The sequence below is a fragment of the Cebidichthys violaceus genome, unplaced genomic scaffold (assembly GCF_023349555.1).
Source record: "Cebidichthys violaceus isolate CVI_PGR_0920_01 unplaced genomic scaffold, fCebVio1.0.p SCAF_48, whole genome shotgun sequence".
Classification (NCBI taxonomy): Eukaryota; Metazoa; Chordata; class Actinopteri; order Perciformes; family Stichaeidae; genus Cebidichthys; species Cebidichthys violaceus.
The window spans coordinates 40,962-112,748 of NW_027176683.1; the positions used below are offsets into that span (position 1 = coordinate 40,962).

Genomic DNA, 71,787 nt, shown 5'->3' on the forward strand with positions numbered 1-71,787 from the left:
GTTCATATCTTCATATGAAGACCCAGGAAACAAAACAGCTACAGTTCAGTCACTACTCCTGCCTCTGCTTGTCAAGCGATCGGTACATAGAGTGCTGCAGTGAGTCAGCATGTTCAACACTTCCAGTTCCCCTCTTCTCAAAGTCAACGGGTTTTTTTGTTAGATGACTGAAATAAGGTCTGAGATTAACACACACTCTGGAGATTTTGACGATTTGTTCTACGATATGAAATATGTCAGTGAAATCCCCGGTGGGAACCAGCTAACTTCTGGATCGGCGTACAAAAAGACACTCTGAACAATTCCTTTTGTGCCATGTCTTTATGAAGTAATGTGTCTGTATTGTTTGTTTCAATATATATTACCTCACTTCATTACCGTAAATCAGAAATAACTGAATCAGAACTACAGAATTCATCGTGTTACACCACGACATTGTCGTATATTCCCATTGTCATCCTGCAGTCCACTGGTTTATACCAGCAGGTGATGCTAAACCTACACAAATATAAGGGATTCATTACATATAACAACCACTTACCAGTTTGCAACAATTAGCTGTAAGTGTTCTGTGAGTAAATAGAAGTCAGGAGCGATGAGATGCCTTTAGCCTGATTGGGTTTTTGGATAAAAGAGGAAAGTCTTAAGCCCATTAGAAAGAAGAGCGCCTTCATTTATCCACTTTTTAATTGCAACCTATGCTTGTTCACCTCTTTTCAATCATGATGCATTATCAGTCCATCCATTATCTTTAACAGCTTATCCTGCTCAGGATCGTGGGATTTTTTTTACCTTCAATCATTAAAAAGATGAATTGATGATGATCGCTGCACTGGATGCAAACTGCTGCATGAAGTCATCTTCCTGTAACCTTTGGGAAAGAGTACATGCAAACCTTCCACCACAGACAGCTAATGGCCGCTGCTGAATGAGACAGAACGCTGCTGTCGAGATGATTTAGGAGGTGAAGTCATTCAGCTCGCAGTTGCTGAAACGCAGATTGAAACTCTTGCTTTTTGCTGCCATCTAGTGGTCAAAATACCACTGCGCTACACTGACTCCATGCAAAATGACATCACTGTTGGAGTGAGGTCATGTGTGCAACAGACTTGAAATAAAGGTTTCGTCACCATTTAGGAGGCGACTGATGTTAACCCAGCAAGCAAGGCGAGTGGAAAGAGAGGAGAGAGGGTCAAAAAACATCCAACTAATACTCACTGGTCCGTCATTTTAAAGGAGACAGACGACAGACTTCTTTTTAGTTTTACAAAATATGCAAATAAACTGTATCTGGTTTTCCCCCCCCCTTTTCTCAGATGACATTTAATAATGTTTGGAGAAGAAGTAAGTTACATTTTTGTCATGATGTTCGTCACAGTAGTTCTCTCTTGAGGACTCCAAGCGGTAGTCAAAGTGAATAAAATGAAGATTATTAATCTCTCTTTGAAGCTTGTATAGCATGCATGATGGAGGTAGACCGTGTGTGACGTAATGAGTACGCTTGAACGAGTGCATTTGAATCCCTGTAGAGTTTGAGGGGTTCACTTCCCCGACTGAACTCAAAGGTGTTGATTTGAGGGGCAACATTAAGAGATGATTAAAGCATTTAAAGTATGCTTATAAAAGGTGAATTGCAGGTTTTGTGTGTGTGTGTGTGTGTGTGTGTGTGTGTGTGTGTGTGTGTCACATACTTTGTGAATTGAGGAAATGCTAGACTGTCTCTCCTCCACTTTTCAAAATATTAGCCTCACGCTGTCTTTCTCGCACATGTCTCATAGAGACCCGGGTGAGGCTGTGGATGGTGGTGACAATGGACGCATCTGTGCGCTTGCCTCCACTAAACAGGCATTCACCGCTTAGAGTGGGGTTGAATTTAAAAATATTTTTTGAGTCAATTTACTTTCACAAATTGCAATGCAGCAGAGCCAAACTGCTGATTCACTCCCATTCAGGCTCTCGGGCTCTATTGACACGCATTGATTGGACATTAGAGAAGCAGTTGCTGAGGCGTTGTCATTGTTGGCTGAGGGCTTGTGTGCAAATAAAACATCATTTCCAGAGAATAGAATATTGCATCAGAATGTCGTGTGGAATCATTCTGTAAATGCATAAGGGCGCGTTATTGCTGATGTTAATATGTCAGTAGATTTAGAAAATAAGACATTTATCAGAAAAGCGGATGTGCTCTTCAGTGTGTGAACGGGTGTATAATGGAAAAAACAAGATGAGTGACATGATTTCAATCGGTGGAAATCTCAGCAACAGGTTTGACTCGTAATCCTACACGCCGATAATCATAAACCTTTTCCTTTTTTCTTTTTTATTTGCAATCCCATTTTTCATTCCTGCGTCCCTGCTGCTGAAAAGACTACACTCCCCCCCCCCAACCCCCCACCCCTCTCTCTCTCTGCTGTTTGTTTCCGAGGTGGAGCCTGATATACCCCGACTTCTCCAAACTGAACTGCCGGGCGAAAGAGACGGACAAGATTGGACTGGGACCAGCTAGTCGGTGGCTCAGATCTGGGACGCAGCAGATCGGGGGAAAGGGACCAAAATAAAGAAGGCGACTGGAAGGAAGCTAAGAAGAAGAAGGATTTTGTGGAGCGCTTCGTACTGGTTTACTTATATATATATATATATTTTTTTTTTTTTTTTTTTTCCACAAACCGGTTACACACGGAGGAGCTTCAAGAAAGATGAATTATTTCATCCTGCTGCCGCTTTTTGCGACAATTATCGCCGGAAAGTCACCTCGGCTGAAATTTGTTTTGCACGGTAAGGGCGCATTCATTTTACCTTCTATTTGACCGTCTTTTATTGTGTTCTTTATGTCACCAAGCATGTTTAATTAACGTGTACGGTGGGTAACGGACCAGTGCATGGGTGAATGGATGGACGGATGAGTGAATGCATGAATACAGGGAGAGTTTCGAGGTGATGAAGCCGGATTATTTTCCAGTTCCCGTGTTGTTTTGTCCTTTGCGAAAGATGCACAGGCAGCACCGATGAAGCCATACTGACGGGGTTACCTCTGGATTAATGTCCCTCCCCCCACTGACCGAGTAGTAAATTACGCGCTCCAGCATTCAGGCCGCGCACACATGTTTCACAGGCGATAACAAGATGAACATCTGGATTAAAGGCTAATTCGGCCGTTAACTAAATATGTTCCTGTTACCGGAGTGTTTTCTTTGCCAGCTCGGTCTTTTGTTTCCTTTCAAATGTCCAGTGTGCATTGTGTTTCACATTCGCACACGGGCACATGTTAACGATTTTGAATGTGATTTGTGCAACTTGTGGCTTTTCTGTTGGTCATTTTGACAACTTGTGTATGTGTATTTCCGCTGCACTGCGCGCTCACTGTGTGCTCATCTTCTGAACGCACCGTGGTTGTGTCACTTATAGGCGCACGCAGGCTTTAATTGGCGACCGTCCATCCATAGCCTGGTCTCCCGGCGCACCGATACACCCCAGAGGCACTTAATAAAAAACAACCTTCTGGAGTAACATGGCCGCCTGTACACGCCCCCCCCTCTAAACACACCGCGAGCCCTTTAAAACAGCCGCGTGCCCCCCCGCGCCACTAAGCATCGTTACTGTGAAATATGACTCTTTTGGAGGTTGACACACTGGAGCTCCCGCGTCCTTGCGGAGCTGCAATGCGGGACACGGCAGCTGCTTCACACTGCAGCAGAGGAAGCCCGGCTCCGCGGAAGAGGTGGTCGCTGTAGGGTAGCAGCCACCATAAATATATGATGCACATTTACACACATACAGAGATGGGGGGGGGGGGGAGGGGGGGAAAGGGAGTAGAACGGAAAATTCCAAGCCGATTCCTAGTTATCTATTCCACTCACGCCTTTTTTTTCTCACCTCACACACTCCTCTAATGTATTCAGCAATCAGCAGAGATGGGGGCTGTGTGTCTCAAGTTATCTGTATCTGTATCTCTCCCCTCCCCGCGGACGAGCACAGTACAACACGCACAAGATGACGGCCCCGAACGTGCAAGTCATATCAATCAATCTCGTTGTTATGCAATTTCAGGTTGAGCTATGAATGCCTGTCATTAGGACACACACACACACGCACACGCGCGCACACACACACACACACACACACACACACACACACACACACACACACACACACACACACACACACACACACACAGAGATAGAACACTGTCAGAAGAAATCCATCAAAAAGGTGCAGTTTGAGCCTGAAGTGCAAAAGCTTCACAACAAGACGCTGGAGCTGGAGCCGTTTCGGAGCTGGCACGGTTTCAGCACCGCGGACAGCGCCGATGTCCTCAGACGGCTGAGGGTCCCCACTTTGCATGTGTGTGCCAGATGAGGACATTTGTACCATTAAGGGACTTTTTTCCAGGGCTAAAACCTGGTTTTTGGAGTTAGTTGAAATTGGGTTTAGTGTATGGTAAGATATGCTGTGATGGCTGAATATATCGTAGGGGGCTGCGGGGATGCATTACATTGCATTCATTTGGCAGACACTTTTGCCCGGAGCTATTACAATAAGTGCATTAAACCTCAGTAGGAACAAGACGTCATCAGAAATCCTGAGTGCATTCCTCCCAAACAAACAACTAAGGGCACACTAGTACAATAAATTCTACCCTCATGGCTTTTTAAATCAGTTAGAGTCTAGTCTACCTTTATTTATACAAATTGGATATTACACCTCTCAGTACGATTCAATGCAATTCAGCATTAACATAAAAAACAGCCTCCAAAATGACCATTATGTTGAATCGACACCTAACACAGTCGACACAGAAGGATCCTGAGTGTACAACTTCAATAGATATTGGATGTATTGCAAGTGTTGTATTAGACCGAACTAGTTTTAGACGGGTGGAAACAGAGTGTAGGCTGATATACTTTAAAAACATACCATATAAGGACATGTAATAAATCATATATATTCATATTAATACCAACAAAATGTGTTAGAGCAGCAATTACCGCCACTTTTGGGCTAAACACTCATTAGCACTCATTTGGAGGCGTGTTTTTGTCTACCTGATTCATTTACTTTGCTTTACTGCTTTTTAGCTCCATTAAAAGTGGCTCTTGAGCAGATAGATGCTCCTCTATGTTCACCAGATAGTCCCCCAACCTCTGTCTGTGTGCTGGATGGTGCTGAGCAGGTTGCATACAGTATTAGAGCTTTTTCCCTGAAAACTGCTGACAGCGAGACAAGACCAAAACAGTGAAGCTGTAGCCCCGAAAACCAAAACAATGGGCTGAAAAATGCTAAAAAGCTAAGAGGAACTGCAGAGTTGAGTGATAATACATCTCTATTCACATTACACATTGACGTTTGAGCCAATCGTAACATACAAAATATTGATTATTGCAGCTTTAATAAACATAACAAAAATGGTTAATATTTATACATACAGGAGTTCCTGTGATATGTTTTATAATATGAAAATGGTCGTCAAAGTTGGGATGTTTTCGTCTTTAAGGGTCTGTAGGATCATAGTGAATAAGGTGAGAGAAGATGAAAGTCTGCCTTACTTTACTGTTATATGCACACACCTTCTTTTGAATATGTCTGCTCAGGAGTGACATGAATATCAAAAGACAGAGAGAAGCAACGCAGGACGAACACAAGGAGATAATCTAAACCTGAGACGTAAAAAGGGAAGAAAGAGGGAGAGAGACGTGTGCAAAAGGTAGAGACAAGAGAGGGTGAGTGAAGGACCGAAGGAGAGACAACGGCTCATCTCACGACTGCTTTGACGTCCACGGCTGTATCCTGAATATCAGAACATTTCGCCAAAGTTCAGGCGTCGTTTGTGTTGACCTTCTCCCTCAGTGCGCCTCAACACACTCGAACCAAAAGCCTGAAAGATTGTCTCGTTAGGTTCGTAACAGAGGACCTTGAGGTCCGTCTAAAAAACATGTATTTAATGTAAATTAAATAGCAGCCATTATATGATGCCAGAACAGAAAGAACTTCACAAGCTTTGAGATCAAAACCCCCTCTTTGACTTTCAACATCCAGAATGCTTTATTCATGCCGTAAAATTGGAAGCTATTCCCAAAACTAACATCTGCGCTTTACTCTTTTTTAATTAGCACATTTCTTAGTGCAATTAGGAATTTGTTTCTATAAAAGTGACTCACGAATTTGAATACGTTTTAACTTCGTTCAAGGATCCCGTGCTCCTCCGAGGGGAAGGGAACTCTACAACTCTTGAGTTTAATGAAGCCCTTTTTTAGAAAAACAAGCTAAAAAACAAGGCTGTTTTTCTTGTTTCGTGAAAAGCTGACCTTTTTAAAGATTCAAGGTTTTTACCCAACAGCAACGATTAAATGTCTAAAGAAAAAAAAACGAAAAGGAAATATGCTCACAAACAAGTGAGATGCTAGGAGTTGAAATGGGAGATTTCCAACATGTTCTTGCTGGGAGTGAGAACGGGTTGACATTTCAGTCGTATATGTGTGTGAACCTTTTGACGACACAAAATAAGGACTGTACACTCTGTCCCAGCTGTGTTCTGTTGTTTGTTTGAAGAAATGAGGACCGCTTCTCCGATAGTCAAACACTTTGTTTATTCAGGCTTTGAAGGAGGAGGAGCTTAACCTATGGCGGTACAACAAGAGTTTGTGTGTTGCAGTTAATGTTGCTTACCTTCATCTGGGTTATCATTATTTTGTTTGTACCCATTCTACAAAGCTTTCTTTTTGGAATTTTTTAACTTCCATTGTCTACATTCCATTGCAGTCTTCTCCCTTTTCTACCTTTCACCCGCTGATCTCCTGCCACCTGTAGATCAGTGAGTAATAATGTCAATTCATGTTCATCACATCACTCATGTGCATATATACTGTATGTGTCCTAAGTGTGCACAAAAACAAATTAAATGGGGACCCACTCATGACCCACTCAATTGCTCCCTTGCGCTAGTCGTCATCAGCAACACCACAAGAGCATCTTTAAGCTTTGCTAGCTGCGCTCTTATTAACATGAACCACGTTCTGTATGGCTCCCTCAACAGAAATGATCCGATTGTCTTGGAAACACTGGAAACTTAAGACAGGTTGGATGCAAATTTCATATTTACCTGTTTAACAAGAGAACTTGATGCAAACAGCAGTCTCTTGGTTGAAAGACCTGCAATTTTTTTGTCCAAAACCACCACCCAGACCACCTCCCTGTGTGGACTTCAGTTTCTTTGCGTGAACATCTGAGGAGACAGGGCTGCATGCAGAGCGTCCCTCTCAACATCGTCTGTTCTTACCTCAGCCATCATCAGCCACACCGGGCCCTCCTTGTGCATTCTTGAAGTACAAGAAACATCAATTAGATTCCCGCCAATCCGAGGGGCCACTGTTTCCATAGAAACTTAGTTGGTTGGCTAGCAACCCGTACCAGTGATCACCAGCATCCTTCACACTGGATGTCTTTTCTTATTTCAGGGACGAGAGGAAAATCACTACAAATACAATGTAACCAATAACTGTGACCGTATAATCACCTCTTGTCATTATTAGCGTCGCTATTTCCATTGAGACCAAGAGAGCAACATGCGTCATTAGTTTTGGATTACATTTTGATCTCATGATGTATTTTTGCTGAAGATGAAAGGGTAAAATGAAAGCTTGTTTTCTGGTGCTCAGATGTTACACTGTATTATTTTATTTTTTTTCCCTTTCTATTTCTATATTGTCAGAAGCTCTTACAGGTAGCTCGGTCGGTTCGCTACAAAGCTTTTAAGCTCTTCAGACTGGAATTCACTGAAATGTCCCTCTGCAAAATAAACGGAGGAACGTAGTTGTGGAGCAGAGACGGAATGAAAGGAGAAGGCTGGCGGGCCTATTAAAGAGGCTGCAACTTTGATGTTTTATAAATCCATCTTCGGAATATTAGCATTCATTATCAGACACGACAGATCTTTTTGAAGAACTCTTTTATAATTTCACGATGACTTTTGGTCCATATTCTGCGTGTGACCAGCATCTTTTTAAATAGCAGCAGCGATCTCATCTACAGTGTAGGTGAGCGTGAGTCTGATTGGATGGATGAATCACAAACGCCATATTGTGCTTCTGACTCTTCTGGAGGTGTCCCGAGAGGAAGTCAACCGAGCGTCTCTGATGGCATTTGCCCGCATGATTATCGTAGTGATATTCACGCTCCCACCAGATGCCCTTTTCCTCCAACACCCAGGTCAGGTGTCTGTAACGGCTCCGTGTTTATTAATCTAAAACCACAAAGGGCAGCAACGTCGGATTTTTGTTGAATCCCGGAGTATAGTCAAGCTGGCTCTTTTATATCGATGGCAGACTAGATGTAGATTCAAATCTTGAGGTTTGGCTCTGTGACATCAGGGCTTCTGGACTTTGATTCGACCTGCCTGAGGAGCTTAGTCCGGCTAAATCTGGATCACCACTTTAGATAACTTCCCAAAAACTCAATTTTGCTTCTGTTTTTATTGCTGCACCTTGTTGCTGTTTATATACTTTAGCTGATGACTGCACTGATTTGCTATCATTTAAAAAAAATGCTTTTTTTTAACTGTGATTGTAATAATTCTATGTATTAATTGATATAGTGGTAGTAATAATGAATAAGTAGTGTTACATTATTGAAATCCAGAATGGTTGCCGTTGTTGTCTTTTTTGTCTTTCGGTTCAGTTCATTTAAATGAATCTATCTTAATCACCACAGGGCACATTTTCATTGCACAAACAAAAACATTTGAACAATTAAAAACAACAACATACACGAGCGAAGCTCCCGGCTGCCAGCTCATCTCTCTAATATACATTGTTGTGATCCACAGAGGCCTCCAGGTTCCACTTCAACAAGCCTGAGAACTACATCAGCATGTACCACCAGGAAGGGAGCGACACGCTGTACGTGGGCGGCCAGGCGATGATCTATGTGTTGACGTTCACGAACAGAGGGGTCCGCGACCTGGAGGTATACTTTACTTTTAGCTGTGTTTGCTGTCTGGTGTACGCCGACGGGGATTCGATCTCTCAGCTCAGTCAGACAGTCTTTTGTAACGGGCAACCGCTCTGCTGCCAAGTAGAGTGGATAGAACACCGGCTGAAATACTAACTACTGTTTAGTCAGTCCGCTTTGAAAACCACTTTGGCAACAAAGCAATGTCTGGAAGTGCTGTTCGTACGTTCAACTTTTGGTTTTCGTGCAATTAATATGCACGTCAATATATTTTTTAAACGGCTGCTCACAAGTAATTTCATACAGAACGTAAATATCGTCGAAGCCTCCCGTTGTTGTTGTAGTGTACAACAACAACGGGAGGCTCCGACGATAAACTTTATTACTCTCTTAAATCTTGACAAAAGGCAGCACAGACCCAGATCTACTCCTTCTTTTCATTCCCTTCACAATAAAAGCCCTGGACATATGCAGCGCATGCTTGTTTATCAGAAGGAACTGAAATTCAAATTTCGCTAAAAGAAAACTCAATAAAAAAAAAAAGCTTAAAGTAGTTTAGGCTTTACAACAATTTTGCAAGTTCAGTTCGAATAGTTTTGATGCGAAATATTTGCAGGTGAGAATTCCAGACGTGTGTGTTGTTCGAGTCACGCCCACGGCGTGTAAAGACCTTTATTAAAGTGGTAAAACAAGCAGCAGGGACCTGAAGGTTGAACCACAGTTAGAGGACCTGCTTCACTTCTGTTGCCTGACTGAACCTCCTCACAGGACTGTTGGGGCGTGTACAGCCTGTGTTTGATTGACATCTCCAGAAGTAAAAAGAATCGTTACAGCATGTTCTCTAACAAAACAGAACTTTCTACATTTCTGCTTGTGTACCGAGTAAACAAATGTGTGAATTAGGCGTGGGTAGGTGTGTTTTTGAATTTTGCGAGGGTTATTAAAAACACCGTTCGCCAGTCTCCGCTGGACAACAACAAATACAGTCGGCCTCCTGCTGTGAACGGGGACTCGGGGAGCACAGAGAGGGCGGAGCAAGAGATGAGGCGGCCGGCCTGCCGCTGACCCAGTTCAGCGGCTGAGGGCAGAGGAAGTTGGGTCATGCATACATCAATGAAGCTACACATATCCGTCTCCCTGTGAGGAAAGAAAACATCGCTCACCGAACGAATGATGTCAACGTGTAGGTTCAAGATTACACAGTGTGTCAGCACTGACTAGCCTGACAAATTGAAGAGACCGTAAGCTCCAATGTTTCATCCAAACGTGACTCTATGCTCTAATTTTCGGAATGATTGCTGGCTCAGACGAGAGGACATTGAAGGACTGCTTTGATGTGTGATGCCGTGTTTTCTTAAGTGACAGTTTGTCAGCAGTTACTTCCAGAGCAGGTTAGTTCGGCGGAGTGTAGCAGTTGAAAAATAGAGAATTTTGAAAACAGCATCAACAGAAGCATTGAGAGAGGGTATATTTTGTGAGATTAAACAATTGTAGCGTGAGACATTTAATACTAAAGGGTCACTCAACTCAGTTATGCACTCTGTAATGGAGAAACAATGCTGGATTGACCGACCTTTCAGCAGTTTACTCTGGAGGATCAGTTCATCTGTCGCTCTCTCCACACACGCGCACGGAGAACCAGTTCTCGGCCGTCCTTTAAGGCGTCTTTTTTAAATGGGATGACACATTATTGAATGCAGTGAACTTCACATAGAGGTGTCGGCTAAGAAGGTAGGTGTCTTGTGTGAGGATCGTGTATCGCCAGCTGCAGCGAGGTCGTGGGTTTTTTCCTCTTTGCTGAAACGGTGCAGTGTGAAAGAAGTTGGCACAAACTAAACAGTCCTTCCTCCCACAGATCCCAGCGGCATCCGACCAGACTGCAATTGATACCTGCAAGGCAAAGGCTGCACCCCTCGAGGTAGAAACTCATCCTCGCCGTCAGCAACCCCCCATCTCATCTCCTCTCCCCACATTAGTGTATCATCATCGGTGTCATCATGTTTCCCATCACCCCTCTCCGTGATCATTTGCAGCTGCACCGCCGTGAGGTTAGTGCCGCCGCGTTCGGTTCTAAAATCATGTTCGGTTCATTTTCAGGTTGTTTTTTTTCTAGGACCTGAGAGACCAAATGATTCAAATAAAAACAGTTGAGACAGAAACAAAATGAATGCATAAGTAATGGTGATTTATATAGACGGGATAAAATGACACGGGAGAGAACTCCGCCTCAAAACAAACACAGATCAGTGAGCTGCCGATAATTGCTAAACTGCATAATTCCATGAGATTCCATGGAGAGACAGATTAATACATTCCACCTGAAATAAATCCAACAGCGTAAGAGAGCTTCGACTCAATGTGAAATGCTCCGAGGCTCCGGAATAATCTTAATACGTTGCTGCTTGGAACGCTGCTCCTTTACCATTTTACATCAATTCATAATTTCCTCATTCATTTGGACATTCAGTCATTTTCAAATCATTGAAACGGATTTTCTGCATTTGCTCAGTAGCTAAAAAGATCATAAATCATATCCATAATTTTTGATTTGTACCTCACTACTCATAGCTAAATGTATTACTTCAGATAGTTCACATATGACTATACCTTTTCAGTGCTTGTGCACAAACATTTAGGTATCTCGAGTGTCTACCGCAGAATATACAAGATTTTTTTCTGACAAGCCAATCAGAGCAGACTGGGCCTTTTTCAGGGGGAGGGCTTAAAGAGGCCGCCGCTAACACGGAGCGCTTCAGACAGAAGGTGAATACGGGTACATTAAAAACTGACAGTATGAGTAGAATAATGGGTTCTTTGAACATGTAAACTTGTTCTAGTAGAAACCCAAAACCTGAAAATGAGCACGATGTGTCCCCTTTAAGGGCAAATTAAAGTTTCAGCATCTGTATAGCCACGAGGGTCCACGACGGATCACATCCAAATAATATGTCCAGAACCAAGTGTATGTGTCCACTGTCCACATGTCCACAGGGAAAAAGACCAGGGTGTAGCTGGGAGGTCATGCATGTTCTGATCGATCAGAATCAGATCCTTTATATTGCTTATAATAGATAATCAGTGTGTATTCTTGCCAGATTTGCTCCCGGCTTCCAGCTGCTTTTTCCCCCACTTCTGCCTCCCGTGTGAATCTGGCTTGGCGGTTAGCATTAATCACCGTGGCTTGTCTTGAGAAATGATTGTTTGACGATCGCTTCGGTCTGAGTGCCGACGACAGAAAAGAAGCGACACCTTGCTCTAGAGCGCCGTTGTTCTGCCCGGTGCTGCGAAAGCTGCCAATTATGTTCACGTCTGATTTTGCCGTAGCTGCGTCAGACATCGAAGCCCTTCGGTCTCCGGCCCAGCAATCTCTGCCTGGGTTGTAAACTTGAGTCACGTTTGACAAACGGAGTGAATAGTCCTATTTCTAAACACATTGTGTGTTTTCTTCAACTGGAGTCGACCGTGAGCGTGTTATCACCAGGACAAGAGCACTTTTGCATTTCAATTAGCCAAGAATCAATATTTCCAACCATGTCTGGTGTCAGCTGAATCCCATCAAAGTTGTGAGTATAAATAAAGTAGAAGTGTTACATCAGTTATGGCACAAAGCAAAGGAGGGAGCCCGTCTTCCGTGCATAAACAGAGCTAACGCTTCCAGACGGTCTGACGGTGGCAGGTGGTGGAAAACGAGATGAGTGACGCAATAAATCTTATCCCAATAAAGACAATGGCTCCAGGACAGGGGACTGAAGGACAGAAGGCGACATCCGTCAGTGACAGACAGCCACAAGGTGTGTGGAGAGAATATTACCCCTTGATTGCGGTAGGAGGTTAGCAGTAGGTAATTCAATAGACAGACTGTATTCTTTTGTCCAGAGCATACGCGTCAAACAGGAGCAAATACACTGAAGGGGAATATGGTCCAGGTTCAGCAAAACATCAACACAGCGTTAGCCTTAATTACAGCTAATCTTAAATTTTACTTTAACCCTAAAAGTCCCCCAAAATGACCCAATTGTCAACTCTCACAAGGGGCATTCAGGTTCAGATCACATTTGGAGAGCTTGTACTGTCCAGCTTGTCAACACATTTGTATAATGTCCTCTGTGGCTCTAGTACAGCTGTCTTTAAAGATTACTTTTGGCATTTTTGCCTTTACTGATAGTTTTAAAAGACAGAGGCAGGAAATGGGGAGATAGGAGAGTGATTTTTGCATCTTATCAGGAGGCCTCCTTGACGCCTCCCCTTAGATGTTTTCTACTGGTAAGAGGCCCGGGGGAAGACCAGCAACACGCTGGAGAGAATATTGTCTCGTCTGGATGGACTGAAATGGAGGGGAGAGAGGGATGTGACATGCGACAAAGGTCTCAAGGCTGGAAGTGAACCCAGGACTGTGTTACCTGGTTGGGGTAAGGTGCCATTCATTGTAACCACTCGGCTATGAAGGCGCCTTACCTCTAGAATGAGCTTTGTCAAGTCTGAGAGAAGTAGTCAAGTTAGTTCACAAGTGTGGATGCTTTTAAAGCAAAGCCGTTTGCCAGCGTGGTCTCAACCTGATAGCCGGAGAAGACCGTAGATACCAAATACGTTCATGACAAAGTGTCCATGCCAACGTTTTTTAAACTACATCGTGGTTCATAGTTTAAGGGGATGGTTCTGCTTCAAAGTAACTTTTCAGTGCGTCCGTGCAAGGCCCTGCAGTTTTAACAAAACTACTTAGGAAAAGTTTGGGTTACACGTGTAAGAAGTCAACATTGCCCTCTGATTCGTGACAGGGGACACGATCATCGGCCTCCTCGGTGAAAGTCCCCTCCACCCGGACTCCCTGCCTATGGAGACCTTGTTGCTCTTTACACTAGTCACCTTTAGTGCATACGTTTTCGTAGGTTTAGCTGCGAACAGTGGGGTTTGGCGACAAAAGGTTGGAGGTACCCCCAACCTCCATTCCTTACGTAAAGGACACACCGCTTCCTGCACTGGCACCGAGTGTTGGCTTTGGACATGAATCATGAGGTGCGGAATCATAAAATATGGATGTAGTTCCCAGGGGCATTAGGGTCGGTGTTCCAGCCAAGCCAAGCAGTGCGGTAAAACAACACGATGTATCGCAAGACCACCTCAGCCCGATCAAACCTGACCTGCTACTAAAGAAGACATTGGTTTGCGGTTGACCTCAGCTGCTACTAGGTCTACAACCTCAGTCTTAGATTTTAGCGTGGAACATAGCCAAACTCAAAGTATTTCTCTCAAGAACACAAAAGCACACAATGTAACAAAATGTGCACACTCACGCACAGATTACCCAGCCCACCCACACGCCTACACATCCACCTACACACACACACACACACACACACACACACACACACACACACACACACACACACAAGCTTTTGGCCCATGCTTTTTTGGACTTAGTGATGTTCTTCCTCCATCTCCAGTTTTCACCAGCCTTGTTTTCATCAGAATTTGTGATTTGATCGTTTTCTAAAAAAAAAAAAAAAAAAAAAAAAAAAAAAGCACTAAAACATACGTGACCCAAACATGAGCGCCGCCTAAAATCATCAGAATTTCTTAAAGGCTGTGCTCGGCATTCATTACCATCGACCGTCCTGTAATGCCTTTCAGATAGAAGTCCGTTTTCTGTACTTGATGAATAAGTGATGCATATGGAGCGTAGCGGCGCTGTACTGCAGGGCTAAGCCCCCTGTGTGCCGTCTGCCAAAAATGTTCAGAGCGTGGATCACCTCCGATTTTTCTTAAATCTCTCTCTCTCTCTCTCTCTCTCTCTGAGCAATCCTCTCTTTGCTCTCGTAATCTGTTTCTTGTTGTAGCCTACTCGCGCTTTGTTTCTCTATCTCTCCTCTCCACCTTCCTCTCTTCCTCTGTTTGTTTTTCTCAGTCCCTTTGGTCTCGTCTCCTCTCTCCCTTTTGTGCTGCCTCTTTCTCTCCGCTCACTTTTCCACACATCCTCCACTGTCTCCAATCTCTTTTTGCTTCTCTGTATATTTAATCCCTCTCCCAAATCTGTATTTGTTCCTCCCTTTTCCCTCTTGCTTCCTGCCTCATTTTCTGCCTTTGTCCCCCCCCCCCTCCTCTCTCTCACAGCTGGAGTGTGATAATTTCATCACCGTCATTCAGAAAGTAAACGACACAATAATAGTGTGTGGAACAAATGCTGGAAGCCCCAGGTGCTGGATGCTGGTAAGATGTTTCTTCAGACACGTATATATATTATTATGCAGCTGCGTTCTGCTGCTGCTCTTCAAGTCTAAACAGTCTCAAGATTGTCTCAATTGTAATTAGCATTTATTTATCTGCCCACTTATTTCTTTGTGCTGGTGAGATGAAGGCCGGTTGTTATTTATTGCCACGACGGATGTTTTCGGTGATAAATATGTGCCCCCATGGTTAAGTTAAAACGTTCTGAACCCTGTGTGGTGACAAACAGATAACTCTGAGTGTTGCGTCTCGGGATAATAAACTGTGAGATGTTTACTGCGTAATGATGCATGCCGGGAATAAACACGGCTTTAAAAAGGTCATCTCTCTCTCCTCTCTCTCTCTCTCTCTCTCTCTCTCTCTCTCTCTCTCTCTCTCTCTCTCTCTCTCTCTCTCTCTCTCTCTCTCTCTCTCTCTCTCTCTCTCTCTCTCTCTCTCTCTCTCTCTCTCTCTCTCTCTCTCTCTCCCTCTCTCTCCCTCCCTCCAGGTGAATGATACCGTGCTGACTGATGTTCAGGGCAACGGGCAGATCGGGCCCTTCTCCGACATCTCGCCGCCTTACCCTTCCCAGAAGTCCATCAGCTTGCCCGCAGGTAACAAAAAAAACCGCAGAAAAATAAATGACATGTCTGCTAAGCGGGAGCTCGTGATTCACTGCGACGTAAAAAGAATATAATCGTACGAAACGCGTGATTGGAGATTCTTTGTGGCGATAAGAGTACGGCCACACGAGGCAGGCGGGGTGATCATCGCCTGCCGAGGCGCTACCAGTGCTGAAGTTGAACTCGTTTGCATAGAATGAGGTGAACGTATATTTGCAGATTTAAAATTTTAACGCACATGTTGACCGCGCCCTAAAACTGAAAGTCTGGAGGCGTTTTTTTTTTTGTATGGATATGAAACCAGATCCGCGTTCCTCTGGAATATTGAGCCGATGGGATTCTGGTCGCATCAGCAAGTGAACGAGCAATTACGTTTGCAAGTTGCCACGTTTCTAGTCTGGAAGCAAACTAGCAAGCGAGCCGCAACGGCGAGCTAGCTAGCAGGTTTGGGTACCTCACAGAGTAAAAAAAAAGGAAGCACGCCTAATAACTCGCCATTTACCCAGCGAGTACCAGTGTGACAATGTCCTCCCAAGAAAAATACCAGCGGCAGTGAAAATTTTAACTCAAACCGTCTCTCCGAAACCTAAGTCGTTGAAGCGCTAAATGGGATACGGAGACGCTGCTGAAACCGTCACTATCACTCCAAACCAAACGTGCATTTATTTTTTTGGACTTTTTGAAAAGTTTGCTTGAAATTCTCTTGACGATGAAATAGAAACTTTTCGGAGACACCAACAAATGGTGTCCTAGAGACATCAAATCGCATCACACCTCTGGCTCTTACACACGACATACGTTTTGGTTTATTTGTTGATCTCAACTGGCCGCAAAAGCTATAAAATACCCTAATTTAACTTAGAAGTATATATAATGGAATCAGACAAATGATAGCTGTGTCGTACTTTTGAACCGTACCAATTTGCATCAGAATTGACCAAAGTCAGGCTCGGTTTTGACCGAGGAAAAGCCTTTGATTGTGGTTAAACCACTCAAATGAGCCGACTTTGATTTTGCCATTATAAAATGCTGGTATGATCGGGCCCAGTCGTAAAAAAAAGTGTTATTACTTCATGAAGTAATGAGGTTATGTGTGTCCCCGAGTTCCATTTTGTAAGAGCGAGTGTGACCATTATAAAAAAAAAAAAAAAGAAGGTGTCACTTTTTCAAACATCTTATTTTGGAACAAAGCCGTCTTCAGCTCTTTGTATTAACTTTGCTCATTTCCGTCGGGAGCAGCAAAGCGACACTTGTGAGTCTCGGGGCTCGCGAGTGATCTGTCTCTTATTATCGCTCTCTATTCAGAACGCACACACGAGTAGACGCTTTTATCTAAAGCGCCTCGCACCAGTCCTCCACGAGACCGCTGTGTTAGATTTGATTAAATCATGCCGTACTTGGCTGACACATATGTATTTTACCGTTAACAGGATCTAATGTGTCGCCTTCTTATAATGAGCCGTGATAATTGGTCGATATCTGCGATGAGAAACATAATTCTGCTCGTTTTCTTTCTCCTGTGGTAAGAATACATGTTGAGGTAGCTTGGTACGTCACAATATTCTTCAAAAGAATTAAACTCCGGACAGTAATTTCCAATTTATGAATCTACGTGAGAAGCTTTTTTAAATACGTTTCTAACAAAAGCCATTAATTGAAAGCCATCGAGTGAATGAAGCAATTCAGCCGCACAGTTGAATCAAGGCCCTTATCTGCTCGTGTTAGAGCCTTGCTCTACAGTATTCAGCTGCGTAGAAAAGAAGAAGAAGAAGAAGAAGAAGATGATGAAGAGGAGCTTCGGTTATTGCTCTTTGGGGCTTCTGGACAAATCGGATTAAAAGCGTTTCCGCAAACTCACAAATCACAAATTTTGCTCAAAGGACGTCACAATCTGTATGGTATATAACACCCTCTAAAAAAGTTAAATATGTAGAAGAGCAACAACACAGGGGGGCCGATACGACCCAATTTTATCGTATATGTTATTTCCAAGTGTAACATCACTATAGGGGATCACACCACCCGGACTGCCAAACACACACAGAGTCAGCCATCTGCCGTTGTGCGTTCACTCGGAAGGAACTCGTGTAAAACATCGCTAAACGGAGCTGTTGAAGCGACAGGAACGATTCAGACACACGTGTTACAGACAGTCCTGCACGCAAAAAGAGAAATCAAACTATTTTTTAATAGCAAGAATGTCCTTTTCAACAGGCTGACACATCCTTTGAAATGGGACCAGCCATGGCACTGCATGTATTACTACAGGCTATGAGGATTCAACTAAAGAAAGGTGACTCTATTCCACACATTTACAGAAGAAGAAGAAAAAACGCAATCAGATTACTGATGAAGTTAGTCAAATGGGGATAATTAGCAGAAATTAAAACTAGAAAGGTGCACTCGGTATAGCCAGGTGTGTCTGCAACGACCGCTGCTGCATTGTGTCATTGATTGAATAAGAGCCACAATTGACTGTGTGTGTGTGTGTGTGTGTGTGTGTGTGTGTGTGTGTGTGTGTGTGTGTGTGTGTGTGTGTGTGTGTGTGTGTGTGCGTGCATATCTCAGCTCCATCTTACAGGTGTAACCGAGCCTCGAAGCCTTTATTAAGTCAAATTTTTTCGTCATTTATGTCATTTAAAGCTGAGTTTTGATGCCCAATAAAAACAAAAAGGCACAGACTAACTGTGTCTCTGTGCCGTGGAGCAGTGGAAATGCAGTCGGCTGTGTGTGTGTGTGTGTGTGTGTGTGTGTGTGTGTGTGTGTGTGTGTGTGTGTGTGTGTGTGTGTGTGTGTGTGTGTGTAGTTTCTTTAGCCGTTAGCCACAAACACCGTCCAAAACAATTGCCCTTCCGTCCCTGGCTGCAGAGTGGCGTCTGCAGATCAGTCACCACAGGTATGGGGGCGGGTGAGTATAGTGAGTGAGGAGTCAGCAGGCAATCGATGGCAGTACAAAACAGGCAATAAAAAAGGTGTTTTTGAGAAAGTGTGATTCACCGCAACCAGGAGGTCCTTTGATCCTTTGAGCACGCAGCCATAACTGGCCACCCAAAAATGTTACGCTTCTAGCAGAGAACAATTTAAGTCCAATGGCCTCTAAAGTTAGTGAAGAACATATGCATTCAGTCGTTGGAAATGCCTTCCAGCTTTGAAAAAAAAAGCATTTCAAATGTGAAAAGCATACTTAACAAAGCATAACTTTCCATTTAAATGGGTATAATTATGACACGGGCAGACATTTCACTTGTCTTTATACAATAAACCAGCATATATTCCCACTCTAAGGTCTGTCTACACACTTTCCCTGCTGTCGGTAAATTTGGTTGCTAAGTTTATGGTCTCAATCTCTAGTTTAAAGTCTTCTTAAGTACAGCATGATGTTCATTTAGTACATTATGCTCCATTTAGAGTCAAACAGACCATAAAGCAGGAGATGCTTTAGGGGCGGGGCTACACAGTGATTGACAGGTTGCTACCACAGCGTCCGATCTGGCTATTTGTAACATTACCTAAAAATGTCTTATTCAGCATTCGGTTGTACTTGGCTCCCCCCCTCTCTCGTGTCACTACCGGTTGCAATAAAACAAAATGGCGACGGCCGAAAAAAACAAGATAGGGGGCAACCAAAACGCAGAACTCAGAGGATTCAAAATGGATGTCCACCAAACCAATGGGTGGTGTCACAGTTTGCAAATCCAGCTGAATCGAATTAAATTTAAAAAAAGCAATCGTTCGGGGTGTAATTCATCAATTCCAAAAGGTCACCACGTAGAAATGTAGGGCCTCGCACATCTCCACGAGGAAAAAGAACTCCCCGACTGCGTGAAGTCGAGCAGCACCGGGCCGCATTATCTCAACAGAGATGTTTGGTAAATCAAAAAAAACGATCTTTCAATGCACTGCGGCGCACGGCGGGGGACGGACGAGATGTAATCGAGAGGGATTGTTTGTGTAGAGACACTGAGAAATTAGTGGAGAGGTTAAGTTGGCGCCGCAGGACGCCACTCTTCCAAAATGGGGGATCGATTTTTGAAAGCAACGAGCCGACCCTGTGCTTTAGTCGAACGGCATTTTAATAACGATCAGTCCTAATGAAGATGCTGCTGCTGCTGCTGCTGCTACGATTTCAAACGCTCCCCTTCTGCATCGCTATGGAGACAGAGCTCTAAGTGGGGTGAGAAGAACCCGGTGATTGGTGGCTGCTCATCAGTGCAGTCAGCTCTTCCGCCTTGATGTCTTCTTTGCTCTCGCTCTGCCTCTCCTCCCCTGTTGTTTAATTCTGCCTTCGTCCTCCTGGGCCTCCTTTTTTTTTTCTTCCTGCCTTTACTCTTCCCTCTTTGTGCTCAATACTTTCTCTCTGTATCTTCCTCTCCTCCAGCTTCAGTTGATCCCCCCCCTACTCTCTGTGTCACTCCAACCTCCCTGTCTAACCTCTGTACCCTTTTCTCTTTTTTTACCCTCCCTTTTTCTTTCCTCGCTGTCTCAGACGGGAGCCTGTACTCCGCCATGTCGTCGGTGGCGGGTCACGCCGGCTCGATCCGCCGTACGTTCGGCTCCCAGAAGCTCCTGAAGACGGAGAACATTTGGCTGCTGAGTGAGTAGGAGGAAAGGAGTCACGCGGAAACCGTGCCGGTTTAGATTAATGAATATGGAGATGGTGGGCGGTACTCTCTGTAAATCATTCCCATGGGGAGAAACAACATGGAGGAGTGTTCACCGTCACTGTGTTTGTGGCACTGAAAGCAGCCTGTTGATTCTCATTATGTGCTTTTTTTATCATTTCACCCCCAATTCAAAAATACATATTTTTCCACCAACCTGTGGTGCTATTCATGAATATAAAATATTTTGCTGTGAGTCGTCTAGTTTAGGAGCTATTGGCCAATATAAAGAGACAAAAAAAAGACTCAAAATCAGTGTCTCTTTCCTGAAATCATGACCTGGCTACTCAAGATAATTCACAAACCTTGCTGTGAGCAGTTTGGCGTCTAAATTATTCAGCGCAAAAGGAAGCCATGCGTGCACGACATCGCTAGCTCACTTAGCACCGCCGAGCTAGCTAGCGATCCTGCTCAGTCGGATGCCATTCATGTTTACATCTCACGCCAAAAATACATATTTGGGATTTTTTTTTTTTTTTTTTTTGGGGTGGTGAAAAGTTGATGTAATCGTGAAATAAGACACTAGAAGAAGAAACACACTGAAGATATCTCAACGGTTTAAATCTCATCACCAGATCCACAGTTTGCGGGTGCAGCCATAATCCCGTCTACGATAAAGTACAAGGAGGAGATCTACTTCTTCTTCAGCGAGATCAACAAGACAGCCAGAGTGGACGAGGAGCCTTACAAGGCCCGCATTGGCCGAATCTGCACGGTAAAAAAAAAAAAAAATCACACATTCAAGCACTGTGTTTGGGGAAATGTGCACAAATCCAGGTCCATACACAAAATCTTTTTCTTCCTTTGCTACTTCTCCATTGCATGCATCTGAATTGCGAGCAGGCGCTCAAAGAGTGCTTTGCCCTTTACAGATCGTTTCATTTGATTAATTGGTGGAGACGAGGAGATTTGGTATAAACACCGTTTCAAAAGGAAAACCACTGGTTCAAGTGAATTGCTAAGAACTCAAGGAGAGAACGCTTCAGAATACGAACAAATCCCAAATGTGCTGCGTGAACATGCAACATGACGCAAGGTGATATAGTACTACCATCATTTAGTTCATTGTCCACTTTACATCTCCTCAACATGTTCCTGGTTTTAGACCCCGAGCAGTAAATCTGCACAGCAGACAAAATTGTAGGCTTTCTAAAAGTTCCGTACAATATAGAGGAGGAGCTGCTGCTGCTGCTGCATTGCTCTGGGTAGAAACGTGCAACCATGTTGCTGCATTTATGCACTATTTTCCAATCAGTGGCGTCAAAGCAGGTGTTTTCCAATCAGCCGTCAAATAGAAAACACCTGCTGCCCCCGTGTGACGACTTTAACATCTGAGTCAATCTAGAAAATGAATCCACACATATACGTAGATTCAAACAAAACGCCAACGTTTTGTTAAACACTAAACACACACATCCTTGGTTAGCTTTAGGAAGGTGGATTTGGCTTGGCTACACACACATCTTGGACCAATCTGTGTATCGAACGCCCAAACACCATAAAACATCAACACCTTTTCTCTTGAAATGTCAGAGTATTTCTTTGGACCCTTTTACTGCCGACGGCATCAAAAATATGCTTGCGCATGTTGGCAACAGAGGTGGCATTTTGCCCCCACAAATGTACGAGTTATCGAGCAACAATGTCGTACATCAACACTGTTTGTAAACTGTAAACGGGTCTATGAGGAGGGGGGGGGAGGGACTCTAGGTATACCCGGATAAAGTGGCAATGTCACAACTTGGCAGCAGACACAAAGTCAAACCGGATGGCCCCGCTATGACTTTGTTGTCACGGTGCTTTTATGTTACTTCCAGGTGGATGAAGGGGGCATCAAAGCCCTGCTGGCAGACTCGTGGACTACCTTCATGAAGGCCCGGGTGATGTGCGGCGCGGGAAACACTCAGCAGCAGTACAACAACATGAAGCAGGCGGTGGTGCTGACCGCGCAGGACAAGAGGGCCGGAGTCCTGTACGGCCTGTTCTCCAACGCGTGGTGAGCCGGAGCGCAGGGTCTCTTTGAACGGGCTTCGGTGAAATTCACATTTGATGTTTTTCATGCTAATTTCAGGAACGTGAGGATGTAAAGCAAAGCTGTGTTGCATGGAGCTGAAATTTTGTTCCGCCGAAGAGACTCGTTATGTGAAACAGAACAGAGAACAGCATTGTGGGTAAACACAGGTTACCTGATTCAACTCCTGTCTGGAGGCTAGAAATGGATGCTTACAAGAATAAGATGAATGGCCGTGTGCGTCCTAAATAAGTGCAGCAGAAGCATAATTAATTTCATGTGTCTGTTCAATGCTGAGCCAATTTACCTTGTTATGCATATTTGGTTTTTGTGTAATGTTCAAGAACAAAGCATGATATGAATACAATAACCTAATGCAACACAAGTTGAAGATGTACAGTTTAAGTATTCAGGAGTAAACATCCCATAGTTGCAGTGAAATAAGGAGGAGCGCAAACACAACCAAGGGCTTAATATTGACTAAATAGTCAGACTTCTGCCAGAACATTCTTCCATAGAATGACAAAAAACCTGATGTATAAAACAAAGCTACACAATATCTCAGTAACTGACACTCATCCTCCCACACAGCAGTACACACCGACACACTAAATACACACCCACACACTCGTGTTTCTCATTATATCAGACTTTTTAAAATGTGTCTTGTCGGTGTTTCGTTTCCATTTCATTTCAGCTTTCTGTGGAAATAAGAATCTGCCAAATAATTGTTCACATCATGTTCCAGCAATATCAGCTGGCATACATCTGATAATACAAGTAGAGAAAATGTTGGGATTTTCTGCAAGACGTTGATAAAGAAATGTCCGTAATTGCTTCCCAAAGGAAATACTGATTTGCGGTTGGTGCCGTCAAATGTGTTATTTGCTCATGTGGACACATCTTGAATCAGAAAAGAAACAAAATGCAATACAGGGAATAGCAATTATTTTTCCGTGTTGACAACACAAACAAGTTCTAAAGGCACAAGAAGAAGCAATGCTATTTTTTCTGCTGTAAGGATGGACTTGATGAAATCAACAAACTTGTTTATTTTACCTTTTTTTTAATCTCTAATGGCTTCTGCATAGTTACAAAATCATTTCACCTCAGGTTGATAGCAGACCACCTCAAGGTGTCACTCAGAGAGAACCAGGACATTCTGATGTAGCATTTCAAAATAAAAGCCCTTCAAAATTGCATGCATGAGCTACCTTCAAATCACATTCATGAGACAATTTGTCTAATTTCAGATTAGATTTTAGAGAAAATGGTGCATAGTTACAAAATAATTTCACATCAGGTTAATAGCAGACCACCTCAAGGTGTCAGTCAGAGAGAACCAGGACATTCTGATGTAGCTTTTCAAAATAGAAGCCCTTCAAATCACATTCATGAGACAATTTGTCTAACTTCATATTCGATTTTAGAGGAAATGGTGCATAGTTACAAAATAATTTCACACCAGGTTAATAGCAGACCATCCCAAGGTGTCAGCCAGAGAGAACCAGGACATTCTGATGTAGCTTTTCAAAATTAAAGCCCTTCAACGTAAACCGACGCCATGCCGAATCCTCGTCACAGTGAATCCACCGTCTACGCCGTTCTCCCGTGTGTTTGACGGGTCGATTCCCTAACGTGTCGTTTATCGCGTCAAAATATGGAATATATTATTTATTATATAAATATGGAATATTATGTGGAATATGCATCTTTACTACAGCTTTGCAAACGTTTGGCTAATGCAGAGCTGGTCGTAAATAGAAAAGAAGCTGTGTGTCGCAACATGCTGTTAAAACCCCCTTTGAGACTCACATTCTGAATGTTCTGTATACACGTACAAAGAATGCTCCAAAAACCAAAATGATGTCAGACACGTCTTCATCCGAAAATTCGGAATAAGATTCAGAATATCCAAACAGAACATGATGTTTTGCTCTAAAGTGTCCACTGCCCTAAAACGAGTTGGCTGTGAATTTCCAGCTGTGCTCTTTTCCTCATAGCCACTCGTCTCGCTTTTTACGGTTAGCGTAATTACTCTTCGCTGTGCTTTTGTTCAGGGGCAGAACGGTGATCTGTGCCTACTCCATCGAAGATATCGACCAGGCTTTCTCCACATCCAAACTGAAGGGTTACAGCAGTCCGTTCATTGGCAGTCGCCCTGGGATGGTAAGAAAACATGACAAGCTTTCTCCTTTTCTTTTTGTCACGCTGAGAAAAACAATGAGGCAAAAAAAAAAGACATAATTGCATGAGTCAGCCTTTTATTTCTGGTGAAAAGATTGCTATTTTCTTTTTTTTTTTGTGTGAAAGGCATGAGTTGATAAAAGAGAAGCAATTTGGAACTCTCTGTTCAAGGGCACATTGTTTATTCAAGTGGCCGGCCTGCATGGTCTCAGTCGATTACCTCACACCTCTCCTTCTCAGTGTGTCCGGAAAAACTCGACGTCCGGAGGCCACAACGACGTCAAAAACCTCGGGGTGATCAGGTACCACCCGGAAATCGAGGACGTGATCCGGCCCGTCGGCGTGGCTCCGCTCGACCTGCCCACGGACGACCAAATCACGCACGCTGTGGCGGACATCGTCCTGGCGGTCAACGATGAGCACTACAGCGTCCTGTACCTCGGAACAGGTGTGTGTGTGTGTGTGTGTGTGTGTGTGTGTGTGTGTGCATGTATATATATATATATATTTGTGTGTTTGCATCGGAGCAACAGCCCCCTTCTCAGTGGGACGGGTTCCATTTTCATGTAGAGGAATTGTTTGCCAGGATCTGCAGGCACCGAGTCCCGGTCCGATAGAGAAATGACTCTCGCAGTGCTTTTGTTGCACTTGCAGTGACGCGTGTGGTTGTTGTCGTTGGCAACAGTGTCACGCCACCGGAGTCGTGTTTGTCTTTTTTTGGTTTACGTATGAACAGTAATGTCCGGGTCTGGAAAAAAACTGTCTGCCCAGATGTTTGATTGTCACCCTGGTGCTAAGCATGTAATGTACAGTTGGTTTATCAAAGCTGGAAACAGCTGCTGCTGGTAATGGGTCATGAAAACGTCCTTTTTGTGCTCATTATCTCACCCATGTGACCGCACCTGCTTCGCTTCTGGTGGTCAGTTCTTCCGGCAATAAGAATGAACAGATTATTATTTTTGTTTGTTCTCATATCAGGATGTACGGTTCTAGTTCAGCAGCACAACACCGTGGGTGAGCAAAAAGGAAAAACAAGAACACAAAATAACTACATAGACGTTTCATTGATGCAAAAAAAACCACTAAAACGTACGACTGAAAGATATGTTTGAATTCTTATTCTAAGCACTGAATAGAAGAAGAAGAAGAAGAAGAAGAAGAAGAAGAAGAAGAAGAAGAAGAAGAAGAAGAAGAAGAAGAAATGTATTCTGTGGACAAACCCATTCAAACGCTCCCTGGCCTTCGCACGACTGTTTTCTGTTTGATCAGAGCAGCAATGCTGAGCCGCTGCTGTTGCCGATAGCGGCTGCTCACAAAATTGCATTGTGCCTCGGGGAGATCGCTATGGCAACCGTCACAAGTCATATGCTCGTGCGTGTGCGTGAATGTCTCACCGCGCGCCGAAGTTCACCCAAAAGATGAGCTAGACGTGTCATCTTTCTGAGCACAGTCCTTCTCCTGCAGCGGACGGGGTGTGCTCGTCGCTCTGGGGCTGCTTCTCAGAATAGCACACACACACACACACACACACACACACACACACACACACACACACACACACACAAAAACCCTCAACAACGTATAGTGTTAAAAGAAGTGAGATTGGCCTCTCGCTGTGAGCTTTACTAACTGTGTCAGAAACAAGGAGGAGAGGATGGAGGGTCTCTGCGGTGGCCTAAAAAGAAACCAGAGCAGAGTGAGTGTCCCTGGTGTCTGAGTCCAGAGGAACAGGCTCTGCCGTTCCACACTCACTGGACACAGTCAGTGAATCCGGCCTGTTCTGCTCAGAGTCACGTCACACTGTTTTGTACGTGAGATGAAACCTCTATTCGAGTCGTATTCAGAATATCGGCTGCTTGACGAGCTGCGCGATCGGACGCGATTCTCCTCGGGCACGCGGAGCCGTGACGCGCCGCACCCTGCTGCTACACAGAGCGCTGACCGCTTGTTTTATTCAAAGTTTATTCATTTTAAACTTGTCACACGTCCAAATTGCCCCACGTTCGACAGAGCACTCCATGGGGTCCTCAGCTGAACGCCCACCAAGTGTGAAGTAGATCGAGTGAAAGACGCAGACGGTCTGATATATATATATATGAAACTGATGAGGATGATATATATACTTTTTCCCCTTATTTGGAGGGACAGATTACAATGTTACAATTCAGTTCCATTTTATTTGTATAGCCCAACATCAAAAATTACAAATTTGCCTCGGAGGGTTTTACAATCTGTAAATGCAACAATCAACATCCTCTGTCTTTAGGCCCTCGTATCGGAAAAGGAAAAAATTAAATCCTTTAACGGCAGAAAAAGAGGAAGAACCCTCAGGGAGAGATTATGAGGACGGATCCCTCTCCCAGGACGGAAGTGCGATGGATGTCATGCGTAGAGAATTTGCTAGCGAGCCGAATTTTGAAATTTTGTATCCGTGTTTGTTCACAGCTAGCGTAACTTCTAAAGTGAAAACTTTCAAATCCTTTCCACGACGCAAATTCCCACAGTCACCTGACATCATCATCATCATCATCATCATCATGGCACCGACACAGCCAGCAAACCAACACTAATATCTTCCTCATTTGCAAAAGCAGCTTTGCATTCATCGGTTTTGTATTACGACACACAAACACAAAATGTATTAAAAGAAAGAAATAAGCAAAGACAGGATGAGGCCACAGTCGGAGGTCGGAGCCCCGTTGGATAATTAATGCTTGACTCCTCTGGTCTTTCCTGAATTCCGGTTTCATTGCGTTCCTTTTTTTTCCTCCTGTTCAATATATTGCATCACCGTCAGACAACCGACTATTAACATTCACAGGATTGTAAAAATGTCACGCTCATCAGTCTGCATAACTAATTCCAAACATGCCCATGTGTCTGTACGACGGAGAGAAGCTCCCTCCTCGAAATAATCCAATCTTTGGTGAGTGAGGCAGGCAGACAGAGAGACAGAGAGAGAGAGAGAGAGAGAGAGAGAGAGAGAGAGAGAGAGAGAGACAGACAGACAGACAGACAGGCAGAGAGAGAGACAGAGAGACAGACAGACAGACAGACAGACAGAGAGACAGACAGACAGACAGACATAGAGAGAGACAGAGAGAGAGAGAGAGACAGACAGACAGACAGACAGACAGACAGACAGACAGACAGACATAGAGAGAGACAGAGAGAGAGAGAGAGACAGACAGACAGACAGACAGGCAGAGAGAGAGACAGAGAGACAGACAGACAGACAGACAGACAGACAGGCAGAGAGAGAGACAGAGAGACAGACAGACAGACAGAGAGACAGAGAGACAGACAGACAGACAGACAGACAGACAGACAGACATAGAGAGAGACAGACAGACAGACGGCTCTTCCTGATGGATGCTTGCATCAGAGCAGCTTAAACCAGGGTTAGTCTTCTCTGGCGATGGAAATTCCAATGAACATCCTTCACAAAGTCGAGCTCAGAGACACACAAATATTGGTGAGGTCGCCTCGCGGGCAAACGTAAAGTTCAAACGATAAATACCGTTGAAGGGGATGAGGTCACCCTCAGTGAGGCTCCCTCTGTTGAGGACAGAAATCCATTAAGTGCACTTTAAGTGAACTGCGGTGCATGTTTCCTGTTGGGTCCGATTCATTTTGGCCTGGTGAGAACACTGTGATTCAATGTCACTCTGATGCAGACTTAACAACCGCATCGAGACCACCTCACAGCTACTAAAGGGAGCTTTAATTTAGTGCTGGTTTTGGCGCCCCCTGTGCGCGGAAGTGGTAGTGTGTCCGAGTCCCTTCAGAAAACCTCTACTGCAGCAGGGGTCTGACAGTCTGCACCCTCTCAATCCCGGTCCTGGTTCTCCCGTTGCCTTCCCTCCCCTCCAGCAGCGTGGCTTCGGTGTCGACTCCCAGAGAGGAGAAGCTCTGCTCCTGGAGGAGGAGGAGGAGGAGGAGACTCTGGTGCCGGGGCGCTGGGCTCTCCTCCCGGTCTGCAGACCAAAAGTCGGCAGTGTAGCTGGATCTGGGTGGACTGGTCTCTGCTGGAGGCCCACGCTGGAGTTTCTGCATGATTTCACCAGAATCCGACCCCGGTGGCACCGATGACAAACACTATAACTATAAATAGAAATAGACTCTTCTCTCTGGTGGTCTGGTTAAGGTGTAAAGGTCACAGAGAGGCGTCAGTATTCATTCCAGGCTGTTAAATGTTCCTCACAGCAACTTTAAGAGTGGGCCGGGTGTCAGGCGGGTTTGTTTTTGCGATGCGAACGCAAACTCCACCAGCTGGTCCGTATGTGACGCGTGCATCGATCCAAATATATTTGCTTGCCGTGGGCGCTGACTGTGGCAGCCCTCGTTTTCTCATCACGTGACCCTCTATTTGCCTGAGCTGTGAGCTGGACCTCATTCAGATGAACAGGTCGTCTCGTTGAGATCCACCTCTTTTTTGAGTAAAAGAGTCAACGCGCACAGCGACGAGGCCGATCGACGCTCGAGTAGAGCGACGGGACCGTGGGCGCCGTGCATGAGGGCGCCTCGTGACAGAACGCTGCGGGATTTGACACAGTTAATTCCTCCGTCTTCCGATCGCCAGACGGCAAATAATCCAGCAGAATCTATGCGTATAATAAGCAGCTGCTTCAATAAATGTCAGCTGGAGGACACAACACAGCTTTCATTCTCATAACACTCAATGCAGTCAGACTTGACAGGAAGTTGTTTTATTAAGACCCGATTTCACTCAAGAGGAACTCAGATGATTTTGTAGTGTCTTGGTTTTTCTCTGATTCATGTCCTCAGTCAACGGTTGGTACTTTGGGTCTTTTCATGTGGGTCTTCTCAGTTTTCCATTGGAGTCCAGGTGATGTTTACAACAATACAGCTGGAAATACAGCAATTTAAGACCTGGTCTCAAGATAGTTTAGACTAAAGATAGTTTAGAGCAAAGATAGTATAGAGCAGGGGTCTTCAACGTGTTTCAGGCCAAGGACCCCCAAACTGACAGAGAGATGGAGCAGGGACCCCCTCCTATATATATAGTGTTTTATATTAAACTGGGCCTAGTGCCATGTATAAACATATCTCTTTATTGTGCATTCAACACGAAGCTATTCAAATAATACACAGGTTCATGTATTCATGTTTTTATTTTAAAGGTACAGTGAGTATGGTGGCACTGCCATTCATAAACACACCTCGTATGATAATCATGCACACAAGATATTCAAATTTATGTTTTTATTTTAAACATAAATGTGGAAATGAAAAATAAGTGATGGAGTATTAGTACCATATGCATAAACATACCTGTTATCTTGCATACAATACTGAACTATTAACATAATGGACAGATTATTATATATATATATATATATATATATATATCAAATAGATATCAATACATAGATACATTAATAAATAAATACATACATAAATGAAATGAAATTAGTAATGATACTAACAATTGTTATTATTTCGTCCAATGCCTGCCTTTTTACAATAATGTTCCTCTACAATGACGGAGGGTTAGGGAAGGATAAACTTAAGTTAGGGTGGAATCACTCATTCCCTGCAGGTCAGCTGGTTCTGCTGACGAGCGACAGCTTGATCAAACACCGCTGGACGCCTTCTAGACTCGACCGCTGAAATCCAGCGACTGCGAGTGTGTTGTGTCGGGACCCTGAAGAGGGACACAGGATGACAGGTGTGTAGAGCTCAGTCAGTCTCTGGCAGAATAGTGAGAGATTTATTTTCCTTCGCTGACAGATTGACCACCAGAAGATGTAAAAAGCTGCTTGGACTATTATTATTTCCAGACGTGGAGCCGATGCAGCAGAGAGATCCCCTCGGGGGGGGTGGAAGCATGAGGGCCGGAGACGTACACTTGTTCCAACTCCACTCAGTGTTTGAGATCAGAAGCAATTTCTTTTTCTTTTCTTTTTTTACCTTCGCACCCTTCGACACTCGAGGTGGCAGCGGCTTAAAGGTTAGAGAGGCAAAATCCAAAAAAGGCGCTGCTTATTGTTGAGAAGCGAGTGACGGTAACTCGGTGATGTGTGGAGCTGTCAACGTAGAGAGAAGGGAAACGGACCTTTTTAACAAAAGGAGGCGAGTTTTGAATCTTTAGGCCAACGGTCAAAGCTGTGGGATAAGGAGTGTGTGTGTGTGTGTGTGTGTGCCACTGTACGGATGTTACTAGGGAACGTGTGTTTGCTGTAAAAGAATATGTGCACTCAGCAAACTCTCCCTGGATAAATAAAATCCCCCCCCCCCAAAAAAAAAAAAGATTATCTCAGCAAAAGTGGCGCGAGTTCAGCGTCGTCACCCTTCTTACTGTGCAGAATGTCGTGCTGCTATCTTTGTACTGATGCACAGTTTTGATAAAAGAGCTGAAAATAGCTGTGGACAGGATTAAAAGAATCACATGAGGATGAATTGAGGAATGGTTGTCTTTGACTACAAGAAGAAACACACACACACACACACACACACACACACAATAAAAACAACAGATTAGAAGTTTATGAAAAAGAGACGAGACAGTTTCAGGACAAAGGAAGTCTAAGTGACAGCAAGAACTTGCCGGCGTAATTACGAGTGTGAGAGTGCCTCATGGAGGGAGCATGCAGGAAATGAAGATGGGGAGATAAAAAGGCATCACTGTAATCACATTTTCACAGTGGGGAAGGTACAGAAGAAGAAAAAAGAATCATCTTTAGACGACAGAGTATGGGGTTAGAACGCCTTCCTGCAGGGAGCCTTTAAACCCGTCAAGTCATTATCCAGGAGAGGAACCAGGCGACGAGTTACCGAACGCAAATAGTAAGAGCAAGAAGAGCGTTTTCATTGGCTTTCAGTCCGATGACAAGTCATCGCACTCTGCACCAAAAAAAAAGAAAAAGAAGGTAGGCAATAAAAACAGCAGAGCACGAGGCTGTAAACAGTCTGAGAGAGAGGGAGAGAGAGATGCTGCCCTCACAGCTGAGCGAGGGCTCCAAGCTACGAGAAGGATTCCAGAATTATTTTATTTTCAAAAATCAGAGCTGCAAGCGAGACCGCGCGCTATTGACCCACATGCACAGCGTGCAGCAAAGAACCGGATTGTACCAGGCCGGTTATCGAAGAAACATTCATTCATGGGGTGACCGCGGGGAGCGGGGTCGCCTTTCAATCAGAGGGTCGGCGGTTCGATCCCCGGCTCCTGCCTCTACTAGTCTCATGTCAACGCGTCCTCGAGCAAAGACACTTAACCCCAAAAATGTCTCCCGTAGCTGCGTCTACGGTGTGTAGATAGATACTGAATTGTAAGTCGCTTTGGATAAAAGCGTCTGCTAAATGACTGTAATGTAATGTAATGAGTGAGGTGGACTTCATTTGACAAGTTGGAGCAAATATCTACACAGACGTGGTGCAAATCCACAGACACAAGTTCAAAAAAGGCACAAGAAGATGCTGTCCTTTCTAAAGAGACACTCTTATTGCTTTTGTATGGCAAGCAACCGACTGTGATCGTTGCTAACTCAACTGTGATTGCCGTAATGTGACGTAGTAGGGCGCTGCAGTTTGCTACCTTATTTTGTTGATTCATGCTCACAGTGTGTGATATCTCACAAAAAGGTATTTTCTCATTTTTCATGCTTTTTCCTCCAAATGTCCAGCAACACGCATGAAAACACACCGTGTTCAGGCAACAGAACTAATTGATTAGGGTTAAAATAACCAGTGTTTGAATCAACTGTGTGTGTGTGTGTGTGTGTGTGTGTGTGTGTGTGTGCTCACGGCAGCAGTGACAGACCTTTCTGCTCTTGCTAAACACACATCTTTGTCGATCATGCGTCTCCATTATGTCAGCCACAAAAAAAAACAACAAGATAATTGATGCAGGAAACACGCTTCCACAGCAATTGTTCCACACTTCAATGTCCAATTGGTGAGACATCTAGGCCAGCTTCTTTCTTTTCTTTTTTCTGTGTCACGAACTTGCTTAGGGAATGTGACAAGGAGGGAAACAAACCCAATTCTTTCTCAAATCAACCATGAAGGGTGGAGGCTCAGCGGTGCATGAACGTGTGGTTAACGTGCTGTGGAGGTGTTGAAGGTGCAAACCAAAGTAAAGTAATGCAGGGTGGATGCAGGGATGTAAGAAGGGAGAGACTGAGGGAACATGGGCAGCTTTTACAGCGTTAAGGATCATGTGAGCTCAATCATCTGACGACCCTCCACTGTGTCTCCTGTATGGAGGACCTGGTCTGAGGTCTTCCAGCAGTTTTGTTCACAAACATATTCTTTATTAGACTCATACAAACCAGTCGATATGCCGTGAGTTTATGGGAAATCCCTTTTTCCGTCAGGTTGGTATGTCTGCAGGAGGCTGGAATCAAAGTTGTTTGGACATTGAACGCTCCAGTCAGGAATGAAACTTTCTGCGCTTTATCCATATTTGACCCTGCATCCAAATATTGCTTGATTCATACTGCAGAGCTCGACATCCAAGGTCGAGGTTATTGTATCTCTCCGGAGCAGCTCCTCCTTCACAAGTGCTCGTTCAAAAACAAACCTCAAAAACTCCAGCCTGCCATTTTGCCTATGGCCCTCCCGGCCTACCTCGAGAGTGGAAGTCGTCCAAGTCAAAATGCATGTATTTATAAAACACTTTTGGAAACAGGCGCCGCAAAGAAAAAAAAGGAGAGAAACTGAAATTCTACAACACCGAGGAGGAGGTCTTTTTCTGTGTGTGTGCGCCGATGCAGATGCAGGTTGATGCGTCCCTACTCTCCATTTACAATGTCTTCTCCTTCTGTGTTACAGACCAAGGCAAAGTTCTCAAAGTCCTTCACAGCAGCGAGGGCGTCTTCATCATATCTCAGTACTCTCTGTTTCACAACGAGGGCCCCGTCCTGAACATGGCCATCGACTCCCAGAAGGTATGAGGAATAGTGTTTCGGGTTCAGTTGCATTTGAACCAAAAAATATACGCTTCATGAACACGTTTCATGTCAGCTAAATGTTGCACATGGTTCGATATACTACGTCTCTGACCGAATCCAAAAAAGTCCACATTCGGTGTATCAGCGGTTTGCTTAAAAGCACAATGCCAAAATCAGGTGACTGGGGTGTTCATCTTCCCGCTGGCTTTATACCAGTCTTTAGAAAATATGAAATATCTTCCAGGCATGTTCATATGTATAGATATTCCTCATTTGGTGTTTAAACTGAGGTTTTTACTGTCCCCTGATGGGTTAGAAGCTGCTTCAGAGGCTCTGCTACCCTAAAACCAACACAAATGTTCAAAAGACTGACTGCTTGTAATTATTGTGTCATAGAACTTGTCACGTTAGCAGACCGGCTGATTTATTCCAGTAATACCGGCGTACTCAGTCTATTGCATCTTCTCCCCCCCCCCCCCTCCCTCAGGGACACCTGTATGTCGGCACGGCGATGGAGGTCCAGCGGCTGCCGCTGGCTGACTGCAGTCGCTACGGCGACACGTGCAGGGAGTGCCTCCTTTCCCGGGACCCGTACTGCGGCTGGGACAGGGCCAGGAGGAAGTGCATCCCCATCCCGCCCGGATACAACGTCACCACCGGGTATGATTGGATGCCGCTGCTGCAGAGCCGTCGTCTGCAACAGCGCTGCCAGAACCTAAAATTTAAATACATAACGCCTTGTGCTCTGACTGATGGTTATTGACTGTGAGGGGATGAAACTTGTTTTTACTGTTAAGAAATTCCTGTTTGGCTTGGTTAGTAAATTGCTTTGGCTTTAATATATCTTGTGTATTTCCAATTTTCGGAGAAGATATGCAAATCAATCGATGTGCTGCAGCGAGCCTCTGACTCCTTCCTCTCTTGCCTCCCTGACATTGTTGAACGATTTGTCTGTGCCTGTTTTTTAATTTGCGAGTAACAGTGGGTTGATGTTGGCGGCTCTTAAGCCATTTGTGAGACTGTTTAATGCTGCTAATTTGTCCCCTCTATTATTATTATTATTATTATTATTATTACAGGACACTCATTCAGAACCTGGACCAGTCAAACTCCTCGGTTTGTGGGGAAGCTGCTGGTGAGCCCTTATCTGCTCTCTCCTACTCTCTCTCTCTCTCTCTCTCTGTACATCTCAATTAAACCAAAATAGGAACCTTTTCTGAGCAGTAAAAAAGATGATTATCATATAATTGAGCAGAGTCCAAAAACCCACAGGGAGAATTCTCTTCTTTTTTTTTTAACATCATGGCCTGCCCTGTTTTAGCTCAAAACACCAGTTATAACCTCAACTAATCGTGACAGTTACTCCCCTCTGGAGGGACGGCGGTCTGATTTTAACACTGCTCTTATTTCCAGCTGTGTCAGTGATGCCACAGGTCCTGTGACAAGGTCTATCTATTTTATATTAAGGAGTACTAGCTAGGTGTTCTGATCTTTCACTAAGATCTTGGAGCAAAGTTTCACACAATATGCTTTTATCTTATTTACTCTAATCACAAATGACGATCAGAAGTACAATCAATATTCACAATATGAAAGGATTATTTTGCCATAAAAAAATGTCTTTGTCCCTCCAGCTCTGAAGCAGCGTCGCACTTCCCCCAGAGAAGTGATGGTGCAGTCCAACACCTCCATCTTTCTCCCTTGCCCCGTGCGCTCCTTCCACGCCACCTACCGCTGGGAGAAAGACAACTGCGTCAAGAACTATCCCTGCCTCTTCTCCGGGGACTTCTGCGTCCTGGGACCGGCCGTCGACACGCCCCTGAGGGAAGGCGTCTTCCGCTGCATGGCCACCGAGGACGGGTTCAAGGTGGAGGTCATCTCCTTCAGGCTGGTGAACAACGGCAGGCTCCTGGCCGCCTCCCTGGCCTCCACTTTGGGGCCGTCGCTCCTGCTCGCCATGGCCACCCTGTGGCTCCATTAACCGCAGCTACCGCTAATGCTAACCCCCTCATCCTTTACCGGCTCCCGATGCGAGAAAGGCGAGGAGCATCCGTCAGGTGGTTAGGTTCGCAGAGCATCCAAGTACATGGTTGGGTCGGACGGTGAAAATTCACCTTTTTCACATCGATTTTTAGAGAAAGAGTCAAAATTCTGTGTTTTTTCTTGCATAAAGCAACATATCAGCAGCTATCTTGATAAGTTCAGAACTTTGAAATTCATACTAAAGTGACCAGGAGTCACTGTCCATGAATTGACACGTCTTATTAACCATAATTAGGTGCTTTGCCAACCTTTCCTCTCTGACTCAAAACATATCGTATGAGTTGGGGCGAATAAAACCACCAATACCAGGCCAATTCTTTTCACCATTCCTCTACCTATTTTCAAATTGACTTGACTGTGCTTATTTGTGAATATATAAACCTTTAATACCGCTCTTACATCTAATCATTCATCTTGTTAAACTTCATTAGGATAGCTCATTAGTACTTAGAAAAATTGTCTGGTATTGAGATTTAAAAAGCCTTAACACTTCGGGGACAAAAACTCCTAAGCACAATTTTGCAGTCGAGGCAGAATACTGCAGCCTCGGTTCGGACTCGGCGCTGTAATTAGTGCGCCCGAGTCTTAACAACATCGCTGGGAGGAAGCGTCAGCTTTTTGACAGGAAGTAGGCAGGGTGGGCAAGAGCTCATCTTCGAACATCACTGTGTCTCAGCACCTCCTCCTCAGACGAGGCAGTTTCTTGCGTCTTTTTATCAGATGGTATCAAACGTCGTTATTGCGCCTTGTTCACAGCTTTGTCCGTTGTTTTTATTATTTTTTTTTTTTTTTACATGCCATCGTCTTTCCTCCTCCCCAGAGCATCAGCAACAAAACACTTAACAGCATTGCTTAATATCGGAGCAAACCGCCTTCAGAATCTTTCAACGGGAGATTCTTCAACGTAAAACCATTCAATAATTAAATGAAATCAATCAATGGCAAAGTGTTAAATCTGGATACTTTCTGTTCGGTCATTTATCGTGGAGAGATGATGGTTGCAAGTTATATGAAACAGCATGGATGCTAATTCCAGGCGTCCCTTAGCGGAGAGCAACAACGAGGCGCTAATCTGCTGCAAATGGCTTCCGATTCAAGCCGACAATGCGTAAAGATGTGAACAAGGTGTCGCGCTATAGCAATTTCAATAAACACACACTACATTATCATAAGGGCAGACGAAGCTAAATGGAACCGCACATTAGGCTTTCATTTTATTTGTTTGCTTGGAGAAAAAAAGAAAAAAAAAAAGGCTTGTACTTAGATCCGTGAAGTGTGTTCTGTATTTTATTGCTCTGCAGATGCTGATTTCTACCATTGCTGCCTACTTGTGTGACATTTTGTGTTGACCGTTAGGGTTTTCATGCCATAGTTAGAACGTGATACGTAACCATTCGCCGCTTTACCTCTTCCCCCCCCACCCCCCCAAGGACACCGGCGCAAATAGACAAGGAACCGGTTGGTACGGCAACAACAACAACCAGCGACGAGAGCAGTGGCTTTAACGGGCACAGATTGTATTGAGACCAGGAACGGTTAAAGCTGAATGTAAAAGGAAATTAGCTGTGAATGTAGCTGGACTTATATAGCACTGAAATGCCCAACAAGCTAACGCTCAACCTTGTGAATACTGATCAGCTGACTGAAGAAAGGCGGTGAATTATGCAGCGGATTAGCATGTTCTCCCGAGCTTTGAGAATCATCATTCAGCAGTGTTACATGAATGTGGCCGTGCCGAGCCTTCCGCCGTGGCAGAGATGTCATTAATAGCCAATTAGACAAAAAAAAGGAGCCAACTCCTCACTCGACGTATTAAAGAATTTATTTCATAGGAGCTGCGAGCGTGTTCTCAGCTGTGAACATCTCAAGGAAGCGTCGTGTTTTTCCACTCGGCTCGGTTGCGTGTTGCTGCTCGGGGATCTGCTCGTTTTCTGCATTACAATTTTAAAACAAAGCTACGTTGTTATACCCATTTGCAAAAAAACCCCTCTCTCCTTATACATAAGACATAACGTCCTGGACAAACTGAGCGTTTGTAAACTCACAAACCCCTGACGTGCTTATTAATCGTCTTTGTGTCTCCACAGTGCCGCCACAGTTGGAAATCAACACCGGCCGAGCGCTAGTAAACATTTAGTGGAGGCTGTTGACGACGCTGTCAGAGAGCTTTGGCAGGAAACTATCTCAACATACACAGATGGGCTCAAGGTGTTTTCCTGTATAACCTCCTTTGTACATTAACTATACCTGCCGTGTGTGTTTACGTGTGATTGGACTGCTGTTCTCGCAAGCCACAATGAGAGGAGAAGCCTATGCTATCCGTTTAGGCAATTAAACTCGGTATCATAAGCTTCCTGTGTCCCGAGTCCGCACTATAGACCCAACGCAGTCGGCAGAATTTTTTTTCCCGGCATTTTAGGTTTCTGCAGACGTTTCTGAACCGAAAATATGTTTCATGAATGTTTCAGCCTCGTGTCACGCTTGCAGAAACGCACAATGCCATGTGGTTAACGTTGTAAATTGCTTGGTTAGGTTTAGGCAACAAAACTACTGCTGCTACTAATGTAACAACGTAACAGAGCGGACTTCTGGGTGAAAGCCCTGTGTTTGAACCCACCCGTCCAAAAAAATGTCCGTGTTCAACAGCTCCGCGGTTTCCAGAAACGTGCAATGCCAAAAAAAATGTTCCCAATGACAACGGGGCTGATAATCCAGTGGAGACTGTCTTCAGACTGTTCATGCGGAAGTGCTCTGAATAGTAAGCTTTTAGAGAGCATACGATTATCCTACACTGCGTTGTGTGAGTGTTCATAAACAGATGTTTGGATGTAGTTTTGCTGTCGTTAAACGCGGCCCCCAATTTACTTCAATTCATCGAGACTGTGCTCTGTTTTTTTGATTCTCCGTTCTTATAAAATTCTTATAAAATTTTCCTTTTTTCTGGTACAAAGTATTCCATTAACCGAGTACTTTACGTTGCCTAAAGTGATGGTGTTTATTTTGGCAGATGCCTGCAGTGTGGATTTGGGACTCGGGGGTTTGTTTTCTGGTCCGATAGCTGTTGCTGTGCAGAGCTGATTTTATTCCTCCTTTTTTCACGAGGAGCGGCGCTGCTCCTCCGGCAGGTAAAATCAAGCTTTCGTCGCTCAGCGACATCACGCCTTTAACTAATCGACACTTTTCAAGCTACTGCGTGGAATTAAGATTCACAGCCTTTACACCAACTCTCCAAATCTCCTCTGTGTTCAAGTCCTTGCTTTGATGTGGATGTTCACACGGCAAGCTTTATCGAAATTCAGTTATCACTCAATCACACGCGTCGATAAAGGCTCATCTCCTTCAAAGCAAGCTCTTGATTTGCCTTCAGGAAACCGGTTTAACGGATCGCGCTATCTGCTGTAAGCGAATCGACGTCGAGTGAAGCGGGGCCACTGTTTTTTGTTTGCTCTGGGGTTTTTGAGTGTCAAGTACTGTACATGATGTGTGCCCACGACTCTGTGTCTCGATATATCTAATTTTAAAAGTAACATGCCAAACTCTTATTATTAAAAAAAAAGAAAAAAAGATTTATATTGGCCAGTCGAATGCCATCTCATAACGTGTATTTTTAAAAAAGACATATCTATAGTGCAATAGATATTCATGTAACAAATCCATATTGACATGTGTTTCCCTGAACATGTGCGGTGAAAATTAATAAAATATAACTATAAAGAAATGATTTACTGTGTTTATTTGAAAGAACGAATATGAAACTGAATCATTGAATTTAGCTATCAAGGTATTTAATGAAGCAATCAAGGTATTTAATGGGCTTTTAAAGGGGTAATTCACGGATTGTATTATATAAAGGTATTATGACATAGATTAGGAGCCATACAAATGTTAATTGTTAATATTATCCCCCTTTTAAAACAATGAATTCATGCAGAAAACCCTTTCAAGAACCATTACTGCATTCAAATCCATAATTGTACTCATTAATTCATCCCATACTTTATCTGGGGTAAACCAATTAGACACTTGAGTAATTAACAATCTCAAATATATCAATTAAAATCTATTTCATTGGTTGATAAAGGGCTTTTGAAATTAAAATGTTTTTAAGGGGTTTTAGTCAACCATCTCAGATTGTTATAAGTGATAAATGCACGTAAACTTTCACACAAGCAGAATATTGTGTCACAAAATGGTTGACATGCAGTCAATGGTTCCTGTCAAGACAGGCAGGTTGCATCATCACCATCTGCTGGCCAATATTCGGTGTATTGGCAAAATATGTAATAAGACGTACCGCCCATTCAGCATCTGAAATCAACCGACATGAGTCATAAATCCAGTCTCTGCTAGTTTTCTTAAAACGTTAAGCTGATTACGCTTGTTGCAGCGTCCCTCTCCCCCGATCGATGGTGTTTTATGAGTCCAGAACCAGCAATCTTCTCCATGCATCAACACTTAATGGGGCATGGTTGTCAAACCTGTCTGCTCCAATATTCAGAGATGAAGTTACAGTACAGCCAGCAGGCTACGAGAAAACCAGGCTTTCTCAGACTGATGAATGTTTTATGGCTGAAATATCCAATTATGTTGGTTATACAGTATTTAGTGAGACTATTGAGTGAACTGAACGCACCAAGAGTCGACAGTATTTGGGAACCTGATTACATAAATGCATGCTAGTTAGCTTTGTCAAGGAGGAGGTTAATGACGTAGGTGAGAAGTGGTGAAAATTACACCAGTGTGGGCTAGTGCACCGTTTAGCACCACAGTTGCAAATACCAGCCATCCTTGCCATAGGAGGACCTTGTTGACGATAGCAGTGTCCTCTTGTTGCAACGTGTCCTCGTGCAACAGTTTTATATCTTACACAAAGTTATTTGTTATGTTTTCACACAAGCGATCATTGCACCTGCACAAGCCCCTGTTGCCTTTAGGCAACAAAACGACCCGGTTAGTTGCAGTAAAAGCTCTTGGTTTGGGTTAAAATGACTACGGACGTGGCATTACTTACGTATTGAGGTTTTATGACAAATAAGTCAACGTTGACTTCTGGATTTATATGGCTACTACTGGTAAGTACTGGGCTTTTTGTCTCACTCGTCCAACCCGACCTCGTCCCCACGTCGCTCTTTATACTACGTCACCCTTCCTGGCTCACCATTATGCATTTGTGCATTACTTATTGTAGGTATTTGAACAGTGTATGCAAAAGGCCTGCTTGTAGCAGAAAACACAACAACCTGTGGATGTGTGGTGACGTAGAAAAATAACTTTAAACTGCAGACTGTATAGAAGAAGGGGACACTGTGATGTCACCCATTGGTTTGCGGACTGCCTTGATTTTGGCATTTTGCTGTCGCCATCTTGGTTTTTTTAGCAACCAGAAGTGACACAAAAGAGTGGAGCTAACTACAACCGAACGCTGAGTTTTTTTAGTCGACCAAGATGTTACAAATTACCTTTCATGAACTTGGAACACACTGTGAAAATGTTTTAATACGAACACAAAGCACTCACAGACCGGACAACGCTACAATAGTGACCTGTCAATTACCGTGTAGCCCCGCCCCTAAAGCATCCCCTGCTTTATGGTCTGTTTGACTCTAAATGGAGCATAATGTACTAAATGAACATCATGCTGTATTGAAGAAGACTATAAACTAGAGATTGAGACCATAAACTCATGTTTACAATGTTTACTGAGGGAATAAATCAAGAGAGAAGTAGAGTCATTTTAGACTAGACTTCTATACAACCAGAGGAGTCGCCCCCTAATGGACATTAGAAAGATTGCAAGCATAAGACTCTTGGACATTAGCTTCCCTTTTCATAATCAGAGGTTTGCCACATGCTTTAAACCAATCCCAATTTTGTAAATATGGGAATTTTTTTAAAGAAGATAACAAAAGACAACATTATACAGTGTTTTGTTAGCAATGTAAATTTCTAACCTAACTCAGTCTTGAATTAACAACTTTTGCCAGCTAGATAGTTTCGCATTTTGGGAAATATGTTTATTTTCTTGTTGTCCGGGGGTGACATGAGAAGACCGCTCTCCTTCAGTAGGAGCAGCCTTTTGCAGAAGTCAATCAATCCCTGAGCTTTTGACTCAAGAACAAAGCCTCGCTTTTCAGGAAGACCCTGAGTAGGCGTCTCTATCTCGCTCTGTTAGCTCACTGTTTCCAAACAAATTGCTGCCTATCGACTCTATTCATATTTTTTGGCTGAAATAAGCAGAAGCCATTCAATACAAATCCTCCTAAATCCTCCTTTCTTGTCAATTGGTTTGGCACATCCATTGTTCTGCAGTTATCAGGAGCATACACACACACACAGAAACAGTGAAGAAGTTCACATGTCAATCTTCTCAGTGGCAAAAACAAATCAATCAATATTCCATTATAATTGTTTCCAGACGTCACGTCTCAAAACAATGAGGTAATCTGCCTGAGAAAAGAAACTGCTTCTATGGTGGGAAAGGCTTGGTTCACCCAAATAAAAACGTCTCACTTAGCTTCTTGTATCTACAGTAGCAAACACTTTCACTGGAGATATCAGTCCTCCACTGTTTTTACTCAAAATACTATTAACCAAAGAAATACATCAAAAAGTATGAAAACTGCTGATGGCAGGTTCTGGCTGAGTTCTGGTTCTTCTTGTTCTTAAAAATAAACCGACACATTTTCACTCCTCGTCAAACACCACCACTTCGTCGTCTGTGATGCTCCAGGTTCCCCACTAACATCAGTATTGGACTCCGTTCGTCACATGCATAGTAGCTTTTCAAAATAAAGGCCCATGAACGCAGGAAATGTACATTTTCCTCTCGTAACATGCATTGTGTCTTTTCAAAATAAAGGCCCATGAACGCAGGAAACGTACATTTTCCTCTCGTAACATGCATTGTGTCTTTTCAAAATAAAGGCCCATGAACGCAGGAAACGTACATTTTCCTCTCGTAACATGCATTAGGTCTTTTCAAAATAAAGGCCCATGAACGCAGGAAACGTACATTTTCCTCTCGTAACATGCATTGTGTCTTTTCAAAATAAAGGCCCATGAACGTAGGAAACGTACATTTTCCTCTCGTAACATGCATTGTGTCTTTTCAAAATAAAGGCCCATGAACACAGGAAACGTACATTTTCCTCTCGTACCATGCATTGTGTCTTTTCAAAATAGAGGCCCATGAACACAGGAAACGTACATTTTCCTCTCGTAACATGCATTGTGTCTTTTCAAAATAAAGGCCCATGAACACAGGAAATGTACATTTTCCTCTCGTAACATGCATTGTGTCTTTTCAAAATATTTTTTGTTTTTATTAGTATACATGTTAACTTAAAGAATTAAGTTTAGACGATGAAAATACTCAGGCTTCTAGAAAAAATGTGGGTTCAATAAAGTGTGTAGATTTAGTAGGAGTGTTATAAGCAACTGGAATTAAGTACGTTTATTAATAAAACAGATTTTCTCACAATTTTTTCATTTTTCTATAATTTTATATAACCTTTATTTAGCCAGAATAATATGGCAACGTAAAATAGTTTTATAAACAAGCACCACATAAAAAACAGAAAAGTTGCCAAAAGTAAAAAATTAAAACATTGAAAAACAACAACTCTAACATAAAAGAGACATCCGATTAAAAACCAACTAGACAATTGCATTGTGCAAACAATTTTCATCCAGTGTCAGACGACGTAAATTCAGTGCTCATATGATCTTTGATTCTTTTTTTTTTTTTTTTAATCTTTCACAAGGATTACATAATCTAGTTCAAAATGTTTCTGTAGCTCACACCAAGATGAGGATTCCAGACATTTTAAAGGCAGAAACTGGGTGGGTTCTTGGAATGACGCATTTAATTTGTCCGCATTGCTGAAGGTTGCAGCTAATTGCAGATTTTTCAGTAGAGAACAGAGAAAAGGAGGCACTAATGTGGCATCATACAGAACATAAGTTGATGGGGGAACAAACTTTCTCGACCCGTACCAATGTAGTGTTATCAAACAGGCTCAGAGCTGGATACTGCGTACAGGCAAAAGCTCGGTGCAACAAGGTTCTGTAAGGGAGCCCGACCTAGAGGAAGTGAATACATGCTATAAACAACCCTGTGTGTGTATGTGCAGAATGCAGAGACGAAGACAACTTCCATATTCACAGCGCATAATGTTCACTCGCGTCTCTGCCAGCTCTCCAAAATCCTGTGTATCCTCCCACGGCACGGCGTGGATACCTTCATTCATTTTTTAGGTGTCGCAACAAAGAGTTTAAAAAAGTGACAGACCTTCTGTGTTCTGGTGAGCTGGTCCACAAAGAGTGAGATCATGTGGAGAATACCTGACAACTTTTCTAGGGTATGAAATGCTCATTTAGGGACATTAGGGGACAGTTAGGATTGATAAACACTGGATATCATTGTCAAATATGTTCGTATGTATTCTATTGTTTCACCCATAACTGTTCCCCCTCCATCAATAATTCATTGTACACTCACCTGTCAGACATATTGTTTGACTGTTTACATTTCAAGCACCAGAAATGAATTCTCTTTTTTACTTCACCGAGTTAAATGCAGACATCCATATTTAAAAAAAAAAAAACTGCACAAATGAAACCAAGTCTATATCTGAATGGCTAAGAATGATGTCAACAGCACTTATGGATGTAGTGACAGGAAGACTTTCTTCCTTCTCAGAAGTCTGACACATTCCTGAGCAACGCACACACACACCCACACACACACACCCACACACACACACACACACACACACACACACACACACACAGATTAATGAAAGGCTGACAGAGAGAGAGAGAGAGAGCTGTACAAGTTGCCATAGGCTATAACTCATCCAGTGTTGACTCACTTCTCACCAAGAGTCTGACTTCGTCACATAACATTTTAACCTGAGCTGCGCGTTAAACCCGGCGAAGCGGATGAATCTGACCGCCCGTCTCAAGGTGAGTGAAGTTTAATTTGTATCTGTCGTGTCCGTTTCAAAGTTTTAGTTTTAACTCTTAAAATACAAATGATTCTAGTAAAGTTTGCTCTTCACATTCAGGACTACTTTCAGTGGATTAACACCACAAAACATCAGACGTTATTTGTGAGGTCAAACGTTACGTTCTGAAGTCTTTAGATTTAACGGCGGTAAAGCACTGAGTAAACAGAGACGTCAGACTGAAGAGAGACTCGTTAGTCATCACTGACCACAAATCTGTCATAGAGCACAAACTCATTTCAGATGTTGGCAGCCAATCAAAAGAGCGTTATCAGTTGTTATTGCTACCATTCAATATGCTTTAGACACTTAGGCCATGTTGTAAAATTGAATGTAAAACTCAATGTTGTGATTTGAAAACAACAACATTCGATTTATTAAACTCCTTGTGTCTCATTGGTGGAAGTCCAGAATGTGTTTGTTTATCAGTCATTTTACCTGTTGACAGTAACTAAGTACATTTACTCAAGTACTGTGAAGTACAAATTTGAGGTACTTGAACTTATACCATGTTCTACTTTTACTTCACTTGACAGAAAATATATTTGCGTGTAATCCACGTAATCGTGAACCAGAAAATATCAAGAGCGTTCTGCTGTGGGAGGAGATCGGGGACGGATGGGTGAGTCCAAAATCACCGGACTTTCACCCAGGACTCCACTGTTAGTGTGTCACGCGTGAAACCAGATGTCGATGTTAATTTACTCGTCATATAAGTTCCCATACTCAAGTATTGCCACATCCATAGTTATTTGAACCCAAGCTACGGTCATTAAACCCGAGCCTGGAGCAATGCTTTCAAACTGAACAGGTCCTTGATGAGTCCTGGTACGAAATGAGTGGGAACCCTGAATGTCTTTAATTCACAAAAATCTAAATTGCATCCAGAAAGGCCTCCAAAAGGAAACAATGCTTGGTAGAGAACAAAGTGTACTGCGTGTGAGTTGACTCCACCTATATTGTCCTGTGCTTTGTGCTGTGTAACATAATTAGTGAACGCGTAATCAATACCAGAACAAGTGGAGCCACGGGCCTGCATTCTTTTTCAGTTATAATAAACTATGACAAATAAATCCCTTGAAAAGCACCGGAGCCTTGGCCTTAACTTCTGCTCGCTCTCAATAAAACCCAGAGTTTATCACTCTCTAAAATGGTTTTATGTCAACAAGTTCCGTTCCCCACGGTGTTGTCGAGGAAAGGCCACAGACATGCTCAGCCAGGTCCCAACAGCCGCACTGAACCGCCGGAAATGAGCCAATTTACCGCTGGAGCTTCACAGGTGCCAAGAATTAAGCACACTGATTGCCCGAGGAGACGGTTATCTTAAAAGATAAGACCGGTGTTAGTTTATGTTTCTATTTTTATCAACAAATTCCATCATAAGACCCAACCCAACAATTAATATATAATATAATGTGAGATTAGAAGAAGGTGATGGGAAAGCTATTAGTTTTACGGGTATTTGGGCATAAAAAAACTAGTATTGGACTTATTTAAATTATGATCTGATGATGACGCTACATCAAGACTCTGGGGATCGATAATTATTGCATTCTGTAGGGGAACATGGACGTCTGTACCAAGTTTACTGGCAATCCAGCCACTATGTGTCAAGTGATTTCATTCTAGAACAAGTGTGAACTGACAGCTGATCAGGCAACCGATGCCCAACGTTGCTAGAGGCACACACTCCTATGATGTGGCTTAAAAGATAAAATAGGCACAAAGCCTAATCCTGTCATCGCCTACATGTTTCATGGACGTGACATCGAGTACGTTGCTAGTGCAATCCCTGAGACTGATGGGTAGAACTCATGAAAGAGCTGCTTTTTCATTACCACCACTTAAGTGCCCTTTAGCAATACATACAATGGTTCTTATGATATTTTACAATATTTCTCTTTTTTAGTGCATTTTCTTATGATTGTCCAGCAACACAGGTCAAATTCCCTTTGTGTTATACATACAGTAGTTTCAAAATAAAAACTTCTGTCTTCACAGGCAAAAATTGGTTTCGGCAACAAAAAGTACTTTGTTAGGTTTAATCAACCAATGTGACCGTTATTCAACCGCTTAAAACAAGTTGGTAAGACAGTGTGTGTGCTACCGTGTGATTTGACAAAATAACCAAGAATAGCCTGTTGAAAAGATCGTGGTTTGCTTGCTATGAGTCATTTTATAATAACAACTGCTGACATCCAATCCTGCGGCTTATACGTCATGCGTCATATACAGAGGCAGTGGGCAAAAGTGCTGCCAGCACATGTCAATGAAAGAGCTGTTTGCCGCCGGCTATTGACTGCTGGGTAAACATCACACACGCTGATGGAGCTCCGAGCTCGACTCAGATGACGCCGACCGCGGCGTATTAGAAAGATATCATAGTTTAATCAATAATAGAGCCCTTTATTGATTCTCTCATAGCCTGGTTGTTAATTCAGCGCAGGACTAGCGCCTCACAATGGAGCTCAAACTGCAGCGTGTGCTGCGTTGGGTCGCTATAAACCACATAGTCCCACGATACGGTATTAGAGTGTATGACTGCCTGCAGAAACCCCTTAGTCCTCCTGTGAGCTGTGAACGCGGTAAAGTAAGTACATGTGTTAAAGCTAGACGAGGATTGTTTGTATCCAGACATCACGACGAAGAAAACTTCATTTATTTTCCCAGTCATACATATTTGGCGCTGGAGAGCAGCAGCATGGGCACATCGGACTGATTTTCAAAGGGGCTAATTAAGTGTTCTTAACAGGTGGTTGATTTGCCTTAGACCCCTGCGCTCAAACACATCCAACCCTCTGACCTAACTGTCGGCGGATTTGTTGCATTGTGGGTAATGTATAGGTGCCAGGATTTGACAAAGAATCGGTACGCATGGAATAAAACAGGTTTTGGTCTTGTTTTTTTAATCAAACTGTCAATCGAGAGACAACATTTTCTGTCACTGAATTTATTGTGAAGGACAGGGAGTGTACCTTTCAAACAATGGGACTTGCTGTCACACTGAAACATTTCCAGTAGTTTTTCCTCTTCCTTCTGACTTCTTTCCTCGCGACTGACTCAGGGAGATTAAGTGTCAATTTGCATCCTTGTGTTGCAACACCAGATCAGCTGGGTGCATTCATGAACAATGGCATCGTTGCCAGGCAGGTTTTAAACGTGACAGGATTTCTGAATCTCTCGGACATATTTTCCCTCTTCTCCGCGCTCCCAGGCGTCTCTGCACCTCGTACTGTAGAAACCTGGCAGCGGGCCGAACCTGCATTGTGAAAGATATTGACCGGGAGAAGGGGCCACATGTTTTGCGAGCGTACGCTGTAAGCCGCATGTGTAGGTCTTACAGATCGTATGACCCAGAAATCTTAAAACCCTAAATGCGTGTTGACGCTGATGTGATTGCAACGTGCCCTTTTACCTCTGAAGCTGGGGAAAATGATAACCAAGGTTGAAACAGAGGACAGCCTGCAGCTTAGCCAACCTATAGTGCACGTTCCTTTGACAGATAAGGCTGCATGCACCACAGAGAAGGAAACTACACGCACATGAGTCAACTAGTAAATCCAATCCCGACACACCCTCCTGCCGGAAAGGTTAATATCAAACCAGCTGGAGGCCACGCGTGCACATTTCCGGATTCCAAACTCCATTCCAGTTGGTATTATCATGCATTATTGCACCATAACGTCTTCCAGGAATACAACACCATTTGGCTGTTTTTGTATTCCTGTAAAGACAAATTAAATAAATGTAGGTAAAAAGGATTTCTTTGCACAATCCCTCCTTTGTTGTTTTTGTCCTCTTCTTCTTTTTCTTTTTCTTTTTCGTTTTCATGGCAAAGCAGCAAGAGACGCGTACGCCACCGACTGGAGTCGTCCGATCGGTCAGCAAATTTTGGGCTGAAGTTGACATTTGTGAGCGAGACATTTTGTCTAAAAACAGTGGCGCAAGATCACAAAGACAAGAGACTGCATCAACTTTCTGACAACGTCACATTACTTATCACCAGTGACTACTTACTGGAAAAGATTAGAGGTAATAGTAACATTCAAAAGTTGCCACTAACGCCCTAAAACCCGTTTATTTTTAAATAGTCCGGGACAAGATTGTATGGATTCCCAAAGCTTCGTTATTGCCGAATATTACAAAATCATTTTACAACAGTGCATTTCATGAGCTGACTTTCTCTCGGTCAATATTATTGATGGTCATGTAATCTGCCGTCAATTTCCAGGCACAGCTGTCCACCGTTGGCCAGATTAGATAGCCGAGGAGCGTTTCTGGTTTTCCTCATTGGAGCAGCGTCACGGCTGCTGTTTTTCTCACCCAGACAGTGTTTACGTATATGTGTGTGTCGAGGAAGGAAGACGATGACCACACAGTAAACACAGGGTGACAGTAAATCATTCTAAGCGTATTGTTTTTGTATGTGCCATCTTGTAGTCATCCAGAAGAAGCTGTGAGTCATGCATGTGAGCTGCATATCAAAACAACACCAGTCGGGACAAGAATAGATCCGGCATTTAACATCACAATCCATCCCATTCCTTATTGCTCACCTCTGTAATAAATATACATCTAATGAGGGTTTTCATGTGACAACAGAATACTGTAACGTCTTATTATGTTGTGATTCATCAAGTCTGGAAAAGCTACTCTTCCACTCAGCTTAATTGTATTTTTGGCTTCTGCAAGGCAATTTTAATATCGCTCCCATCGTGAATCAAACCGAAAAATGTTATCATATTTATTGATCTCCCACTCTGACAGCTTGGACAACCACCAGAAAAACAAAAACAAAGATTACCTAAAATAAATTTAAAAAAAGAAACAGTATAGTTCAATACTACCCACATCCGCACGGACATAAATGTTTATTCAAGCCACGTCACTTCTGGACTAGATGAAACTAACAGTGTTTGTTTAACGGGGGCTATAAAGCTTGATGGCTCCTCCATGTGAGGGCCAACACAGTGTGCAGCCTTGGACCGGCAATATAAATAGGCTTAGAAGAGGGGATTTTGAAGGAGTCTGCATTAACAGCCTTAAGCAGGAAACTATTCTTGAGCGGGTAAGTACTGTGCAGTTTATACTGCAATGAGTGCTGTTGTGTGAGGGGGGGGGGGGGGGGGGCAATGAAAATGTCTATTTTATATGGATGAGTCTGTCTTTTCCACTGCAGATGTGACGCCTGAGAGCACATAATGACTGAAGGTATACGAGTGGTCTGTGAAGTCTGTTGTCTGTTTGCGAGGTTCACATACCCTGCGGAACGAACCAAAACGTCCGTTTATTCTGCAGTGGCACATTTATGATTTAATGGCAAATGACAGAAAATGGCTCAAAGGTCTTGTAGATGATCTTGTCACATCGTGCATCTTTCATCTCGATGTCTCTCAATGCTATTTTTAGGCCTGCTTTTGGGGGTTTCTTTAAACGTGTGAATGTCCTCTCGGATATGCCTTTTGCTACAGAGGCAGGTGTTGATCACTCGCTGCCCCAGCCTTACAACACAATGCTGAGTCTCCACAACCGAGAGAGGGCCTTGAGCACACAGTCATAACTGAGCAAAAACAATATTTGACTGATGGTTTCCTGTAGTATACAAGATTAGACAGACGGAAGCACTCCGACCAGTACCTATTTACTTATATATGTGCAAATGTTTCTGTGGAGTAAAGAATATAATGCCAACATTTAATCTCTCCTTTTCTTGTCTTTTACTAGTCTGACTGATGATTTGGGAATTGCTTCATTTTAGTGCTCTCCTTCTCGGAGCACTCGCATCCCCAACTCCATCCTCGCCCCGCACCACCAACACTGACGGAGGACCCTGTCGCATACACAACTTTGGCCGGGCAGCAGACTGTCTGGGAAGACAGCTCGACAGCGTCCCGTGGAGACAATTTCCGTCCACGCTGGAAGACGTAGATCTCTCCTACAACAAACTTCAAGCTGTCCACGCTGACGACTTCCTCCGCCTCACTCAGCTTCGCATCCTGAAGCTGCAGTACAATAACATTTCACACATTGACAATGATGCCTTTAAAAACAACGCGCTACTGGAGCATCTCGACATCTTCAATAACTCCCTGCAGGAAATTCCTGCCACAGCTCTGACTCCTCTTTTGAATCTGAAAGAGCTCTACATGTCCAATAACCTTTACAAACATGCAACTTTAGCGGAAAGCTTTTCCAAATTTGTTAAACTCCAAGTCCTGTCTATGGGTGGCCCTTTGGTGATGGGTCTAAATAAATCTGATTTTCAGCCCCTGAAGAACATCAGGTTACAAGGTTTTGCAATCAAATGTTCCGCCAATCTAAGTTACTACGAGCCTGGAAGTTTAGAAGTCATCCAAACAAAGCAGATGGGCTTTGATATGGCCGTAGATCAACGGCCAAATGCTCTCCCTCACATGCTACGTGACCTCGCCAACAAGACCTTCAGTGTCATCCAATTCCGCAACCTCTTTGAGTTCATGCACTACTTGGAAGAGGAGGACATTTTCCAGGGTTTACAAGACATCACAGCCCAGCAGCTCATCTTTCACAGAGGCAAATTCAATGAGAATCTCCTCAGGATGGCTTTGATAAAGTTACAAGTCACCCCCATCAAAAGGCTGAGACTTCAGTACATCGACTTCGCCCGTTCACCCACGTTTGTTGACAGCGGAGCAGGTTCCAGCATCACAGACCTGGCACTGGATAAGTTGGATCTTTGGTGAGTATCTTCTCATTTTGGGGGGCATCATGTGCCACAAAGAAATAGAATTATTTGCTGTAACTTTTGTGTACATTTTGAAAGTTCAAATGTAAAAAGTATTCACACAAAATGATAATGATAATTCAAGTGAAACCCAAAATATGTGAGATCTTAAAACCCTGCAGTTTTTCCACAAAAAAATAAGTATTTTTGCCAATTTAACCAATCCTCCAGAGCAAGCTTCCAGAACTGAACCATTTCTAATCTAATTCCTAAAACTGACCATTTGGTTTATAGCGCATTGATGTAAAGCTGACTTGTAAAATTTCCACAATTAACTGTTAAAACAAAACACCACATATGGCACACAAAGGCAATATGTTTTTCAAATTTTCAATAATCACAAAAACTTCAAAATGATCATTGGAAGTTGGCTTTACATGTGCACTTACAGAACACTACGCATCTCTATTTCTTGTAGGTATATCAGCAATCCAGATGTGCTGCGATTTGACTGGCGCTTCACCTGGTTCAACAAAATCAAGGAACTGTCGATACAGCATGTGTACTTCAACTTTGTGCCTTGCGATGCCTGGGTTGAGATGGAAGGCGTGGAGTTTCTGGATGTCTCCAACAATCGACTGGAGAACGAGTTCATCTTCAACCAGAGGTGTGATTACAAGGGCGCCGTGCCAAATCTTCACACATTCAAAATGAGCACCAACGACCTGACCAGTTTGAACGTCTTGTCATCGCTAACGAGGGAGTTCCAGCAGCTGCAGGTGTTGGATTTAAGCAACAACAAACTGGGATCTGCCGACAGTAGTCGGGACTGTGTTTGGCAAAAAAACATCACTCGGCTTATCGCTCACCACAACCCGTTCGTGAGTGAAGCCCTCCAATGTCTGCCCACTACATTGCACTACTTGGACCTGTCCTACTGCGAACTGGACCAGCTGGACATTACGTACTTTGAGAAAGCCACAGACCTAAAAGAGCTCCTGCTGAGTGGGAATAAAATCAAATTCATCCCATCCATGTGGGAAAGTCCCTCACTGCAGCTGCTAGCTTTGGATGGGAATTCGTTTGGTCTCATAAGCAGGGCATCCTTCCAGGACATGCCTCAGTTGTCTCACTTGAGGGCAGGGAACAATCCTTACCACTGCACTTGTGAGCTCCACGCTTTCGTCCAGGACACGATGTCCAATGGAAAGGTTAACCTCACGGACTGGCCTTGGAACTACAGGTGTTACCACCCAGAGGCCTTGCGCAACACAGTCATATCCAAATTCATCCCAGGTCGAGTGGCGTGCGATATCAGACTAGTTATCGTCATCTGTGTCGCCACCACGGCAGCGGTGATCTTGATATTGATGCTCATATGCTATATTTTTGACCTCCCGTGGTACACCAAAGCCACGTATCAGATCATTAGGGCCAAGTACAGAGCTCATAAGGAAAAAGCGGCTGGGGAAGGTGGGACTTTTGCTTATCACGCCTTCATATCGTACAGCCACTCTGATGCAGACTGGGTGAGGAACCAGCTCTTGCCTTGTTTGGAGAGCAATGGGAACTCCTATCGTCTGTGCATCCACGAGAGGGACTTCATGCCAGGAAGGTGGATCATCGACAACATCATTGACAACATTGAAAGCAGTCGTAAGGTACCAAAGTGTAGTTTTGCCAGAAGACAAAAATACAGAATAAAACACAATATTACGAAGCAATAATCCATGTTTTCTTTCTGTCTTCATCCTCAGGTCATATTTGTTCTCTCCCAACACTTCGTTAACAGCGAGTGGTGCAACTACGAGCTGTACTTCACTCAGCAGAGAGCAGTGGGAAAGACCTTTGGCGACGTCATACTAGTGGTGAAGGAGCCCATGGATCCCAGCTCCTTGCCCAGCAAGTACTGCAAGCTCAAGAAGATGCTGAGTACCAAGACGTACCTGGAGTGGCCCCAGCAGGTCAGCCAGCAGGCGTTTTTCTGGGCGCAGCTGAGAGGTGTCCTGGGCAATCCAACGATGACCCGGAAGAGGACGCACAGTGCTAAGAGCAGAACATCATCCGTGGGAAACGTTTCTGTGATTTTCACACCCATGGAAGATGGGAACCCAGGAGTAGCCAAATCTAATGCAGAACCCAAGAATGACATTATTAAATGGAGTAACAATGAGCTGTCAAACCAGAGACACATCCCTGTGGTTGCAATTTGACCAAAAGGTTCGAAAAATACAAATTATACAGTATTGTCTCAGTGAAGGCCTGAACCCAGGTAACCTTTTGTGCGCCGGGTTATGCCAAAGCTGGGAGCAAAAGCCACCGTCTCATTATGATGACAATAACACGATCCCCAGCCTGCCCAACGGCATTCTGTCATGTCATCCCCGAAGGGATGGGGCTGGATGCCCTCTGCTCCGCTCTCCCTCTGAGCGCCAGCTGACAGCCGCTGAAAGGCCACTGATGGGATCTCCCGTGTCGCACTCTGTTACATTCTTGGCCCTCAGAGGTATGAGATCACGAGCGTTCCAGGGCCGTGTCAAAGGCCACGCGGGACATACAGTACTTCGCAATGGGCCTCGTGCAAGTACGAACAGATTCGTACTTCTGAGGGATTTAGGAGAACTTGCATTTTTTAAAATGGAACCATTATATCTTTATTTCAGTGACAGTACGACAATTCTCATGAACCGCATGGCGGTGCGGTGGGTAGCTCTGTCGCCTCAAAGGCGCCCTCCTGTGTGGAGTTTGCACGTTCTCCCCGTCTCAGCGTGGGGTTCTCTTCCGTGCTCTCCGGCTTCCTCCCACCGTCCAAAGACATGCAGCTTACGTTAAATGATTAATCTAACTGTGTTTGCCCTGCGATAGTCTGGCGACCTGAACAGGGCGTTCCCTGCCTTCGACCCAATGTCAGCTGGGATCGGCTGCAGCCCCCGAACAAGATAAGCGGTCAAAGATAATGGATGGATGAACGTATGCTCATTTATACACAACGTTTACGTTGGTTATTTAAACAGTCATCTGAAGTTATGAGCGTCTTGTAACGTCTTTTGATTTACACTCCATGCTAGCTCTTGAGGATGGACAATGCTTAGTGACAGTTGGTCACTTGGCAAAAGTTAAGCGCATTGTATGTCAGGTATTAGAGTTTGCACTGATGATAATTTTGAAGTCTCTCTATAGATCCTTCATGTTTCAAGTTGACTGCTCCCGTATTTAACTATTACATGTATTATCACCATTTTTTTTTTTTTACTTAGTGTCGTGTGGATGAGTTGAGTTCACACTATGTCCTTTCTCATCTCTTTTCACGTTCACGTGCGGTATTGAGTCAGTGTTATGTAACAATTTAAAGACAGGTTTACGTTTCAAAGTTGTTTGTACAGTTTGCAAATGGCCAGTAGATGACACCCTTGAACTCATTATTGTCTGGTTGCAGCCCTGCAGAGAGAGAGAGAGAGAGAGAGAGAGAGAGAGAGAGAGAGAGAGAGAGAGAGAGAGAGAGAATACTGTGAGAAATATAAGGATTTAAGAGGTTTTCTTTGATCTTTTTAGCCATATACTCTAAATCTGCCACATACATGTTGGAGGAAAAGTTGTTGTGCAATACCAGGTGTCTCACGTCCACGTCCGTCCACTGTGGATCTCTGTGGATCTCTGTGGATCTCTGCGGATCTCTGCGGATCTCTGTGGATCTCTGCGGTTGGCTTTAAAAGCAGGAACCGGAGACGGTGACTTTGGTTCCCCCACACAAAAGAGAGATGAAAGGCTTCCTCTCACACATCCAGGCGGTCTCAGTTAATCAAGTCAAAGGAAGGGTTTCATCTTCACTTCTACCTCAAAACAGAGAACAGAACATCTGGCTCTGATCTCAGAGAGCTTCAGGTTCTCATTAATAATGAAGCCAAATGTGAAATTTGGGTCAAGATAATGTATTGTAATACAATATTGCGTTATGTTTTACTTTTCTGAGCCTCTGATGATCTCATACTGTAATACTGCCGCCTTCTTCTTATTTGCATTATTGTGTCAAATGCTCTTTGCTTTTTTTGAGAAATGGGGCTAATTTTTAACGAGAAGCATGCAAATATCCATAAAGCCTTTATATTGGTGATCTGGAGATACCGATGTAAATCAACTTTGCATTCTGTGACAAGAGGACTTCAGGTGTCTGCTTCTGCTTAGTGGCACTTTGTTTGAATGACGTTGGGTTTATTTGAATCATTTTATATTGAAGTAATGTTTATTATACATGTAGAAATGTGGATTGTGATGAAAAACTAGGATTTCTATAAGAGAGATATTTTTATTTTACCCAATATTGAAATATTTTTCTTCAAATAATAAAGATGTCTTTGGGGGTTTATTTCCAGGTGACATTAATGAAATAACTAATTAAAGTCAGAAATAAGTTGGAGTCAGTCCATGTGTCGGTAGGAGGAGTGCTGACTTCGTACTTCTTACCCTTATATGGTCATAATCCGCGTTATTACAGCTGTGCTTCTCCTGCCGTGACAATAGGAGCTGCGACAATGAAGCGCGCGTGGTTGCCTTTCATGGCCCGGCGGCTCACCGGGTAGGGGGAGGGGGGAGGGGCTTATCTGATTCGGCCTCATTTGCGCACAGGTGAGAGGAGCCCTTATAACGGATGAGACGAGAGCTGAAGCCACTTCCTCCAGCAGCTGTCAGCGTTCAGGTGAGTTTAATTCCTCAAAATAACTTTTATTAATAAGAGCTGGCAGATCTGCGAGGTGAGAGTTCAAAATGAATTCTGCCAACTAGGAAACGCTTTTTAATTATTAGTTTTCACATTTATTTTATTGTGGAGTGGCATCTGCAGTCTGGTTGTTGACAATTTCCCCCCAAAATAAAAGCTCGTGCTTTAGTCTCGGTCTCTGTTAATTAACACCCGCTTCTGCATTTGACATTTCAAAGGTTTTTAATTAGCTCCCCGATCGCAGCGGGAGTGACTGATTAACAGCAATCATGGAGACTAATCGAGAAGTGATGGAGCACTCACTTCTGTCTCTCTAACCGCAGAGAGAGAGAGAGAGAGAGAGAGAGAGAGAGAGAGAGAGAGAGAGAGAGAGAGAGAGAGAGAGAGAGAGAGAGAGAGAGAGAGAGAGAGAGAGAGAGAGAGAGAGAGAGAGAGAGAGAGAGAGAGAGAGAATTCACGCGCTCTCACGCAGACAGACAGCCCTGCATTATGTATGAAAGCGCGTCTCTTCTCATAGCTGAGGATCATCAGACAATCAAGTGTATAGATACGAATCACCAGACATTCAAAATGATGAAATATGACACACACCGTTAATCCTTCAGGTGGAGTTCATGCGAGGTAACGCAAGAAGTGTGTGTGTGTGTGTGTGTGTGTGTGTGTGTGTGTGTGTGTGTGTGTGTGTGTGTGTGTGTGTGTGTGTGTGTGTGTGTGTGTGTGTGTGTGTGTGTTGCCCTGCATGCAGGAGGTCCGTCTCTTTTGTGCGCCATGGTTCACTGAGGCCTCCATGTGGCAGCTTCCGTCTCGGGTGTCTGATGGTGAAAGGGCGGGAGGTGCAAGTTTAGATATTTAAACTGTTTCAACTCCTCCACCTGCGTTTTATTGTGGGTTCACTCTGGTTTAGGCAACAAAAGCACTCGGTTATTTTAAGTCAAACCATGATGATTTTCCAGAACTATAACCAAGTAAATGCAAGTATGGAAAACACCACTAACTTCTAAATAAGGACCCAGGTTTGGACATGAACGCTGGTCTAATGATAGTCTTGTATTAACTACCTCTCGTGTGTGTGTGTGTGTGTGTGTGTGTGTGTGTGTGTGTGTGTGTGTGTGTGTGTGTGTGTGTGTGTGTGTGTGTGTGTGTGTGTGTGTGATCACACTCCTGGTGCGTTTAATAGTAATCTGATTAGTTTAGTTACTCTAAAGCTTGGTGAGTCTCATACAGATGCAGAAGAAGTCGTGTGCTGAGTCATATTTTTTTTTTTTTTTTTAAATGGTTCATATGGTAATAATCATTACACTAACACGCAATCAAGAGAGTCGGTTAGGCCTCCAGTTAAAGCTAACCCACGAGCCTAGTTAGAAGAACAATGATCTGAACTGTAGGAGTGATATTGGTCCTATTTTAGAAATGAGAAATAACACATTCTTCATGCAGATGGACTAAATGATGTCACTTGAGGGTTGAGAAGCAAACGAATGAGGAGATCTTTGTGTTCCTCATGAAGCGTTGCATGTTTCCTGCTGACTGTTTCACTTTGAGGAGGTTAGTGAGTTAGTGAGTTAGTGAGTTAGTTAGTTAGTGAGTTAGTTAGAGGCATGGGGAAGGCCTCAGACATCTATGACGATGTTTAGTGGGATTTATTCTCAATATTTTAGGATGTTAGTTAGGACATATTTGTTAAATAAATCTAGTGCTGGTTGGTGTAAATGCCACCAGTACGCACTGGTCAACTTAGAGAACAGTGTAGCGAGTAGGAATACGCTTATTTGCTCTTTTTTTTTTTTTTTTTTTTTTTTTTTTTTTTTTTTTTTTTTTTTTTTTTTTTTTTACAATCCGTTAAGGGTACAAGAATAAAACTTTAAAAATCAGCAATAACAATTTAGTGATCCAACTTTTAATTCTTGCTTTGCTCTACATTCATGTTAGTGGAGTAAAGGTTTTAAAAAAGGCTTTCAGAAGTGGAACCTTTTTATTTGTATCACTTGAGATGAAGCATTTTTTTTAGTTTCCCCCGCGCTGCCTGAAAGGAACGGCGTCTCTACTGACAGAAGTCGATAGTCTGACAGATTAAACTGGTGCAGTGGAGCTTCACAGATACAATCGTTCCCATGGTTCCTCGGGGCAAGTCTCCTTATTTCATCTCCAATTGTTTTACTTTCAGGAAAAGTTTTCAGTGCATTTAAAAAAAAAAAACACCATTTACTCTGCCCTTCATCAGTAATGTCTGTGGTTACTGCAGTACAACTTTAGTTTTTTGTCATTCGATCTTCCTGCTCTCGGAGCTAAAGGAGGCAGCTGGTCCTCTGCGTTCAGCTCTTTATCACACTCTGATTGATCGAACGCGTCTTAAATTACTACTTTTGCTGAAATGCCATTTTCCTCATGACTTCTACTAATCTGTAATAAAACAGTTCTTTCTGTGTTTGTCCTTTCAAGGCATTAATTGTGAGACTACAAAATGACTTCCCAACTGCAAATCGCTGTGGAGGGCCTCATCAATGTGTTCCGCAGCTATTCTGAAAAAGAAGAAGGAGGAGACAAGTACAAGCTGAGCAAGGCGGCGCTGAAGAACCTGTTAGAGGGGGAAATCGCTGACTTCCCGGCAGTGAGTATCTTCAACTTGACTTGACTTTTAACAACACTAATACAATGTACAAATTACATACCAGGAAGGTACTACTGTTGAATCTAGTCTCTTTATTCCACTGTTCTAGGTTGTCAAACCTTAACTGTTATCGTTAAATCTCCGAACCATGACTCAGAGAACCTGCGTCTTTTGTCGATATGAAAAGCTCATTCTGATCTAACTAGAACTACTGCTAGTATTACTTATAAGGTCTGTATCATTTTGGGAAGGTCTAGAGGGGATTTGTTAAAACGGAGAAGATTCTAGATCCAAGATGAAGCTGACAGAAGGGCGACTCGGTGGGAAAAACCTCGGTCACAAATCCTGCTACTACAGCGCCACGGATCAATAGATGGGCACAGTCAGGCTACTGATGTTACAGAACCGGGCCCGGGTCGTTCTGACTTTGACCGTCCCCAGTCAGATGAAAGATCTACTCATGGGGGGGATGACAGGGTAACGTCACTAGAACTTCAGATTAATAAGGCTTGGAAGTGGGAGGTGCCATCAGGATTTGATCTCGCAAAAACAAACTCGCTCTCTTTTTTTTTTTTTTTTTTTTTTTTTTTTTTTTTTGTACAAATTTTCATCCCAATGCTTCCGTTTCAGGACAGCAAGGACTCCAAGGTGGTTGATAATATTTTCACCACACTGGATGAAAACAAGGACGGCGAGGTGGACTTCCAGGAGTTTGTCGTTCTGGTCGCTGCACTGACCGTCGCCTGCAACGAGTTCTTCAAAGACTGCAAGGAAAGCGAGGCGTGCCCTTGTCCTAAGAAAGTCTAATATTTAACTTGTATCAATAATGTAACAATTTCCATACATTTAAGTCATATTTAGGGAATTGGCTTAATCACAGCACCTTGTAATGACTCGGATGTGTCCTTCAAGTCTTCCATCTCAATAAAGATGTCGTCCTGTTTTTACACGTCTCGTCTTTTTAAGATGCAAGCTGGACTGATTATTAATAATCGCTTTATAGATGATTACAGAAGTGTGGTCCAGATTGAGTCACGCTGCTGCGTCGTGACACCTGAGTACTACAAAACCAGACCACATGTGGCACAACGTTGAGCACCACCCGGTGTCTGATGGGTGTAGTTCACGTCGAGGTCCTGACGTCATCTCGTTACAGCCGCTCGTCCAGCTGCTCTGTGCCGTCTGTTTTATTGTGAAAGGGGGGGAAAAAAAAAAAGACGCTGGCACAATAAATGAGGTCAGTCCTGGAGGCTGAGAGACGCTCCTTCATTCAGACACAATATGGCCATTCATTTGAGAGAGAGAGACAGAGAGAGAGACTTTGAGCAGCAGATAAAACGCTTATTGAAGCGGCACACTGAGCTCATGTGAGCTGAGAACATTTGCAAACACTTTGAATTTGTCCCGACAAGGTTGCGTTAAATTCAAACATCGGTTGTTAAATGACTCCGGGTTTGACCTTTTTCTCCACAGAGGGATTCAATGATTCACTTCCTGTGAAATGAGATGCAAAATATTGAGCTGCCTTTTGAAAGTTATGCAATTTGCATTATAGGGAAAAACTCAAAGGGTTATGTCACCTACAGATGTAGTAATTTTGCATATTAAACATTCAACTTTCAGCAAAAGTTAGGGCAACACTAAATGACTTGTATACCGTTTCTAGTCACCATTACACAGCAGATCTCCTGGCAAAGAGTCTTCAGTTTCCCCAGAACCAAAAGATCCAGTTAAACCCCGACAACGCGCGTATTCTTCAAAACATTTGGTTTATCTGAAGAGCTCTTTGCTTAAAGACTGACGGATGAAGTGTCACTGAGGATGTTGACCCCGTTTCTCCAAAACCTCTCATTACAGCGCGGCCGGTCGGCTTCGTAAGAGTCCCACCTTGACTTTAAACTGCATCACTGACATGTGACAGACTGCGTTCCGTCAACACGAGCGGAGCAACGACGCTTTTAAGATTAAAGCGTCTGGAGGAACTCAATCTGGGCCCATGCTAAGTTGTGAAGTGCAATTAATTATGAAGCAGCAGCTTGTCTGATGTAAATAACACATGTTCTAAAGTAGCAGTATTATAAATCACGTGGAGTATTTGTTCTCTATTACTATTTTAGAGATTAGATATTTCAGTCAAATATAATTAGGATTATAACTATGATTAGTTCTAGTAATTATGAAGTTTCCAATTTTAAAAAAAGTTATTGCGATGTTTAAAAAGGTATGCAGCATTGAGGGGAATCAATTGGCAAAAACGGAGTAAAATGTATCGTGTGTTTTAAGTATTTAGTCGCCTAAAAAATAAAAAAGTAAATCTTAGCTGCAGTGTTTTGACTGCAATTCATGTGCTTGTGGTCACCTGTTGCAACACTGTAAAACTATATCACAAAATCTCTACCAAAACACTTCACCTGTCTTCGGATGTTAGTCCTTTTCCTAAATGAACACACGACTTTAACCGCTTCTACTGTTTCACACGACAGACTTCCGTACTTTGAAAGAAGGTGAGGCCTTTCGGGTGACCGTAGCTAAGTGGAGAGCAGGGCCGCCTTTCAATCAGAGGGTCGGTGGTTCGATCCCCGGCTCCTGCTCTACTAGTCTCGTGTCAATGTGTCCTTGAGCAAAGACACTTAACCCCAGAATGTCTCCCGCAGCTGCGTCTACGGTGTGTAGATAGATACTGAATTGTAAGTCGCTTTGGATAAAAGCGTCTGCTAAATGACTGTAATGTAATGCATTATACTGCAGCGTTCAGGGTTGAAGAAGCTCGGCAGCCCCGTCACCGAGAGAAAGTGTTAATCATAACTTTATATATTTATGTAGCGCCTTCAAAAACAGAGTCTACACAGTGCAAAGCAAAAGGAAGGCAATGAAACAACAGAAAGCTGAACAGTGAGAGCAAACATCACAACATCACATAAAAGCCAGTCTGTAAAAATGGGTTTTAAGAATATTATATCGCAGTACAACAAAACGAGAAAGACCAGCAAGTGTTGGGGCGTCGGATGGGTCTAACACACATCGGACCTCTACCCAGGAGACTGCAGGTTCCTGTGTGACACCAGAAGTAAGAGTTTGCGGTTGTTACGTAGTGAAACGTGTCATTTTAACACAACCCATGATCTTGTTTCAACCCAAACAAGTCCTGTGATACGAGACTGAGCCGACACATGTTTAATAAAACATATTTTTGGTTCAGAAACGTATTCTCAGAGGTAATGAAGAGCACTGTGGATATATATATATATATATATATATATATATATATATATAAAGAGCAGTTAGCAGGAGGACCTACTGCTGACGTCATGCCTTCCTCTCAGTCACGCTGCTCACCCAGCAGCTGTGCTCCTCCTGTTTGGTGCTGAAATGAATAACGCTCATTCACCGGCGCTTATTCATCAGACACATTACGGTTGTTCACTTCAGAGGAAGAGTGAGGTCACTTTGACTATCGCGGGCCAAAGACAGACAGTTTATTGAAGCGGCACGCTGCAGGCAACGGAGGATTTGAAGCAATTGTGAGAGCATTTGAATAAGTCTCTGGGTGGAGCTACTCCTTGTGTTGACAGTGGTACATCAGGTGCTAAATGACTCCTAGTTTGATACTTTCTCCAGAGTGAATAATGCATTTTCTACTCAAAAGATGGAACTGCTTGTGCATAGAATGAATCCTAAGAAACACTCATAATGCATCTCCTGATCCAGTGAATCATTTTGATCATGATGCATTTTAAATTATTATGAATTATCAATTGATCAGTTTGGTCTTCAATAGCTAGAAATCCAATTTCAAGCATTCAAGAAGAATAGTTCTTCATCATCACTGGAGCTCCACTTGTCAGGTTTTATCCAATTATTTTCCTGGGAATGAGTTCTTCTTTCCTGTTAAAAGTTAGATGAGATGATTGATAGTTAAGATGTGGAACAGCTTTCTCTTGGTCCTTGAGGTCAAGAAGTAGTCCCATGTGTAACCCCTCTTAAAACCACAACTTGTAGTTTTTACACTTTTGTTTTTTCTATAAAATAAGCAAACGAGATGTAACCAGGCGGCAACTTCCGGTTCTGCAGAGTGAAGCCAAAGCTTTGTGTGTCTTAAAGCTGCATTCTCTCTAGTGTCCACCAGGGGGCGACTCCTCTGGTTGTATAGAAGTCTAGTCTAAAATGACTCTACTTCTCTCTTGATTTATTCCCTCAGTAAACATTGTAAACATGAGTTTATGGTCTCAATCTCTAGTTTACAGTCTTCTTCAATACAGCATGATGTTCATTTAGTACATTATGCTCCATTTAGAGTCAAACAGACCATAAAGCAGGTGATGCTTTAGGGGCGGGGCTACACGGTGATTGCTATGACAGAAAACACCACGGCCAGTGTAGCTGGTGATACATTGTAGTTGCCATTAAAATAATCCATTAATACAAGGTTCTAAGATGTAAGTTTCTTCGTCTCCCTGAGGTATATAGAGAGACATGAGAGAGAAATGTCACATTGTTGAAAGCTCTCCTCCTGACATTCTACTCTAAAAATATCTAAAAAGATAAATCCCCAGCAGGCGGAGAGGTGGAATTGGCACCGCACAGCCTCGCATCCTTTTGTATTCATTAACACACGCAAACGGCGAATTAGCATCCAAGGTTGAACGCAGCCCTCAAAAAGAAAAAAAAAGAAAAAAAGGACCGCACACAATGCAGTCTGGAGCAACTCAATACTCTCTCACAAAGTCTTGTTCAATTATGTAACGGCAGCTTGTCTGACAGCCGTTTATGCAGAAACTCCTCAGAAGCCAAAGCTCCGGTGGCGCGACGCTGCGGCCGTGAGCAGAGACCGTAAAATGCAAAGCAGCGTTCGTGGAACTCGAGATAAGAGAGACGATGCCTCAGAAGGGCGGAACGTCGTGGGAATCGACCAATCAGCAGCTTCATAACCCACGCGTTAATAAGTGCCATCAAGCGTCTGGAACGGCAGACAGTGAAATCCCGTAACGATGTATATCCCTGCACCCGGCAGCTTCAAAGTGAAAGTCAATGAGCAACGAGCGATAATGCAAGTTCACCGAGTCGAGAACTCTTGTGACTCCAGAGTGTCTGGATAAGTCAAGAGAACAACTTGTCTTCTACAGTTCAGGGTTGAAAGGCATCAAGGTGAGCCGGTGGGAATAACCGTGAAAGCAAACAGCCGTCATTAATCTTTGTATTGTCAACAAAAATCTATTATTATATTCAAATACATATTTTTTTCAAAGGCAAGCAGGCAGGAGCCTTAAGAGGTTTGGGGAGGTTATGGCTGAGCTGGACCAGAATCTGGACGGCCCAGTGAACTTTGAAGAGTTTCTTGAGATCAGCATGAGTCAGCAATTTTTTTTGCAGTTTTAGTTCCTTTGCTTGAAGTCGATGTGTTTTCGCTCAGAGGTCTGAAATGAGGTCTGTGTTTAACACAAGCTAATGTTTTGTCGTACAATTTAAAATACATCAGTAAAAAAAAAAAACATTTGTGTTTTGAATCTTTCACGTGTCTTTGAATAAAAGTTGCTAAGAAGAGTCTGAATGAGACGACAACACGTCACCACTATCATGAACCTGTTTGCCACAAAAAATAAATAAAAATAAAACAACTTGGTGTCCTTAAAGGTGCAGGACTCCAATTGGACTTTGCATGCGGTACGACGACTGACCAGCAGAGGGCGACACAGACCTCACAATGACCATCCGCCCTCACAGATCCACTGTGATCATATCAACTTTACTCTTTGGTTTGGAAGAGTTTTGCGTGGATGGATGGATGGATGGATGGATGGATGGATGTGGACGACATCAACCGTTTCCCCCAAAACCCCTCGTGTTTTTACAGAAAATCAAACAAAAGATGAAAAGTAACACACATGATTCACATGGATGCAATTCCCATGGCTCATTGAGTTTCATATCTTTGCTAAAACAGACTGGAGACAATTAGTATATCTCCAAAGTTCTGACTTTTACTGGGCGGTAGCAACCGGAAACACAACAAAGCGCTGCATAAACTGAAGAGAAGCCGAGAGCAAGAACTCTGGCAGGAAATCTGTGGCCGAGTCCTGCCAGAGGAGGGTCACATGTACTCCCACATGCTGACGAGCTGATTGATCGGAGCTGTGCGAGTCCTGATTGCAAGGCAGCTGCAGAGACTCTCAGGGTTTTTTTTGGGGGGGGTTACATTTCTTCCATGAAACTATATCATAATGAGAATTGATTTGAGGCATAGCTGGCATCATGTGCAGCACCAGCCACACCGTGATGTTGACGCAGGCCGACGGTGCGTTCTTTACGACCGAAGGTTGTGCAGGAAATGGATCTTATTAACAGTGAGAGTCACCGAGAGATTCAATATCCTGACTCTGCTGGTCTGGAGCGACGGCTTCGTTAGAAAGTGTTTACACACTGTGTGTGCTCTGACATCGCGGCGTAATAAAGCTGCATTCAAAGAGTCGTATGTGTGAAACCAATCTCGTGGCCGATTACCCTACAAACATACGATAACGCCAACGTCTTTCCAATTTTGGCGAAGGGGGGGGGTGCTGTTTGCGGAGCTAACTTTAAAAAGACATTTATAGATTGAATATAATCCGGTGGACCGATGTGATTTCAGAGGACGACTGCGTTCGTTTAACGAGTGGAAGGTCGTTAAACCGACCTAATTGGAAAAAACGACATTGAGGAGTGGTTGTTCCTCTCTTCTGGCAATGCATTTGTGTACAAGTGCCTCTTTATGTGCACATCCATGTGTTTGCTTACAGGTGAAGCCCGTGTCGGCGGAGGGGCGCCGTGTTTGTCTCCGCGTGCACCGATCCAGTTAGCCATTAACAGACGGGTCATCTTGTATTACCTTCCTGCTTTTGTTTGAACTGAAGTAAAACCTCGTTCTGTGGTTTTTACTGCTTCATCCTCCCGGTTTGTTTGTTTTTTTCTTCCCCGGCTCCCTCCAGCACGTGTGCCCTCTGGAGCTGCTCCCTGTTTACTCGATGTGAATAGAGATCCAAACCCGAGCACAATTAGACCTGATCCAAAAAGTTATGGACTGGAACTGACAAGTTGAGAGCGGAAAAGAGCCGGAACACATGTCATCTATACCGGCATCCTCACATGGACATGACCCTATGAAGCTGAGGTACACACTGAATATCATTTGGACCTGGCCCGACTTTAAGTCCCGGGTTGGTTAAATTAATTATTCTTCACCTTTTCACACAGATCGCTCTGAGGTAGAAAAGAGCAGTTATTTTTGCATAACGTCTCGAAGCGAAGGTTGAAACCAGCGGCGCCCGGGGGACCTGGTCCTCGTTATCAGACGATACCTCTAGTTTTTACGGCTCGCAGTGAAAGAGAGTTATCAGTGCATCCCCTGCTGTTTGCTTAGTTTCTCCAGTGAGAGATGGACCTGGACAAGCGGCGATAGGACTCAGGTCAATGTTTACCTCTCACCTTTCTTATCGAGCCGGGAGTTTGTGCCCTGTGCCTCTCCCCTCAGTGTTTCCCCGCTTCCCCTTCACAGCGGTTACGAGATTAACAAAGTGAGAGCAAAAAAAAAAAACGCCAAATGACGTGAGAGCGGAAAGACTTGAGCGTTGCCTCGTCGACTATTAACCCTTTCCAGAAAGGTTAACCCTGATCCTAGATGTAACCAACATTGACTATATGCTTCTTATCGCCTCCTGAGTTCGCCCTCAGTCCTGCACCGCCTTGTTTTCCTCTGCAGGTGCAGTCATTCCAAAGAAACTCTATCTTGAAACTCCGCCAACATGAAATGTGTCACGTCCATTGAGTAGCTCAGTGTTTAGTGGATAACTGGTCAAAAGACGGAAGGACGTGTGGATCATATCAGCCTTTGACATAACTCAAATCCTGTTGTCCTGCAGTGAAGGACCTGCAATTATTTCAAACTAACTTTATTTTATAGCTTGGGACAAACGTGACAATGTTCCTACGCATATAGCCTTTGTCTGTCGGCTGCCCGAGCTCCCTCCTCGAGGTCAGAGGTCTCAATCGGCGCCCCATCCGTCCTTCATCACATCTCTCTTTCTGTTTCACGGACGTATAAAGACATGCTGCTCTCCGGACCCTCCGAATCTTGTTCTTGCGGTTCCCCTTTGTGGGTTTTCGGGCGTCTTAACAACCAACGAATTGAGCTGTGAAGCTTCGCTTTTAAAACATGTTTGTATCGATAATGGGAGGAATCACTAGGTGTGATGTGGTTCCCCTTCTCAACCGTATCCTCGTACAACGGTGAGGATGAAACCTTACAAAAAGAACGTACCTTTTTCCCAACGAAAGTCCATCAAGACCCAGTTCTTCGCACCCATACGCCCTTCCTGGTTTACGATTACGTTGCATCCAAACTGATTTCGTGGGATACCTACGAATCACAGCACTTTACTGTTATTGCTACACATGCTGTGCGAATGCAACCCGACCTTCTGCCCTAACACACGTTTCTCAAGGAAACAAAAAAAAAGGCATTACAAGTTCAGTCGTAAAACTATCATTAAAGATGATGCATCTTTTATTGACCTGACTCCTCGTCGCTTTACATAATCTTTGAACTTTTAACACTTTGTAACACCATCGCCATGTCACTCTAACCAAACACAGTAATTATTGTCAACGTCAGAGGTGTATGACTCCTCTATTATGTGTCCGTATATATATATTTATAAATGTCTGTGTGTGTGTGTGTGTGTGTGCCAAACCCCCGCGGCCCTGCCCCGTGCAGCAGTCAGGACAAAGGCACGCCGTCCCGCAGCAGACAGAGAGTCTGCAGGCAGAGTGAACACAAAGATAAATTACGTTGACTAATGGCTCATCAAACTGTCACACTGGGCCCAGACAATGCACGCAGTGCCGTGCAACCCCAGGAGAAGAAGAAGAAGGAGAAGAAGAAGAAGAAGAAGAAGAAGACACAGAAAGGCTATACTTAAAGCGTCGGATGTGGAACGTCACTCAAGATTACTCAACGAGGGGCACGACCTGTACGGGCTGTGCTGACGGAGTGATTAATGTGTGACGAGCAGCTAATAAAATAACAATACAGTTAGATGCACACTCTACTGTAAATACTTTCTTCTTTTTTAAAGTTTGTTTTTAACTACCAAGGCTGCAGGAGGCCGCTAGGAATGTCGGGGTTCGGAGGTGGAATACCTTGCTCAAGGGCAAAATGGACGTACTTTTCAGCGATGTCACCGAATGTCACCGGAGGGACGTTTCGGAGGCCGGAGTTTGATTTCACGGCTAGCTGTCGTCTCTCTTAGTCTAAGGGGCGGGACCTGGGCGGGACCTGGGCGGGACCTGGGCTGAGCTGTCAATTAAAGCAACAGTCCCTCTTTTATTCATGCAAATGTTGTTTAATACACAAACGAAATAAACGTTATATGGGGCTGGGCGACATGGAGAAAATCCAATATCACAATAGTTTTTGACCAAACACCTCGATATCTTTAATGCAACAATATTTGAAGAACAAATTGTTTCTGTTTGGACTTTTTTGAGCTTTCTGGCCCGGCCCTCTTTCCTGATGTTGATGTGTGTTGGCTGGATTAGATGTGATTTGATGTAAACGAGTCAAATATAACTTTTTTTTCGACCGACTATCGGCACACCGACCCTCTGAATCTGCGTTACAAAGCTGTGGCGGTTTCAAACCAAACTGCAGCGATTCCATAGAAACTAATCAGTCAACCCAATGTTCTTTTCCCAAAATGAACAAAAACATCCATGTTCATTTGGAAAGACTGGGGAAATAATTACTCACACCCAGATCTGAGTCACACCGTAAACCATTTACAGTAATATTCCTCATTTAGCGCTGGTAAATCTAAAACGTGTCTTTATGCTAAGCTAAGCTAACCGTCTCCGGGCTCCAGTTTAGGATTTACTATCCCATCGTCGAAATCTAAAAATAAAGCTTCATTTTCCATTCAAAGGCAGAAACCACACAGTGAAACTATAAGTTGCCTTTCATCAGTGCAGTAAAATGACTTAATCTTCATCCTCCTCCTCCTCCTCCTCCTCCTCCTCTGAGATGACTAAAATCAAACCTATCTGGAACTTCGTGCTTTGACCACAACAGAAATAGAGAAGAAGTGTGTGATTCAGAGGAAACAGAAGTCCTGAGTGGGTGTTTGGTCGGTCACGTCTCCAAACACACTGAAAAACCCAAAAGATCCAGCGTCCTTCTGTAAATGAACACATTTCTACCTTTGTTTGCCAACTAAAGAGGACAAACAGAGGACAAACAAGAGGACTTGTTTCCAGCAGCACCTCCCTGATCCACTCATTCCAATGCATTCCTACTGGGTAGCCGCTCCATAGTGTTACCGGCCTCTGTCCATCTAATGTAACTGCTGACCTGAGCGCAGCCTGCTGTTGAGAACAAAACAACGTTTTCACAGCTCCCTCTCAAGCCTGTGGGGATTGTTCTGTACTCAATGCTACACTCTTTCATTGGGACTTTAACATGTAAACATGAACAAACACCTGATGAGCGTGAAAGAGGTTCAGTTCGAGGCGTCGAAACCGATGGAGCGTCGCATTTTCTGTCATCATTGTGACCGGTCAGTGCAACTCCCTTTCAGGGCAAAGTGAGGACACTAAAACCCCCCGGGGGATAAAGTGTGAGTGTGTGTGTGTGTGTGTGTGTGTGTGTGTGTGTGTGTTTGTGTTTGTGTGGTTTGTTAAAGACTGATGGTAGCTGTCAACCCTCTCCGGCCCTCGCAACCCCTGGCGCAGAGTCCTGTGTCGGTTATAACCCTCACACACACACACACACACACACACACACACACACACGCTCTGTATATATGGGTATTATCAGGAATGGAGGGCACCCTAATGAATGACCGTTGACCCCCAGAAAGGGGATCCGGGCAGGGGAAGTTGAGAGGAGAGGTGAAGAGGGTAGACAGAGGGTAAGGGGGGGGGACGGGGGGACGGGGGACGGGGGGGGGAACGCCCCGGCGCCACATTACGCCTCCTGTCAATCAAACAGACACCCGTAGGGCCGAAGCATTGGACCATCCACTGAAAGTGAGCACCATCAACGGGTCCATCCAACGAGACAAAAAGACACTGCAGTGACACACACTGGATACCGAGGTCAAAAGTCAACGTCCAGAGCAAATGGAGATTATTGTAGGATTACGACTTATTTCACAAAGACGTAGGTTTGATTTCAAAGTCTGTTGGGATCACAGACTGTATGTAAGAAGTGGGCGTGGTCATCGTGACGTCACTCGTTGGTTTGTGGACTGACGTTTTGAAGCCTCGAGTTCGGCAATTTAGCCGTCGCCACGTTGTTGTTTTTTCACAACCAACGAACAGAAGTATTCATATTTGGAGTGTGGAGGAGACGTAGAGACGTCGTATACAACTCTGGTAATGGCAGCGACCTGTCAATCATAGTGTAGCCCCGCCCCTAAATCATCCCCTGCTTTATGGTCTGTTTGACTCTAAATGGACCATAATGTACTAAATGAACATCATGCTGTATTGAAGAAGACTGTAAACTAGAGATTGAGACCATAAACTCATGTTTACAATGTTTACTGAGGGAATAAATCAAGAGAGAAGTAGAGTCATTTTAGACTAGACTTCTATACAACCAGAGGAGTCGCCCCCTGGTGGACACTAGAGAGAATGCAGCTTTTAAGACATGAAGCATCGACTTCACTGAGTAGAGTTTTCAGTTTTAAGGCACTTCCACTGACCCGACTCACACACGGACCCGAGCAGACCTTCGGCTTTACAGTTGCATCGCGTTGCGCAACCCTGTGTTACAGAATGACAGCGACCGATCCTCAAATCCTTGAAAAACACGATGCTCCAAAATGCACAAAGCCAAACACACTTTCAAATTAAAGGTCGATGAAGGGAGTTGTTCTTAAAAGTTTTTTACTGTGTCGACAAAAACAAATGCAACGATACAAATCAAGAAAAAAGGTGATTGTGAAAATGAATTAGTGCAGTGACAACATTGTCCCTAGAGCAAGGAGGAAACAAGGTACCAAAATGAAGTCATCATAGGAAGTACAGCATTTACTTAGTGAGCATGCACTCAGAGTCCACAAGAGTAAAAGTAAAAACAGTAATTTAACAGTTTCAACGTGAAGGAGTAAGCACTACCTGTGGAAGATTGAGTGTCACTGAATGGTTGTGAACGGTACAAAAGCTTTGTGCGGCCAATCTTACAAATAGTTCAACTTTTAAGACGACAAGGCAGAAAGAAGAACACACACACACACACACACACACACACACACACACACACACACACACAGAGAAAACCTTGGAATCTGTCCAATACTGCTGGCTGCATGTCCAGGTCATCTGTGATTGGCTGAAGCCTACTATAAGCCCCGCCCCCTGTCCTGACCCCCGGGTCGGGGTTTTAAATGCAGCTTCAGCGGGGTCAAGGCTGGGTCGCTGCAGAAACCTAATGACTTCCTCCTAACAAAGACGTGATGTATGAGCGCTGTGATTGGCCCCTGAGATGACCAGCAGGTAACCCCGACACCAGGAGAGAGAGAGAGGGAGGGAGAGAGAGGGAGAGAGAGAGAGAGAGAGAGAGAGAGAGAACCTTTATATTCCCACAACCCAGATTAAGAAACCTGTTAAAAAGAATTGGTGTCATGTGATGAAACTGACTATCACTCTCTCCAGCAGGCCAGGAGTGACTTTAACTCTAATTTACAAAAAGTCTAAGACTAGCCTAATTCATTTCACGCTGGTCTTTGTTCACTCCGGTAGGATTCTAGATTCCGTTTTGAAAACAGGTATTTTTCGCTGTCTGCTGTCCATTCCTGTCGACTCTGTCGGAGGCTGCGCTCCACATTTTGTGGCAGCGCTGATCTCAAAACGCGTTGCGCAATATGGCCCAACGTGAGATTAGGAAATGACTCTGTATGTCAGTAATGTATAATAACGTGGTCTGACTGCGGTGTGATTTATTTTAGTGGCTCCTGGGCTTCAGACGACATCAAAAACACACATGTAGGAAAAGCTGTGGTCTGAAAGACTCGTATGTATTAGAGGGGTTGTTTTTTTTTTGCGTTATAAAAACCCAAAGGGTCCGTCAGACCGCCTCAGAGGTGCTAGTGTTCATAGTCAGGATTCACACGTTGAGGTTTTGTGTAAATCTACATA

At 43.7% G+C, this 71,787-nt stretch overlaps 3 protein-coding genes across 4 annotated transcripts; all 3 read left to right on the top strand.

Moving 5' to 3' along the window:
• Nucleotides 1-2,431: 2,431 nt before the first annotated feature.
• si:ch211-113g11.6 (uncharacterized protein LOC559008 homolog) lies at nt 2,432-39,302 on the top strand. The gene is made up of 14 exons (XM_068729977.1): nt 2,432-2,775; nt 8,819-8,958; nt 10,799-10,861; nt 15,052-15,147; nt 15,653-15,758; nt 20,254-20,361; nt 21,004-21,143; nt 22,246-22,424; nt 24,500-24,608; nt 24,867-25,074; nt 33,423-33,538; nt 34,029-34,201; nt 34,621-34,676; nt 35,176-39,302. Exons 1-14 carry the CDS (start codon nt 2,697-2,699, stop codon nt 35,520-35,522), a joined length of 1,920 nt encoding a protein of 639 aa, XP_068586078.1. The 5' UTR covers nt 2,432-2,696; the 3' UTR covers nt 35,523-39,302.
• Nucleotides 39,303-44,399: 5,097 nt separating this feature from the next.
• Nucleotides 44,400-55,570, top strand: tlr18 (toll-like receptor 18). 2 transcript variants are annotated; one of them, XM_068729975.1, is made up of 5 exons: nt 44,400-44,551; nt 45,129-45,214; nt 50,351-51,310; nt 51,774-52,956; nt 53,053-55,570. In XM_068729975.1, exons 1-5 carry the CDS (start codon nt 44,528-44,530, stop codon nt 53,506-53,508), a joined length of 2,709 nt encoding a protein of 902 aa, XP_068586076.1. In that variant the 5' UTR covers nt 44,400-44,527; the 3' UTR covers nt 53,509-55,570. The 2 variants fall into 2 exon arrangements, with proteins under 2 accessions (XP_068586076.1, XP_068586077.1); XM_068729976.1 differs by lacking the exon at nt 45,129-45,214 and having other exon boundaries at nt 50,317-51,310.
• A 335-nt stretch (nt 55,571-55,905) lies between these two features.
• On the top strand, nt 55,906-59,560 carry LOC137887153 (protein S100-A1-like). The gene is made up of 3 exons (XM_068729958.1): nt 55,906-55,988; nt 58,449-58,617; nt 59,248-59,560. Exons 2-3 carry the CDS (start codon nt 58,471-58,473, stop codon nt 59,422-59,424), a joined length of 324 nt encoding a protein of 107 aa, XP_068586059.1. The 5' UTR covers nt 55,906-55,988; nt 58,449-58,470; the 3' UTR covers nt 59,425-59,560.
• Nucleotides 59,561-71,787: the final 12,227 nt, after the last annotated feature.

Excerpts from the sequence above, each read along its gene's own strand:
- si:ch211-113g11.6 (XM_068729977.1), top strand. The coding sequence starts at position 2,697 with ATGAATTATTTCATCCTGCTGCCGCTTTTTGCGACAATTATCGCCGGA. Across the intron at positions 21,144-22,245 it reads GCATTGGCCGAATCTGCACG|GTGGATGAAGGGGGCATCAA; the intron begins GTAAAAAAAAAA and ends TGTTACTTCCAG. Across the intron at positions 33,539-34,028 it reads TGGCCATCGACTCCCAGAAG|GGACACCTGTATGTCGGCAC; the intron begins GTATGAGGAATA and ends CCCCTCCCTCAG.
- tlr18 (XM_068729975.1), top strand. The coding sequence starts at position 44,528 with ATGAATCTGACCGCCCGTCTCAAG. Across the intron at positions 51,311-51,773 it reads CTGGATAAGTTGGATCTTTG|GTATATCAGCAATCCAGATG; the intron begins GTGAGTATCTTC and ends TATTTCTTGTAG. Across the intron at positions 52,957-53,052 it reads ACATTGAAAGCAGTCGTAAG|GTCATATTTGTTCTCTCCCA; the intron begins GTACCAAAGTGT and ends CTTCATCCTCAG.
- LOC137887153 (XM_068729958.1), top strand. The coding sequence starts at position 58,471 with ATGACTTCCCAACTGCAAATCGCTGTGGAGGGCCTCATCAATGTGTTC. Across the intron at positions 58,618-59,247 it reads AAATCGCTGACTTCCCGGCA|GACAGCAAGGACTCCAAGGT; the intron begins GTGAGTATCTTC and ends CTTCCGTTTCAG.